This window comes from Girardinichthys multiradiatus, chromosome 18, assembly GCF_021462225.1.
Source record: "Girardinichthys multiradiatus isolate DD_20200921_A chromosome 18, DD_fGirMul_XY1, whole genome shotgun sequence".
NCBI lineage: Eukaryota > Metazoa > Chordata > Actinopteri > Cyprinodontiformes > Goodeidae > Girardinichthys > Girardinichthys multiradiatus.
In genome coordinates, this window is record NC_061810.1 from 8,959,618 (window position 1) to 9,031,706 (window position 72,089).

General features: G+C 40.3%; 2 protein-coding genes and 1 long non-coding RNA gene across 3 annotated transcripts; 1 reads left to right on the forward strand and 2 right to left on the reverse strand.

The window, feature by feature from the left end:
- The first annotated feature begins 4,237 nt into the window (after positions 1-4,237).
- LOC124884504 (coatomer subunit beta'-like) lies at positions 4,238-26,332 on the forward strand. The gene is made up of 22 exons (XM_047392443.1): positions 4,238-4,340; positions 4,736-4,873; positions 7,235-7,321; positions 7,399-7,525; positions 7,623-7,771; positions 8,003-8,149; positions 10,115-10,214; positions 10,305-10,447; positions 10,549-10,748; positions 11,247-11,357; positions 16,851-16,939; positions 17,467-17,573; positions 17,652-17,795; positions 17,952-18,082; positions 18,165-18,372; positions 18,627-18,737; positions 20,734-20,948; positions 21,022-21,114; positions 21,315-21,495; positions 21,696-21,767; positions 24,954-25,841; positions 25,955-26,332. Exons 1-22 carry the CDS (start codon positions 4,338-4,340, stop codon positions 26,042-26,044), a joined length of 3,534 nt encoding a protein of 1,177 aa, XP_047248399.1. The 5' UTR covers positions 4,238-4,337; the 3' UTR covers positions 26,045-26,332.
- Positions 26,333-26,437: 105 nt separating this feature from the next.
- On the reverse strand, positions 26,438-35,790 carry mrps22 (mitochondrial ribosomal protein S22). Its single transcript, XM_047392444.1, has 8 exons — positions 35,638-35,790; positions 34,984-35,132; positions 34,730-34,894; positions 34,512-34,655; positions 32,750-32,833; positions 30,691-30,836; positions 30,492-30,600; positions 26,438-26,963 (listed from the first exon to the last, which is right to left on the reverse strand). Exons 1-8 carry the CDS (start codon positions 35,762-35,764, stop codon positions 26,871-26,873), a joined length of 1,017 nt encoding a protein of 338 aa, XP_047248400.1. The 5' UTR covers positions 35,765-35,790; the 3' UTR covers positions 26,438-26,870.
- A 495-nt stretch (positions 35,791-36,285) lies between these two features.
- LOC124883771 lies at positions 36,286-39,691 on the reverse strand. The gene is made up of 3 exons (XR_007042311.1): positions 39,632-39,691; positions 38,417-38,471; positions 36,286-36,349 (listed from the first exon to the last, which is right to left on the reverse strand). It is a non-coding gene; the product is annotated as an uncharacterized LOC124883771 (long non-coding RNA).
- Positions 39,692-72,089: the final 32,398 nt, after the last annotated feature.

A 72,089-nucleotide genomic window follows, 5' to 3' on the forward strand; every position in this document is an offset into this window, starting at 1 on the left:
AATGCACAGACTGGACTGTTTTTGAAACCTCAGCCACTGACCTAAACCAACTAACTGATGTGGTGACATCATACATCAGTTTCTGTGAGGACATGTGTGTGCAGACCAAGACCTTCTGCACCTTTGGGAATAACAAGCCATGGTTTACTCCACACCTCAGGAACCTGCGCAGGGAAAAGGAAGAAGCTCACAGCAGTGGAGATCGGGCGCGGTACAGGCAGGCCAGGAACAGACTAACAAAGGAGATCAAAGCAGCCAAGAGAAGCTACAGTGAAAAGCTTAAGAACAGCCTTTCTACTGGTGACAGCTGTGTGGACTGGTCTGAGAAACCTGACTGCCTGTAGGAGCCCCCCCACCCTTCCTGAACAGAGTCCTCGCCTGGCCAACCGTCTGAATGGCTTCTACTGCAGACATGACAAGAAGCCATTCACACCTCAAATCATCCTCTTCACATCCCATTCAGGAACAAATTCCTCCCATAAAGTAACCAACCCCCTACCTTCAGATCCTCTGCCTGCTCTAAAGATCTCCGAGGAAGATGTAAATAGGATCTTTCAGCGCATGAAAACAAAGAAAGCTGGAGGACCTGATAACGTCTCCCCATCATGCCTGAGAGCCTGCGCACATCAACTCGCTCCGATCTTCACAAGGATCTTCAACAAATCACTAGAGGAATGTGAGGTCCCCTCCTGCCTCAAACGATCCACCATCATCCCGGTGCCCAAGAAACCCACCATCCTAGGATTAAATGACTACAGGCCTGTAGCCCTGACGTCTGTGGTCATGAAATCCTTTGAGCGGCTGGTGTTGAAGCACCTGAAAGACATCACAGGACCCCTGCTGGACCCCCTGCAATTTGCTTACCGAGCAAACAGGTCGGCAGACGATGCTGTTAACTTAAGTCTACACTTCATCCTGCAACACCTTGACCGTCCAGGGACGTACGCCAGGATCCTGTTTGTAGACTTCAGCTCAGCCTTCAACACCATCATACCAGACATCCTCCACCAGAAGCTCACCCAGCTCAATGTCCCAGCCTCCATGTGTCAGTGGATCAACAGCTTCCTGACGGACCGACAGCAGCAGGTGAGACTGGGGAGCATCTTCTCCCGAACCAGATCAATAAGTACTGGTGCCCCCCAGGGTTGTGTTCTATCCCCACTCCTCTTCTCCCTGTACACAAATGACTGCACCTCACCGGACTCGTCCGTGAACCTCCTTAAGTTTGCAGATGACACCTCTGTCATTGGACTGATCCAGGACGGTGATGAGTCGGCATACAGACAGCAGGTGGATCGGCTGGTACACTGGTGCGGTCAGAACTACCTTGAACTCAACCCACTCAAGACTGTGGAAATGGTGGTGGACTTTCGGAGAACACCACCCCCATACAACCCCCTCAACATCCTCAACAACACTGTGTCGGCTGTGGACCACTTCAGGATCTTAGGAACCACCATCTCTGAGGACCTGAGATGGTCTTCACACATAGACACTGTTCGGAAGAAGGCCCAGCAGAGACTGTACTTCCTGAGGCAACTCAAGAAGTTCAACCTTCCACAGGAGCTGTTGGTCATCTTCTACACTGCCATCATTCAGTCTGTCCTGTCTTCATCCATCTCAGTGTGATTTGGCTCATCCACAAAACAGGACAGGTCCAGACTGCAACGAATAATCAGGACTGCAGAGAGAATAATCAGGGCTGACCTTTCCTCCATCCAGGACTTATACAAGTCTAGGGTCAGGAAAAGAGCTGCTAAAATCTCTGCAGACCCCACACACCCTGCACATAAACTGTTCAGAGCTTTACCTTCAGGCCGCCGCTACAGAGCACTGTTCGCTAAAACCAGCCGCCACAGAGACAGTTTCTTCCCCCAGGCTGTTTCTCTGATGAACATTCAATAGAGTACAGAACAACAGCATACAGATGTTGCAAATGCACTTTTTTATTTATATATGTATATATTGTACATTGCAAATATCTATATTCTGTAATGCAGAAACAAACCAAAGAGCAAAGTGTACCGGGGTCAAATTCCTTGTTTGTATGTACGAACTTGGCAATAAAGCTGATTCTTATTCTGATGTCTAGTATTTGTCTGTGTGTGGTGGCTCTTGATGCTCCAACTTCGGCCTCAGTCCACTCCTTGTAAAGCTCCCCCAAAGTCCTGAATGGACAGTCCTCTCAAGGCTGCGGTTCTCAGTGTTGCTGGTGCACCTTTTCCTACCACACTTTTTCGTTCTACTCAAATTTCTGTTAATATGCTTGGATACATAACTCTGTGGACAACCAGTTTCTTCAGCAATGACCTTTAGTGGCTTACCGTCCTTGTGAAGGGTGTCAATGACTGTCTTCTGGACATCTGTCCAGTCAGCAGTCTTCCCCATGATTGCGAAGAGCGACCCAGAGTGAGAGCCCATTTAAAGGCTCAGGAAACGTTTACAGGTGTTTTGAGTTAATTAGCTGATTTGGGTGTGGCACCATGAATGTCCAATAATGAACTTTTTCACAGTGTTCTAATTTTTTGAGATACTGAACTTTAGGTTTTCTTTACCTGTAAGCCATAATTATCATAATTACAAGAAACAAATGTTTGGAATATATCACTCTATGTGTAGTGATTCTATATAATATATATGTTTCACTTTCTGAGATTACAGACAAAAAATATTGCACTTCTATGCAATATTAATATAGGAATTTTTTTAGATGCATGTAAAGCTCGTAGAGACAGAACCCAAAAGACTAGCAGGTACAATTGCAGTTAAATATGGTTCTGTAATGTATTGAGCTGACTATAAATGCATGAAACATAAAATTTTCAAAACCAGGTATCATTACCCTTTCACTTCACAAATATGTACTTCTTCATTTTGGTCTATCAAATAACATTCCAATAGAAATTATTAAAAATTGTGAAAAACTTTAAGGGGCATGAATTATTTTTGCAAAGCTGTCAAGCCTAAAAAGATATGGCTGCTCACATAAACTGACAGGCTGTGTAAGGAAAGCAGTACTCTAAGAAGCAGACAAGGGCTCTATAGTAACTCTGGAGGAGCTGCAGAGATCCACAAATTTTGGACTCCACTGACTTTTATGAAAAAGTGGAAAGATGTCCATTGCTGAAAGAAAGTCATCAGAATTCCTATTTAGAGAATGCCACAAGCCATGTAGATGAATCAGCAAACATGGAAAAATATGCTCCGCCCAGGTTTTCCACAAACAAAACACAATTTTTTGCAGAATATCAAGACTGCATGGCACCCCAAACACCATCCCCACAGAGATGGAGGCAGCATTATGATTGGGGTAAGTTTTTTCTCAGCAGGGACAGTGTAGGTGAACAGAGTTGATGAGAAGATGTCTGGATATAGCTGCAGGGTAGTCCTGAAAGAAAACTATTTTGTGGAGCCTGTGTCTATATAATCCCTATAAAAGACACTGAAGTTGGTGGGTTTTAATGTGAAAAATGTAAATAGTTCAAGGGATATGAATACGTTAGCAAGGCTGCTTTTTAAGATAGCCCAGACAAAAAATTTCTAAATCTGTCTTTCACATGGGAGATTTAAGCAGATTTAGAGAGACGTTTCTTAAGTAATGCCATTAAAATACCAAATTTCAAAAACAGAATCAGGCAGTGAAGACAAAACGTTTAATATGTATGGGAGAAACCACTGGGCCTTTAGATCTGAGTTTATATTTTATTGTCATGGTTCAGTAGATATCTGAGTTGTCAGATACAACGTGTTCTCCTTATCTCTCTCACTGAAAGCACTGAAAATCCACGTAGCCAAAAATGTCTAACTCAAGTAAAGCGAACATTGGTACAGATAAACCGGAAGCTGAATATCTCATCTTCAAAGTAAAAGCATTATCGGGGTTTAAAAATTTCAAATTTTATTTTGCACAGTAACAGCTATCAACGATTAACTACCAAGCTAATACGGTTTGGGCAAAATCGTTATATAATGTAAATCATGTAAATACAGTAAGTAAATACATATGAATATTTATGAGTCCAAAACAAAAGGGACAGAGGCCAACATTTTTAATTCTACTGACTTCTAATAAATCTTAACGGTTTAAATTTTTTAAAATGATCAAATGATTCGTGCAGATTTTTCTCCTAGATTATAGTTTTGCTAATGTTTTTTTTACTTTACTTCGCGCAAAACATTAACTTTGAAAAGCACAACCGGAAGTCGTTCAGGTGTTGTCGTTAGCATAATAATCAAACTTTTCTCCGCTGAACTGGAAGGAGCTGAAGCAGGACAGCAGCAGGGTTTTAGCTGGGTTTTTCCTGGACTGCAAGTCAGACACACGCTGACGTGGAGATATGGTAGGTGACCCAAACAAGCAATTTATGACGTCACTGCTGCAGAACTTGCTGTCCTATACTTGAATGGCCCTTCAATCCGTCTAATCTCAAAGCTCAGAATACTCAGATGTTCAGTGTCTTCAGTCAATGTCTTCATAATAAACATTTAGTTTCAAAAACCTAAACAAACTCAAAGTTTTAGAATGTATTTTATTGAAACATCTATCATGCGATCAACGGGAAATCACTGATGTGAGAGAGAATTTGAGCAGGCATGCATGCAAAATGTGGTATGGGAGAACAGACACACCCACTCCCTAACTAAAGCCAAAACCTGCTTTAAAGCTGCAGAGGACGAATCCACTGGGCAAGCTGATGCATAATATTAACCCTGTTTATTACCTGTCATTAACCAGCCTTTGAGGTTGGAGATCCAGCGGAGGCTGACAGCTCGGTCAGAGAGAGTGAAGAGTGCGGACCTGCACCCCACTGAGCCGTGGATGGTGCTCAGCCTCTATACCGGCACTGTTGTCGTCTGGAACTATGAAACACAGGTCTCTATGAACCACTTGTCTTTTCATTCAGTCTCTCTTTATTTTGCTCCAACATTTTATCCAAGCATTCAGTTAATTCCTGGGAGAAAAACGACTTGCAAAGTAGTCATACCCCTTGAAATGTTGTACAATTTGTCACGTTGCAACCCCAAATTTTAAAATACTTTTTGGTAAATTAGGTGATAGGCCAACACAAAATAATGCATGATTGTAAATTAAAGCTTCAGGTCTCTACCAGCTTTGCACATCTACAGACAAAAGTACAGTGATTGGACAATGAAACTGAAACACCTGGTTTTAGACCACAATAATTTATTATTATGGTGTAGGGCCTCCTTTTGCAGCCAATACAGCGTCAATTCGTCTTTGGAATGACATATACAAGTCCTGCACAGTGGTCAGAGGGATTTTAAGCCATTCTTCTTGCAGGATAGTGGCCAGGTCACTACGTGATACGGGTGGAGGAAAACGTTTCCTGACTCGCTCCTCCAAAACACCCCAAAGTGGCTCAATAATATTTAGATCTGGTGACTGTGCAGGCCATGGGAGATGTTCAACTTCACTTTCATGTTCATCAAACCAATCTTTCACCAGTCTTGCTGTATGTATTGGTGCATTGTCATCCTGATACACGGCACCGCCTTCAGGATACAATGTTTGAACCATTGGATGCACATGGGCCTCAAGAATGGTTCGGTAGTCCTTGGCAGTGACGCACCCATCTAGCACAAGTATTGGGCCAAGGGAATGCCAACCCAAACCATCACTGACGGACAGTTCTGGTGGAAACAGGAGAGTTGAGGTGCACATTTAATTCTGCCGTAATTTGGGCAGCCGTGGTTTTATGTTTTTTGGATACAATCCTGGTTAGCACCAGAACATCCCTTTCAGACAGCTTCCTCTTGCGTCCACAGTTAATCCTGTTGGATGTGGTTCGTCCTTCTTGGTGGTATGCTGACATTACCCTGGATACCGTGGCTCTTGATACATCACAAAGACTTGCTGTCTTGGTCACAGATGCGCCAGCAAGACGTGCACCAACAATTTGTCCTCTTTTGAACTCTGGTATGTCACCCATAATGTTGTGTGCATTTCAATATTTTGAGCAAAACTGTGCTCTTACCCTGCTAATTGAACCTTCACACTCTGCTCTTACTGGTGCAATGTGCAATCAATGAAGACTGGCTACCAGGCTGGTCCAATTTAGCCATGAAACCTCCCACACTAAAATGACAGGTGTTTCAGTTTCATTGTCCAACCCCTGTATCTTAATAGCTTATTCACATCAATTTCCCACAATTTCTTAATTAAATGTAGGTCTGGACTTTGAATAGGCAATTCTAACAAATGAATAAGCTTTGACCTAATCTATTCCATTGTAGCTCTGGCTGTATATTTAGTATCGCTGTCCTGCTGGTTGGTGAACATCCTCTAACAGGTCTGTTACTCTGTGTTCGTGTCCTTCAATCTTCCCATCAACTATGACCAGTTCCCTCTTCCTGCTGCTGATAAGCATCCCCACAGCATGCTGACACCACCATGTTTCACTGTAACATTGGTGTGTTCATTGTTGGTTTTTGCACCACATTTTGCGTGTAGGTGAAAAATGTAATTTTGGTGTATGATCAGAGCACCTTCTAATGTGTGTTAGCTGTATCCCCTACATGAGTTGGCAAACTGAAAACAGGATTTAATGGCCTTTTTCAGCCATGGATTTCTTCTTGCCACTATTTTATAAAGAGTTTTGGAGTGCACTACCAACATCTGTCCTGTTAACAGATTCTCCCTCCTGAGTTGGGGATCTCTGCAGCTCCTCCAGAGTGACCAGAGTAAGCCTATTAGTGGCTTCTCTGCTTAAGGCTCTTTTTGACTTGGGCTATCTTAATAGACATGCAGTTTTCAAACAGTTTCCATTTTCAGACAATGAGTTAAACAGCCCTTTAAACTCCTACAAAGCGTTATCCTTGACTTGTCTGCTGTGGGCTTCATGATGCTGTTTGGTATCTGATGTTCTCTAACAAACCTCTAAGACCTTCACAGAACACCTGGATTGATAATGAGAATCTCTTTACTAAGGAGGTGACTTCTGAAGGCAGTTGGTAACAACAGATTTTTTTTAGGGTTATCGGAGTAAAGGGGGCTGAATACCAATGCACGCCACACTTTTCCAGTTTTTATATGCAAAACAGAAAATCAAAACCACATATACTTTTCCTTCCAATTACAATTTTGCACTACTTTTTGTTGACCTATCAAATAAAATTCAACAAACAACCTTAAAATGACAAAATATGAAAAGGTTTCAGTGGTGTGAGTACTTTGGTAAAGAGGCCTATTGGCTGACATTGTTTTCTGTTCCAGGCAATCGTGAAATCCTTTGAGCTGTGCAATCTGCCTGTCAGAGTGGCCAAGTTTGTAGCCAGGAAACACTGGATCATTGCTGGAGCAGTAAGTGACTTCTTGATAAAAGTTGGTGTATGTTTTTTTAAAATCTGCATTTGATTAATCTGTTCATGTGCCCACAGGATGACATGCAGATCCGTGTGTTTAACTACAACACTCTAGACAGGATCTACATGTTTGAAGCTCACTGCGACTACATCCGCTGTGTCGCCGTGCACCCCACGCAGCCATTTATTCTCACCAGCAGTGGTAGGACACGCCTACCTAGAGTCATTCAAAATACAGTCGTGCAAAGGCAACATATAAGCATTTGTTGAGTTGTCTGGTGTGCTGTGTGTGTTTCCAGATGACATGCTGATCAAACTGTGGGACTGGAACAGAAAGTGGATGTGCTGTCAAGTGTTTGAGGGACACACACACTACGTCATGCAGATCGTCTTTAACCCTAAAGACAACAACCAGTTTGCCAGTGCCTCTTTGGACAGAACCATTAAGGTACAAAAGCAGGTAGTCAGGTATAGGTGATCACAGAAGAATAATTATTTAGAGCACAGACTTATAAAAGAGAAAGGCCTGCTCTCACCTTTACCTGTTGGTGTAAACATTGGGGAGAAGATCAGTTTTAAGAGACACTGACACAAATAACACCAGATCACCGGTGCAGAGGCTGTTGCTTTCATCTGATTCAGTTAGTCTTTGACTAACAATTTATCTGCTGAACTGTAGGTGTGGCAGTTGGGCTCCAAGACTCCAAATTTCACTCTTGAGGGCCATGAGAAGGGAGTGAACTGCATTGATTACTACAATGGAGGAGACAAGCCCTACCTTATATCAGGAGCTGACGATCAGCTTGTGAAGATCTGGGATTATCAGGTAATTAAACACACACTGAGCTGAGGGTTCATTTATTTTTATGAATGCATATAAACAGGGGTCTTCAGGTAACAGACACAATGGGGTCAGCTATTACTACATACCACATAAAGATTATCAGCAAGTATAATAAAGAATTTAAATTTTGCTTCATAAAAATCCACTTTAAATCAATGTTACGAAATGCATGGACCTTTTGACTGAGACAGGCTTTATCACATATTTACAGTAGATTTTTACTGAGATCCGGCTGTGTTTTAGATTAATGAACTACCTTGGAACATCCTTCTTTTGTTTCACCTGCTGACACCTGCAAACACATGGCTTTTGAGTCCATACGGAAAAGTATAATCTAGATTTAATCCCAGGTCAGATGAGTGCTGCAGTCTATGGAATTCATCAGCTCACGCTTCAAATTAAAGGAAAGCACTGCAGCGCTGGTCTTCGAGCTGGGGCTGCAAGAGTGGGCACGGCCCAGGCCTTTTTCATACAGTTACATGTTGACTACAATATTTAATAGGTTAGACTCAGAAACTGATAGCAATAACCTCTGAACTGTAAGAGACAAATCTGTCCGTTCTACACTCACGGGCCACTTAATTAGGTACACCTGTACCTAAAGAGAATCAGCCAATCACATGGCAGCGGCCGATGCATTTAGGCATCTAGATGTAGTGAAGACAACTCGCTAAAATTCAAAGCAAGCATCACAATAGGGAAGAAAGAGGATTTAAGTGACTTTGACCGTGGTGTTGGTGCCAGACCATATGGTCTGAGTATTTAAGAAACTAATGATCAACCAGGATTTTCAGACAAAACCAACTATCAGGTTTGAGAAGAATCTGCAGAAAAAAAGAAAAAACATGGTGTCAGAGAAGACTGGGTAGACTGGTTAGAGAGGAGAAAGGCAACAATAGCTGGGACAGCCCCTTATTACAGCCAAGGTATACAGAACACAATCTCTGAATGCACAGCATCCACAACATGTGCCACTTCTGTCTGTTAAGAACCGGAAACTGAGGCCCACTGGCTCACCAGAACTGGACAATAACAGATCATCCAGTAAGTCGATTTCAGCCACAACATTTAGATGGTAGTGTCAGAATTTGGTGTAAACGACATAAAAACATGGCTCCATTCTGCCTTTTAGCAAGGATGCTGGAGGTGTAATAGTGTGGGATATCTTTTCTTCCCCCACTTTGGACCTTTTAGTACAAACATAGGATTGTTTAAACACCACAGGTTAAGAATTTGTATCTGATTATTGATACTAAGCATACCTAGTGCATCCATCTTCTGACAGTCACTCTCAGCAGGATAATGCTCAAATCATCTCACTGTACTCCAATGGCCTCCAAAGTCACCAGATGGCAATCCAACAGAGCACCTTTGGGATGTGGTGGAACAGAAGATTTACATCATAGACATATCAGATGCAGCTGATGAATCTGTAACGACTGTGAGATACTGTCATGTCGATATGGACCAGAAATCTTTGGGGAATGTTTCCTTGTTTAATCTTTTGACATGGACAATTAAGGCAGTTCTAAAGGCAAAAGGAAGTTCAGCCCAGCACTAGGAAGGTGCACCTAAAAAGGTGGCCAGTGAGTGTTTTAGTTCCCGGAATGCCCAGAGGGCATCCTACTCAGCTAAAGTAATACAAGCTGAAAATAACATTTTACTCTGGGTCTAAGACTGGTGAAACTATCATTTTTCCTTATATAAGAATCAGTGTTGGTGTGTGGATAGTGGGATTTCTGTACACCAACATGGCAAGTTAGAAAACAGTGAATATCAGTCTTATATAATATATAAAAGCGTTTAATCTAAACGCATATAATTTTTCCAAATGAAAGATTGTTGTGAGTCTGAAAACTGAACATATTATTGAATGACATATTTCCCAAGTGGATTGTGTTATTACTACGATATAAAGTCTTAATCTATTCTGATTTTTTTTACAAGAACAAAACATGTGTTCAGACCCTGGAGGGTCATGTGCAGAATGTGACCTGCGTCTGCTTCCACCCCAAACTGCCAGTCATTCTCACGGGCTCAGAGGATGGTGGGTAAAACCTGTCAGCGTTACAGTATTATTGGGTCATAATGAGCACACTAACCTGGTTCTACTTTATCCACTTTGTTACATGCTCAGGCACTGTCAGAGTTTGGCACTCCAACACTTACCGACTCGAAAACACACTTCATTATGGGATGGAGAGGGTGTGGTGTATAAGTGGGCAGCCTGGGTCCAACAATGTGGCTCTGGGCTATGATGAAGGTAGCATCATCATAAAGGTGTGTGCTTCTTGAGATCTTTAAATGTGTCTATTTTTACATTTTCATGAATGTATATTTATATTTATCTACCTAATTTCTCCTAACCGTCTTTCTCCCAGCTGGGTCAGGAGGAGCCGGCCATGTCCATGGACTCTGGTGGGAAGATCATGTTGGCCCGTCACTCTGAGGTGCAGCAGGCCAACTTGAAGGTGCTGGGAGAGACTGAGATTCAGGATGGAGAGAAGATCCCACTTGGTGTCAAAGACATGGGCAGCTGTGAGATTTACCCCCAAACCATCCAGCACAGCCCCAATGGAAGGTAAACCAGTGCAGAGTGTGAAGAACTCTGAACAGCCAGTCATCATATGTGGCCCAACCAGGAGAACTTTTTTAATTTGACATGTGCAGCTGTCCAAACCTTGGATTTGCTTGAAGTATTTTAATGTATTTCTTGGGCATCTATACCCACAAAGAACTTAACCTTCCACTAAAGTAGTCCTTTAGCCTATGAGCATTAAATAATCAAATAAAATGGAGACATTAAGTGTGATCTTTTACCATTCTTTTGAAATGGTAAACTTGTGTAAGCAGGAAAGTTTAAGATTAGAGATTAGTGCAGTTGAAATAGTCACTGTCTCCATATCTACTGATTGTTTGGGTTTTACATCGTATCCGTTAATGGTATGGTCCATGTGAGTCATATGTTTTTTAATTTGATGTTTAATTTTATTATTTTACTGTTTTAGTTTAACAAAACCTAACAGTTATTCTGACTTTTAAGTGGATATTTATGTGGTGTGTGTTTGTATTGTGGCAGATTTGTAGTGGTGTGCGGAGATGGGGAATATATCATCTACACTGCGATGGTCTTAAGGAACAAGAGCTTTGGCTCTGCTCAGGAGTTTGTCTGGGCACATGACTCCTCACAGTAAGTCCTATCGATTAAAGGAAGTCATTTATTTTAAGCATTTCAGAAAATGTTTGTTCCCTCTGACATCCTAAATGAAAATTATTTTTTACAAAAGTACATCCATGATATAAATGTTGCAAGATATAAGAAAATGGGTAGAATAGATTAAAAACAAAACACAGGTAGTCGATGTCTTTTGTGTTCCCATTATACCCCTGTTTAACTAACTTACTAGTAAAGTTTTTATTCCTAGCTAAGTATAGCTCCCAAGCCCTTTCAACCGTTCTTTTACTGGGCGTGAACCCAAAAAGTTTGAGAAACAATGAACAGACTTTTGCCGTGTTTTGTTTTTTTTCAGAATAAAGTTTGGGTTTTGTGTGAAGTAATGAAGTGACAAAAAAGAAAACTGAGAAACACATGGATAACTAAACAAGTAATATCTGGGTTAAACTGAATGATTATCTTAATTCCAACAACCTTATATTGTCTAATAATGCCTTGATTGATGAACAATTGATTTTAAATATCAAAATTATAGAGATTTACACAACCAGTCAATTATTTTCGATACTGCAATGCTGCATTATGTAATACCGCCGCATTATATAATAATGTAATAAATTAGGACTTCAAAACATAATAAAACATATCTAAAAACCACCTTTTGTAAAAATTGCTGCAAAATGTAATAAAACCCGTGAAGGCATTTTGTAATAGTTTCTGTTATTTCATAATGTAATAACATTAATATATTTTGCAGTGTTTTTTACAAAATGTGGCAGTTCCTATTTTTTAAAAATGATAACGTAGTAATATGGCGCATTATACAATAAACGATCACAAACCAGTCTTTGTGTTCATCCTTTACAATATAAATTGATTAACTGTCATGTAATGTATCCTAACATTTAAATCCTTGAATCTCTGTTCAATAAATGCCAAACATTGTGTCCTTTAGTCGCTTATTCAGCTTCGTTGCCTAGGCAGGAACAAACAGCTTTTGGAATGCATTGGGAGGTGGGAATCTGCCAGTGTATTATTTACAAAGTTTTATTAGTTCAACAACTTATGCTAATTTCAATCTTACAAAGACACGATAATGTAGTGATTATCAACATTGTGAATAAATCGTAAACTATTAGGTCCTCTTATAAGTCTTTAAATGAAGTGACAAACAAGCACAACATAAAGTATAACAACACACCAATTTAAAGTATGTAAGTCAAGAACTCAGTTTGAAGGTACAAACTCCTCATGAAGGAGCATTGATGAAAATACCATCAAATGTCCTTCACTATAGGAACACCAGAGCTTGTATAACAACTATAGTGTAATGAAATTTCTTGTTTTAACTAGTGACCTAAATATGAACTACAGATACTTGAAATTGCATTTTAACAAAAACTAACATATGTGCAAAGCATTATCTCCTCCAAAAATGGCTTTGATTTGAAATTGACCGTAGCCCACACTTTTAAGCAGGACCCAGGACATTTTCCACTTATTATTTTTGTTGAATTATTCCTTTAGTCTGATTGCAGGTCCACTAAGGCTGATTTGTAGAGCCTCGTGAGACTGATGACATTGTCATTGTAATTGTTCAAGTCAAAACTTTCAGCCAAGGCTCCCCTGAGGTACATTTGTGGATGGAATTTTGATGCAAGATTTCATAAAGATGTGAAACCCAGTTGAGTACCCCGAGCATCGTCATGTCAGCCTCAAGGGTTACCTTCACATTAAATGACAACAATTCTGTTGGAAGAATGGGGACGTCATGTTTCACACCTTCATCATTATCAGGGGTCCGCTTGATAGAACATGACATGGGATTCTGTTTGGCTGGGCATCATCTTAGACTTCATCAGTGAGATGTTCATACTCTGTGGTTGTGTCCAGTATTAGCTCCTCATTTTCATGTTCCTGGTGTGATGCGGTCTCCAATATCATTTTTTCCTAAGCTTCCTGTATATTTTCAATTATAGTACAATAATAATATATATTGTAAAATAATATTTAAATAAATATTATTAAGGAAAAAGTCAAATAATATTTAAGGAAATAAGAACCAAATCTTTCTGGAGAAACTGGGCTTAATGGTGTTTACTTTTTTATCAAGTGTGGTAACATGATATTTAGGGAAATATTATTTCCTAGATTGAAAACTAACAATCTTTTTTGGGTAAATGATCTTTAGTAGCAAGCATGTGTTCTTAGCTGTTAGCGGTTAAAGCTAACAAAAGAAGCTCATAGCTTATCATCAGAATCAAACACATACTTTTAAAATACCACTAATAAAAGGGTTAAAATGCATAAGCATGGACAGCGTGTTATGGCTGATTTTCTGTGTTTAAAATCACCCTTTAAATAAAGTGTGTCTCAACTTTTTTTTAAAACACAAACACAGGACACACAAACTGAGCACATGTGCTGAGCAGATAATCTGCTAACAGTAAGATAGCTGAGTTTTCAACATAAACAAAAGGTCATAAAACAAAAAATGTTTAGATTATTCCACTCTAAACTATTTCTCTCTGCCCAAAACACAACCTCTTACGTGAACTGTGCTGTCCGGGGCGACGAAGTTGAGGAAAGCATCCACAGTGAACAAAGGGTTAACTTGCAGCTAACCTCCGTAGCTGACTGTACGTTACAGCTGTAACCATGGTGGTGCGGTCCCTTCTTTCAGACCGGGAAAACTCGGCTGCTCCACTCAGCGTTGTAGAGACGGGGTCTCTGCTGGGAACTCTCTGGAACAGTTTGCTTCTGTAGACTTCAGAGAGAAAGTCATGCCACGCTTGTACCTTAATTACCCCCGTTCATTAATAAATACCGGATACACAAACAGCAATTCATTCCTACTTAACTTAGTGCATATGATCGCGTGATCGTATGACATTCTTGGATCCAGTTTGAAGAGTTATGTCTGTTTGCCAGCAAAGAGACATTAGCGCGCTGTGTCCCTCAGTCCAGTTCCTCTGGGGACCTGCATGGAAGAGGTCAGTTTGTTGCAAAAGCAGGGTTTTTATTCAGACAGTAACGTCACGGGAAGTCCGCTGTGACCCTGTTTCTGGCTGTGCTGGAAGTAGGTTAATGCAATTTATTTTGAAAGTTCCAGAAAAGTTCTTACTGGCCTTTCATTTGTACACATGGCTGGGGTCCCAACAGATGCCTTTGGTGAGAATCGACAAAGTAAATAGTCATGAAAGAATAAAGAAACCCATTAAGTAATGTAATGAAATGTATCTAAAACCTTAGATCTAAAACCTTAGATACACTTAGTGTATCTTAGATTGAGAAATGATTAAAGAGGCTCCCATTACCAAAGTGGAGATGATAAGAAATTGAACATTGAAGAGTTATATGATCACCATATCCCGTATTGTGACATTTGATCAAATTATGCATCCCAGTAATTCCCATCTGAAAACTGTGATAAAGGTTTTCCACTGCTGGTAAATGGGTTAGACTTGAGATCTTGAACAATGTCATTCCTTAGAAATGCTGATGGTCTAAAATTCCCCAGTGAAGCAAGTTAGTCAGTCATGGCACTGAACTGGCAGTTTCTGGAGCTGGGTCAACCCGTACCATCAGTCCCAAAGATTCAAATTCCTTCAGTCTATCATCATGTGTGTATGGTATCAAAACAGAATGTGTTGCCTTCACAGTGTTTGAAGACTTGGATTGTATTTTTTCTTTCAGTCGTGTTGTACATCTGACATCAGACACAGAGAACCAGTTTTTTGTATCTTTGAGTCACCAGGAATATGAACTTGAACTTTGTACTGAAAACATTAGATTGCGTCTAATGATTTTCCCAGCCAGCACTTGACATGATTTTGAGACTCGATGGGCCCCTTCTCTCTCCCTGACCAAAACATCATCATCAACATTTTATACAGATGGTGGGTTTTGTTTTGCTGCACGTATGATCATCTGTTGATGACAGTGTTCAGTGGCTTTCTCTGCAAATTTTCTCTGCTGTTTTCGTTTTCTTTCAAACTTGAGTCGCTGTTTCAAGGAGGGACAATTTGCTTGTGGGTGGCTCCCAGTGTTTTTTTTCTAACACTGGATAGCCAACCCACAAATGGGTGTGTTATTCTATAACTGTTTCTCCCATAGGACACATCAAATGGAGACATTCAACTTAAAACTTTTTTAACATCCTCTTTCAGCACTCTGGGATCAACTGGTAGATGCTTAACCCAGTTCACCCCTTTCCGATGACATGGTCATACATTACCCTTTTCCTGAGCACTCTATGGATCCCCTCTACTTTTTTTTCACTCTGGGGATGGTATGGTGAACTCTCAATTATTCTGACATGCCCAGTAAGTATCAATATGTTTGAGCCTTTGGGTGATTTTCAATTTACCCATATCAAGGAGGTCAATCTGATGCTGGTCCTGTACTTCTTTAGCCCTAACAAGTTTTGGAAGGGGTTTATTTCCAAATCTGACCTTGTGGAGTTGATAGTTTCTAGATGTGTCCAGGATTCTTTGAACCTTCCATTCACTGATTCCAGAATACTGGTAATTTAGTTGCTTATTTAGCTTCCCGGACACCGACAGTTTGTTCCAGTTTTCCTATCAATAATAATGTAACACAGAGTGAAGAAAAACATTATATGGTAGGAGGCTGAAGAAAATGTTACAGAGAGAATGGACTGACCACATTGTCATTGCTAACATTAGCACTAGGTTTCATGACTTTCAGGTCTTCTACATTTTATTTATGATATTAACCTGTCAACTCTAGTATTGTTGTTAATGTACAAAACAGACCTAAATATATCAAAAACTCATCTTACTCAGAGCAGATTGTAAATGTAAATGTATCCACTACAACAACAAAGACATGAACTTGCCATCAAAAGGTGCATTGAGAAAAGGCTAAAACTTTATTTTCTTTCATTAAAGCAAAGGGTGGCTACTTTGATAAATAAAAAATATAAAAAATATTCAAAGTTCTCTGGCAGTCTTTTGTTTGTTATATAATTCCACATGTTAATTTAGTTTTGATGCTTTCAGTGAGAATCTATATACAATGTAAATATACATGAAACTAAATGAGACGTGTCTAAAACATTTGACCCATAGTGAATATGCTATGAACTGTATCAAATATAGCATGTCCGTACTGAATTCATGACCGATTCTTTAGTCAAAATGTGAATGTTGAACAAAGCTAGCACTAGCTTATACTAACTATTAGCCAAGTAACAGGCCAATGTTATCCTAAGAGAGCAAACCTCCCTAGTGTGACCTAAAGTCAACCCACTGATATTAACCTTAATATACAGCATCATTTTACCATCTAAGCATTTCTTATTTCACTCTGTTGAAGAGGTTCGGTGAGGTTTGAACGGGTCGTTGGGAAGTTCAAAATATAGGTTTTTGAGGCTCCTTCTAAGCCTCTTTTCTAACCTAACCAACTGGGTTCAGTCCATCCAAGTTCTGCCCATATAGCATAAACCTAGTATTTTAAGTTACCCTTTTGCTTATTTATGTGCAGGTATGCCACCAGGGAGGGCAACAGCGTGGTAAAAATATTTAAAAACTTTAAAGAGAAGAAGACTTTCAAGCCTGATTCTGGGGCTGATGGTAAGTTTCTTTAGTCATTAAAATAACTTTTTTATGTCTATATTTATCTGTGCAACATTAATGAGAGTGTAAATATACTTAGGTAAGGAAACGTGTGTGGTCAGTTATTTGTAAGAAAAATGCACTTGCTGGTTGAGCAGAAGAGTTGAGTATTTTCATGGATAGCACCCATGATAAACTTGTCCCATGAACCTGGCACCTCCTGCATTGTCATCCTGGAGGATGGCGTTTGATCCACTGGGAACATAATCCCGTTATGATAACTCACTGCACCGAGGTTGCCTCCAATGATGAAAATATTGTTTTTTCGGTGAAGAAGGAGCCGCCCCACACTATGACACTTCCTTCAACAAGAACTCTTTGGCACTGACAAAGAGGATATGGCAAGTTTTTCATGGTTGCAACCTACAAACACTACTTTGCTGTCTAAGTGTATTTTCCTTGTTAATGTGGGAAAGAAAAAATGTATTAAACACAAATGTCCGTACTTTAATTGGGTGTGTTCATTTTATTTCTCTTCCCACCAGGCATCTTTGGTGGCTTCTTACTGGGAGTGAATTCAAACACTGACTTGGCCTTCTATGACTGGGAAAGCTCCCATTTGATCCACCGTGTTGAAATCCTGCCTAAACATGTCTGTCACAGTCCATTTAGTATTAGTGCTCAAATTATGACTGCATCTTTTTCATGAGTCTTTCATTTGCGTCTACAGATCTTCTGGTCTGACTCTGGGGAACTGCTGTGTATTGCTACAGAAGAGTCTTTCTTTGTGCTGCGTTACCTGACAGAGCGAGTGTCAGAAGCACAGGAGTCTAAGGAAATGCTCCCTGAGGATGGGATAGAAGATGCTTTTGAGGTCAGAACTGTTTTCGGTGGTTTGATGTGAAATTGTACCATAAGATGCTGATATCGAAAGAGAAAACAGAAGAGTCCTTCTATGTTCTTCCTTTCATTTCTCATTTTCTAGCTTTTTGTTTGTCTTTTGTTTTTGTTTGTTCTTCATGTTTGGCAGGTGCTGGGTGAGGTTCAGGAGGTTGTGAAGACAGGTCTGTGGGTGGGAGACTGCTTCATCTACACCAACTCCATTAACAGACTCAACTACTATGTTGGAGGAGAGATCATAACTATCGCTCACCTGGACAGGTAGCACATTTTCATTAACTTGTATAGGCCAAAGAAAAAAAGGTGCATTAAAATGCCATTTCCGGGTAAAAATTTGGAATAGGACCATGTATCTGCTGGGCTACATCCCAAAGAACAACCGTCTCTATCTGGGAGACAAGGAGCTCAACATCACCAGTTACTCCCTGTTGCTCTCTGTGCTGGAATATGAGACAGCTGTGATGAGGAAAGATTTCAATACGGCTGACAGTGTCCTTCCCACAATCCCAATGGAGCAGAGGACCAGGGTCGCCCACTTCCTGGAGAAACAGGTATCACTGCCCTCTCAGCATTCCACCATTTTAAAGTTCATCATTTTGCTTCAACTGACTGCAAACCTGGTGATGTTCCACCTGCATCTAAGATTTAGAAAACATTAGGAAGCCAGATGCAGTCAGACCTCAGGGCGAAATGCTTTCTTTTATTCATGACGTTTTCTCCTGGTCCATTTAACTGTGGCCAGATGAGAGCACTGTGTGAGTGTGGAAGGTTTTATGTTTTTTTTGTGTTTTCTTGTGTTGTGTAGGGTTTCAGACAGCAGGCATTGGCTGTGTCCACTGACCCTGAACACAAGTTTGAGCTTGCTCTGCAGCTGGGGGAGCTGAGGACAGCGCATGAACTGGCACTGGAGGCAACGGTCAGAAAAAGCTTTATGCCAGTGTATGCTGTATGCAACATTAGTTAGGCACTGCTTCTAAAACTTGTTTTTTTTTTTCTTCTATATCCTCTTATTAGTCCACCCCTGCTTCTGTGCCCGAAATTCTTTTTTACAGATAGATTAAAGCGTTGAGGCGTATATAAATAAAAACGTTTTTTTAATAATTGGGATTAGTGTAGCATAAATCAGCCCAGGTTTAACATGTCTACATACTGTGATTTCAATGCTTGTCTCAATGTAAGGCAGTCCTACTGCTAAACAAAATGTTGAAAATGCTCTTTTTGTGTTTACAACTAGTATAAAGGTTTGGTGAATCTCAAACTGTGTTTTAAAAAATGTCTCTACTACCAATCAATCTAGTGTGGCGGATCGAAAGAAACAAGTCTGCTGCCTCTTTTGTCTTTTTGACTCCCCTCGATGTGTGCTGTTCATTCTGGAGCAACAAACAACAGCCATTAATTCCTCCAAAAACAGGAAACATAGGAATTTCTTAAAGTGACAGTAACCTTCCACTGAGAAGAACTTAATGCACCAACATGGAAAGGAACACAATGTGCAAATAACATCCCAAAGGGTGAACAATGCAATTGCTGCATTTTGAGCCCCTTACACTAGTTCAGGTCTCACCAGTTTAACTATTTCAGATTTTTAACTAGGGATGTTCTAAATTGTTCAAATTCCTTAAAAAAACAGAGCACTAAATGGAGGTCTACACTGCAGATTTCAGCTTTAGCAGCATTAGCCTAAAGCTGTGTGCGGCCATTTTTCTTACAGTGCTGTAACACTGCAAGAACTGATATAGTAAGTATAATATACAGTACCGACCAAAAGTTTGGACACACCTTCTCATTCAAAAAAGATAATCATTGAGTCTGCCTTGGTAATGTACCTTCTATAATAATCTAAATGGTATAAGACTTGTTTTATTATTTTAACTTTAATAAACATTTTCTTATTGTTTAAAATAAGAGAGTGGACAAACCCAGAAGGGGAAGTCTTTTATTAGTAACACTGAGCCAAAAAAGACTTTTTTTAATGTTGCGCTTTGCTTAACAGCTAGAATGAGAGTGAGCTCCTTCAGTTTCCGAGACCATGATGGTGGACAGCTATAAGCAATAAGGAGATCTCCAGTTAAAATGACCTTACTCAGACACATGGTGAGGAGCTTTCAGTATATGGGTGTGCCCAGAGAAGAGTCGCTGCTCCTTCACATTGACAGGAGCATAAGGTAGTTTGGGCATCTGGGCATGTCCCACTGGGAGGAGACCCCAGAGCAGACTTAGATCTTGCTGGAGGGACCATATATATCCCTCCTGGCCTGGAAATAATTTTGGGATTTTTCAGAATAAGCTGAAGAATGTCACAAAGTAGAGACATCAGTGTGTATTCGTCTGACCTGTTCTCCCAGCAACTCTTGGAAAAATAATGAAAACCGTTAAATAAATGGACTTTCCTAACCTTTAACTCCTGAATATTTGTAAACGGCAACATATAGCTTTCCTAAGTTGATCTACACAAAATATTAAATCAGTTTTTTACCTTCTGGCAATAGCTGTGCATCCTCTGAAATAAAAATCACTCACCACCCAAAGCAGACCGGCTTTTTTATGGCTTTCTTTTTCTGCGCTCCTTTTCAGTGAATAAAGAGTTAAACATTTGCTTCAGACTTTATAAATCTGTTTTTAAATTTGTCTCACCTGAACGTTTTCTTCTAAGTAACGTTTGATAATAATAAATAATAATGATCATAGTAATACAACCATCTAAATTAATGTACGTCTTTACAAATTTTATTTAAATAACAAAGGTGTACCATCAACAAGAGAGTTATTTTCCTTATGTTGGTTCGAGATGAGTGAATCCCAGCCCTAACTGCACACTGCTTCATAGTATATTGTTCTTAAGGCTCTTGTCTTTCCTTCTGTGATAATCCTCTCTCCTCTCTCTTTGGCTCCTCTGCATGTGGGGGCTTCAGTCAGAGCATAAATGGAAGCAGTTGGCTGAAGTTGCCACCACAAAGAGCCAGTTTAGCCTTGCTCAGGAGTGTTTGCACCAAGCTCAGGATTATGGTGGATTACTGCTGCTGGCGACAGCCTCAAGCACCACAGAGATGGTGGAGAAACTAGCTGAGGGGGCAGAGAAGGATGGAAAGACCAATGTTGCTTTCCTCGCCTACTTCATGCAAGGAAGGTAGGTGTTTCTGGAGCATCACAGAAGCAGCTTGATCTTTTTCAATATTTGGTTACTCTTATCTTTTTTCTAGAACTGACAAATGTCTGGAGCTGCTTATTAAAACCAATCGATTGCCAGAAGCTGCTTTCCTGGCAAGAACATACATGCCCAGCCACGTCTCAAGGTAAAAGTTTTCCTAATCGGTGCTTAGCGTGTTGTTGAATGGCTAATCTCCAAATGCTGTTCTTGCAGAACTTCTGCACTACTTTGTTTGTAATTTGCTCGTCACTTTTAGCTTCTCAAGGTCAGGATCCAAATAAGTCAAAAGGTTTTCCTACTGCTTAAGACTCACTGGCAAGAGCTGGATCTGTCTCTGTCCCCCAGGGTGGTGAAGCTGTGGAAGGAGAACCTGTCTGAGGTTAACCAGAAGGCAGCAGATGCGTTGGCTGACCCCAGCCAGTACAGCAACCTGTTTCCTGGCCTCCAGCAAGCCCTGCTGGCTGAGCAGTATCTGAAGGAGACTCATGGTGGGGTCAGACGTGCTGCAGAATACCCCCTAGTTACGGTCAGTGGTAGAGTCTGAACAACTCTGTATTTAAACTTAAACACCCAAGTCTTTTTTGTCTTTATTATGTGATTTACTCAGGCCACTCGGGGTGTGTCCCACCTCATGCCCACTGACTGCTGGGATAGGTTCTAGTGAGTATAGAAAAATGAATTGATGGATAAATGGAATTCAATTCCACTTGTTTTTCTGTTCTAAAGCCTAACGAGCATCGTGATGTTCTGGAAGAGTCCAAAGGTTTGATTCCCCAAAGAGAAATTACTGAGCCAGAGGTGAGGAGAAAACTGCACATCTTTTTCTGCTTTTTATAGATTTTTCTGCTGACTTTGCAATCCTTGTTTACGTGCAAATGGAGTTTTTGGTTGGAACACATTGCAGTAAACTTTGTGTTGTATCTATGAAGACAGGATTTATACATATGTTTATAGAAATGATGACACAATACAGTACATGGAGCAAATATTCCCACTGAAATGTCCAGTAAAATGTTTTGTCTTTCTTTTATATAGTAAACTTTATGCTATTCTTTATAGGCATTTTTGCTGTGAAAAAATATATACTTTTTCTACAGCAAAAAAGTAAGTTTTTGCATTTTTGATCTGCTCAGTGCACTCTTATATCAAAAATAACTCTTATATTAGGTATTAGCTAAAATTCAACATTTACCGCCGTTGGATAAATTTTGATGCATTATTGCAACTACATCTCCAAAATGTAAAGTAATCATAGTGTCAAAGTAACCCTAGTGACATTTTTTATTTTCCTGAATGCAAAACTCAAAAGCTAGGAGCAAATAAATTACTAAATGAAATAATCAATGAAAAAGGTTTTAAGACATGTGAAGTACGTACCAACTGGTTTAGAAATGGCTAGGCGCTGGACAGTCAGCTAAATAACCTCTCTGAAGAGGAGCACAGGGGGCAGCCAGGCAAAAGGTCCAAATGGACTGTTAAAGGCCTGGACACACAAATACATTGACCTTAATATATAACTGTATATATTTTGGGTTTTAGCTTATTTTCTTTGCTCATTTTAACTATAAAGTTTATATCTTCGAGCCAGTTTTGCAATAGTTTGTTGACTGACATACTGCTGCCAACAATTTGCCTTCTGCATGCGATGACAATAAAGTTTAACTATCCATCTACAGGTCCTTCTCAAAATATTAGCATATTGTGATAAAGTTCATTATTTTCCATAATGTAATGATGAAAATTTAACATTCATATATTTTAGATTCATTGCACACTAACTGAAATATTTCAGGTCTTTTATTGTCTTAATACGGATGATTTTGGCATACAGCTCATGAAAACCCAAAATTCCTATCTCACAAAATTAGCATATCATTAAAAGGGTCTCTAAACGAGCTATGAACCTAATCATCTGAATCAACAAGTTAACTCTAAACACCTGCAAAAGATTCCTGAGACCTTTAAAACTCCCAGCCTGGTTCATCACTCAAAACCCCAATCATGGGTAAGACTGCCGACCTGACTGCTGTCCAGAAGGCCACTATTGACACCCTCAAGCAAGAGGGTAAGACACAGAAAGATATTTCTGAACGAATAGGCTGTTCCCAGAGTGCTGTATCAAGGCACCTCAATGGGAAGTCTGTGGAAAGGAAAAAGTGTGGCAGAAAACGCTGCACAACGAGAAGAGGTGACTGGACCCTGAGGAAGATTGTGGAGAAGGGCCGATTCCAGACCTTGGGGGACCTGCGGAAGCAGTGGACTGAGTCTGGAGTAGAAACATCCAGAGCCACCGTGCACAGGCGTGTGCAGGAAATGGGCTACAGGTGCCGCATTCCCCAGGTCAAGCCACTTTTGAACCAGAAACAGCGGCAGAAGCGCCTGACCTGGGCTACAGAGAAGCAGCACTGGACTGTTGCTCAGTGGTCCAAAGTACTTTTTTCGGATGAAAGCAAATTCTGCATGTCATTCAGAAATCAAGGTGCCAGAGTCTGGAGGAAGACTGGGGAGAAGGAAATGCCAAAATGCCAAAGTCCAGTGTCAAGTACCCACAGTCAGTGATGGTCTGGGGTGCCGTGTCAGCTGCTGGTGTTGGTCCACTGTGTTTTATCAAGGGCAGGGTCAATGCAGCTAGCTATCAGGAGATTTTGGAGCACTTCATGCTTCCATCTGCTGAAAAGCTTTATGGAGATGAAGATTTCATTTTTCAGCACAACCTGGCACCTGCTCACAGTGCCAAAACCACTGGTAAATGGTTTACTGACCATGGTATCACTGTGCTCAATTGGCCTGCCAACTCTCCTGACCTGAACCCCATAGAGAATCTGTGGGATATTGTGAAGAGAACGTTGAGAGACTCAAGATCCAACACTCTGGATGAGCTAAAGGCCGCTATCGAAGCATCCTGGGCCTCCATAAGACCTCAGCAGTGCCACAGGCTGATTGCCTCCATGCCACGCCGCATTGAAGCAGTCATTTCTGCCAAAGGATTCCCGACCAAGTATATAGTGCATAACTGTACATGATTATTTGAAGGTTGACGTTTTTTGTATTAAAAACCCTTTTCTTTTATTGGTCGGATGAAATATGCTAATTTTGTGAGATAGGAATTTTGGGTTTTCATGAGCTGTATGCCAAAATCATCCGTATTAAGACAATAAAAGACCTGAAATATTTCAGTTAGTGTGCAATGAATCTAAAATATATGAATGTTAAATTTTCATCATGACATTATGGAAAATAATGAACTTTATCACAATATGCTAATATTTTGAGAAGGACCTGTAAATGAAATTAAGTATAAAGTAATAATGTTCCGAAATGCAGCGCTGCAAAACCACAAACTTTAGTGGGTTTTACTGAGATTTTATGGGTTAAACCAACACAAAATGGTGCAAATTTGCAAAGCGGAAGAAAAACTCTGGAATCCATTGGTCCCTTTTTTATTCTGACTACTTACTAACTAGGTGACTTCTTAGGACAGTTGGTTGCACTGCAGCTACTTTCAAAAACAACCTTTGAGTGTTCACTTGTGGTAAACATATTGAAGATGTTTATAATGAAATAATTGTACGAGCTAAGTATTTTTATTCGGTTGTTTGGGAAAAACAAAAAGTGTAAGGTAATGCTACACTAGACTAGAGCTGTTCTTATGAGTTTTTCCACAGTTTTCTCACTTTCTGATAGTTTTGAACGTCAAGCATAAACCTAAAAGTTTCTTGACAGGAAAATAAAAGAGAAACAATGTCCAAAACAACTACTCCTGTTCTGGAGAAGCTTTAGCTGTGGGTCTCACCTCTACAGACAATGCCACCACCTAGTGGCGATGCATGGGTATTTCAGGATCATGTGCAGACAATGATATTTTTACTAACTGTGGGAAAAAAAAATACTACTCTTCTAAAAAGTTGTGTAGAAGCAAGGGTTTCAATGAGGGCAGTTTTACAGGAAATTTTGATCAACTGTTCTGTGGTCTTTGTTGTGCAGGAGGGACTGAAAAGTATGAGTAAAAACCCTGTTGCAAATTTAGAAGCAGCAGTAATGGAAAACTCCTTCTCAATACATGTGCCCTGTGCGGATCCTGTTCTGGTGACAGAGAGAACAACTGGTTTGACAACAGAAAAGCACCCTGAGCCAAACCAAGCACAGTCTCCGTGTCACGTTTTGGAAGATGCTGAAGGTGAAAACTTCATGAAATCAGAGACTTTGGTCTTTGCAGAGGAACGCTTGATCCAGGAACCCTACACCGAGTTTTCTGCCAAAGAGTCTGACACCAAGCAGTCCTGTCCAATGGAAGATGTACGTTTAACTGATGAGGTGACTGTTCAGGAAAAAGCTTCAGCAGCTGAAGCTCAGCCAGCATCTGGAACAGAAAATATCATGGTAGCTGAAGAGGAAGCAACACCAGCAGCAGAAGATTTAAAAGCTTTAGAGGAAATTTCTAGTCCTGATCAACTGGAAAAAGGCATAATTTCCTCAGAAGTCCCACCCATGGTTGCTATAGCAACAGATGAGACTCCTGCTGTAAAGGAACCTGCAGCAGTAGAGGAGCTTATCTCTTTAGAACCCACAGAAAGTACCCAACTGGATGTCCCATCAGCTGCAGTCCAGGCCTTCTCAGATATGAGCTTTGATCCATCACTAAACTCAGATGAAGATGCATCAACAGTGTTGAAACCGGTCCCTGTATGGGAGTTGGAGCAAGAACAAGAGGAGGAAACTCCAGAATCTCTTGCAGAGACCGAGGACGGGTCCGAGGTGAATTATCTTCCTCAGGCTGAAGCAGAAGGATCAGACGACCCTGCAGAGCAGGAAGCAGGCTCTGAAGGATCTGAGGAACCAGCAGAAGATCTCGAGGAAGCGATGAACACTGAGGTAAACTGCAGGTTATTCAATATAAAATAAATTCATAGAATTTCAGTAGTCTTTAATCTAAAGCACTAACCCAACACCTCTCCATCTATATCCACGAATAACTTCTACTGTAGGACCTCGATGATCTGGATCTGAACTGTTTTGACCTGGAAGACATCGACACCTCAGACGTGAACCTAGAAGAGACTCTGCTGGGTGAATAGTGGAGGCAACATTGTTTTATTATTATTTTGGACATTTTCTTGTGACCAAATAACATTTTAAAAGCAAGAAACACCAAAACAAAGTTTTCTTTTACAAAAAAGGGGCCAAAGGTGGACCAAATCCAGACTTTTAGAGGCTAAAGGTTGCAACGAATAGCTAGAAGATTCAGGGCTGAAGTAGCCTGAATCTGAGGTGAAACTATTTCTTTTTCTTCTCTCAAATGTCACTGTTGATTAGTGTTACGAAGGCCATTCAATAAAACCAGCATTTTTATAGGCAGGACAATCTTAACTTTTTTATAGTGAAGATATGTTCAGAAATGTTTAGGATTTACTGCTGCATTCTGCTTGTTCTCATAATGTTAGGGTTGGGAAGCACATCTCAAAGCCATCAGCCTTTCAGTTACTGATTTTATTGCTTCTCTTAAATCAAGAAAAAAGAAATGGATGTTGAAGTGTTTCAGAACTGGAAAGATGATTTTAAATGAACTTTTCTTTATGAAATTGCCTTTATTCTCCTGGCCGGCTTGTGATTACCTTAAAAACATGACATTTAGGCTCACAAACTGGTTTTATTTTGCTACACACATAAGTTTAATTTCGGTGATTTAAATGAAATACACACACAAACTTAGTCTCTCCAGATGAAACAAGGTTTTAAAGCCCAGTCTTTAGATGGAGTTTTTGAGAGTGTTTTCCTTGGTGGTTTCAGTGTAGACGCATCTTGGACCCAGTGATGTTTCCAACGAAACATAACTTCCGCTCTGGTTCTTGGTATAAGTCCTTCCTAAGTAAAAGTTTAGGTTCTTATTTACACGTTGGGATTTTAGACAGCCGAGCTTTCGGCGGCTTTGTCTTCGTACGCCTGCAGAGCCAGCTCGATGTAGCCTGACCTCTGGGACTCCTTCTGAGCAAAGATCTGCAGGGACAAACATCAGAGGTCAGGATAAATAAAAAAGTCCAGTCAAAGTATACTTTTGAAATCTTTCTAGCTGAGATGGTTTTCTATTATACCTGTTGTTCTCCATAAATATAATTTCAATGAGTGAAACATGTCAGATTCACTGAACACTTCAAGGCGCAGTTAAGGCGTCTTTTTGCAGCAAGATTTCAAAGCGTAAACAAGACTCAAATTATTTTTGGCAAGAAGACAAGAGCTTCAAATCAAATTTAAAGCATTTGCTCTGCTGACGGCAGGAAGGCTACAACGAATTTGTCCGCCATTATTATTTTGAAAGGAATGGTATGAAGAGACTTCCAACACCGGTTTCTAAGCGTAGTGATGAGTTCAAGGCTGCACAACCCGTTCTGAAAGCTCACAGCTGTGCCGGACATCATCCGTCTCCGGTTGGGATTCATCAACGACCAGAGGCAGCTCAGAGGTGGCTCGTCTTCACCGGTTCATGGCGGAAATATTTTTGCAATAGAGGAATTTAAAAGATAATGAAAACTCTCAAAATTACAGCATTTTTTATATTATGGCCTACACAACAATGAGGGAGACTGCTGACGTGACAATTGACCTGCAGACACTGACTCGCTCCATGAAGAGGGGAGGCCACGAAAGGTCGCTGCTTAAGTAGTTTGCTATTTACAGAGTGCTGTAAATAGCATACTGAGCATACTAATGGAAAGTTGAGTGGAAGGAAAAAGTGTACAAGAAACAAGAACTTCCCCAGTCATCAACAGATTGTGAAACAAAGTTCATTCAGAGCTGCTAGAGCCACACGTGGCCACAGGACATGGCTACAACTGCTCCGTTCATTTTGTTGAGCCACTCCTGAACCAGAGTTGGTGTCAGAAGAATCTTACCTCGGCTAAAGCGAAAATGAACTGGACTGCTGCTCAGTAATCCAACATCCTCTTTTCAGATGAAAGTAAATTTTGCATTTTATTTTAAATAAAGGTCCGAGAGTCTTGAGGAAGGCTAAAGAGACACAGAATCCAAAGTGATGTGGTCCAGATTGAAGTCTTCAGTCAATGATGATTGAAAGAGCCATGACACCAAATGGTGTTGGTCCACTGTGTTTCACCAAGTCCAAAGTTAGCACAAAAGTCTACCAAGAAATCTTAGAGCACTTAATGCCTCTCTCTGATGAAAAGCTTTAAGGAGAGGCTGATTCCTTTTTCCAGCAGGACTTGGTACCAGCTCACACCAGTGACCCTGGTCTTACTGTGTTTGATTGACCAGATAACTGGGCTGACCTGAACCACCATAAAGAATCTATATACACTGCTCAAAAAAATAAAAGGGAACACTCAAATAACACATCCTAGATCTGAATGAATGAAATATTCACATTAAATACTTTGTTCTGTACAAAGCTGAATGTCCTGACAACAAAATCACACAAAAATCATCAATGAAATCAAATTTATTGACCAATGGAGGCCTGGATTTGGAGTCACACACAAAATTAAAGTGGAGAAACACTCTACAGGCTGATCCAACTTTGATGTAATGTCCTTAAAACAAGTCAAAATGAGGCTCAGTATTGTGTGTGGCCTCCACGTGTCTGTATGACCTCCCTACAACGTCTGGACATGCTCCTGATGAGACGCTGGATGGTCTCTTGAGGGATCTCCTCCCAGACCTGGACTAAAGCATCTGCCAGCTTCTGGACAGTCTGTGGTGCAACGTGACGTTGGTGGATGGAGCGAGACATGATGTTCCAGATGTGCTCAATCGGATTCAAGTCTGGGGAACGGGCGGGCCAGTCCATAGCTTCAATGTCTTCATCTTGCAGGAACTGCTGACACACTCCAGCCACATGAGGTCTAGCATTGTCCTGCATTAGGAGGAACCCAGGGCCAACCTCACCAGCATATGGTCTCACAAGGGGTCTGAGGATCTCATCTCGGTACCTAATGGCAGTCAGGCTACCTCTGGCGAGCACATTCCAAAGAAATGCCACCCCACACCATTACTGACCCACTGCCAAACCGGTCATGCTGAAGGATGTTGCAGGCAGCAGATATCTCTCTACGGTGTCTCCAGACTCTGTCACGTCTGTCACATGTGCTCAGTGTGAACCTGCTTTCATCTGTGAAGACCACAGGGCGCCAGTGGAGAATTTGTCAATCCTGGTGTTCTCTGGCAAATGCCAAGCGTCCTGCACGGTGTTGGGCTGTGAGCACAACCCTCATTTGTGGACGTCGGGCCCTCATACCATCCTCATGGAGTCGGTTTCTAACCGTTTGTGCAGACACATGCACATTCCTCCTTGCACAAAGGTGGAGGTAGCGGTCCTGCTGCTGGGTTGTTGTCCTCCTACGTCCTCCTCCACGTCTCCTGGTGTACTGGTCTGTCTCCTGGTAGCGCCTCCAGGCTCTGGACACTACGCTGACAGACACAGCAAACCTTCTTGCCACAGTTCACATTGATGTGTCATCCTGGATGAGCTGCACTACCTGAGCCACTTGTGTGGGTTGTAGAGTCCGTCTCATGCTACCACGAGTGTGAAAGCACCACCAACATTCAAAAGTGACCAAAACATCATCCAGAAAGCATAGGTACTGAGAAGTAGTCTGTGGTCCCCACCTGCAGAACCACTCCTTTATTGAGTGTGTCTTGCTAATCGCCAAAGATTTCCCTCTGTTGTCTGTTCCATTTGAACAACAACATGTGAAATTGATTGTCAATCAGTGTTGCTTCCTAAGTGGACAGTTTGATTTCACAGAAGTTTGATTTACTTGGAGTTATATTGTGTTGTTTAAGTGTTCCCTTTATTTTTTTCAGCAGTGTAGTTCTGTCAACAGGAACACCAGGCCCAACAAGGCAGATGACCTCAATGCCACTATCAAAGCAACCTGGGCTTCCATTACACCTCAGCAGAACCACAGGCCGCTCGGCTCTATGCCACACCGCACTGATGCAGTAATTCATGCAAAATGAGCCCCAACTAAGTGTTCGGTGCATATACTGTACAGTATATAGACATATACGCCCACAACTCTGTATTACAAATCTGTTATTGGTCTTAAATAATATACTAATTATCTGAGACACAGAATACTGATATTTCATTAGCTGTAAACCATAATCCTCAAAATAAAACAGAAACTCTTGTATTAAAACCCTCCGCGTGTGAAGTATCTATATAATGTGCTACTGAAACTTTTAAAATATATCCTAATTTATTATGATCAACCCGTACAGAAATAATTGGCCCTGAGTGCCATTCTGAGCGTATTCCTTCTTAATAAACAGTTCTGGGAACAAATAATATCTGATGGTTTCTAGAAAAGATCCCGGAATAAAAGCCAAACCTCTGACCGGAAACCTTTGCTGAGACAGCCCTGACATCAGCTATTCTCACTGCTGGATTACTCTGGTATGTGACCCGGACCAAATGGCAGAACATAAAAGTCCCATCACAAAATCAGTGGTGGCCCGAAACAGACAAACGGATCAGCAGAAATAGCTATAATGTCGAGCTGTGCTCACCTTCAGGAGGTCAGCGCCAGAGGCCTGTTGGTTGGCAGCTTCCTGAGCTGACTCACTGTGAGGATGGACCATGTGGAACAGAGACACAAGGCTCATAGCATCTTGCAGGCTGCAGACACAAACGGAGATTAAAAGAGTGCTACGTCCTGCAGGTACATCTGATTATTAGTCATGTAAATAAAATGAGGAAAAAACCCACAGCTCTCTCCTCAGCATGTCCACTATGAGCCCGTCCACTCTACGAGCGTTGACCAGGTACCAAACCATGCCTCCAAAGTGTCTGGTGGATCGCAGAAGATCATATTTGCCGTTTTTTTCCAGGTCCTCATATGTGGCTTCATGCACCTAAACAGAACAGGAAATCAGTGAATATTGTCTGATCCTGGTTGGATCAGGACAATTCAAACACTAAACTCTACAAACCAAGCTCCTGGAGGTGTTTGGATTTTTGGACCAAGACAGATTTTTGAATGAGCAGGTACAGCTAAAATAATAAATCAAATCTTACTAAACCAATGTTTTATCAACTTAATCATAATTTTATATTTAAAAAAAAGGTTAGTAGATACAGGAATTTTATAAAACGTGTGAAAACCGGTTATAGAAACATTTTTTTTTAGGTCATCTCCCAGAGGTTATCTGACGCCAAATGAAGAACAGACATTAGAGGTACTCCCCTGTATGGCATGGATAGCTTGAATACCATCAGCAGAATTCAAACCTGTTCATTAGGGCTGCACCATAAATCGCAAATATATTGTTATCGCAAATTCAGTGTGTGCAATATTCAAAGGGCTCTTTGGAGTGCTGGCTGATTCAGTCCAAGTATTATAAACATTCACTGTACATGTAATATTTAACCGGTGGGTCACAGAGAGCAGGACGCACAGATGAGAACAAGAGGAAAGAAGAAAATAGGCATATATTCCAATTCTCCCGGAATCGTTCAGGTTTTTTCATTTCGATTCCTAGTTTCGATACCTAATCTGCCAACTGGAAAACGAAGCCACCAACAAAGAAGAATCAGTAGGAAGTGTGTGCACAACCATGGACAATGTGCTGCAACAATGTTGCCTCCACAAAGAAATGAACAGTCGGCTGAGTGCAAAAGTTGCAATGGGATTATATCTTCATCATCATCTAAAGGAGGGAGCACGACCAACCTGATTAAACACCTCTGGATTCATGGTGTAGAAGTAACACGCAGGTGTTACTGAAGTAAAACAATAAAATACGTCCTTTAGCAACATTAAGGCAGCTAACAGGATGACCCTTGGTTAAGATGACCTCATAGAATTAAAATTCATAGAGAAGTTCAGATTATTTCAAGCAGAAAGAACTGTGGTTAGCTAGCATCATTAAACTAGGAATGGGTACCTTTCACATTTGAACCGATACGGTACCGATGCCCGGTACCCGGGAATCCATATCGGTACTCAACGGTACTAGTTTTTCGGTACTTTTGTGTGTGTTTCTGTGGTAATAATCTGTTAATTCGTTTAATAATAACATCTTAAAATGTTTCAGTTTAACATATTTATCTCTCAATATATAAACTTTAATAAATATATCAAAACAACATCCAGATGTTTGTATTGTATCATCTCGGTTGTTTCAAACATTTCTTCTCCCACGTTGCTGGCTGCAGACGACGAGTCGCTAACGGATGCAGACGTGCTGACGGTGCCGAATGCAGGAGTTGTAGCTGTAGATCTGAGGCCGATGAAAAATCTCTTCAGCCTTGAGGAAAATCTGGGGCTTCCTGGTGCTTCTTCAGATTAGAAGTATTCCCGCCGCTGGCCTTGCACTTGGCGTCACAAATATTGCAGCGAGTGGAGCCATACTTTCTATCAGCCATGCTTTGTTGACGGAACCAGCGGCTACTGACGTCATTACGCTCTTGTGCGTGCAATGCTGTGTTCATGTCCGGCATGGAAAATCGCCCACTCTGTCACAATGATGCGTATAGGTACCAAAACATGGAACCGTTTGATTTAACATGAGTAGGTGGTCGGTACCCATCCCTAATTTTAGCCATGTAAACGTTTTTGACCCTGCCTCTTAAAAGAATCAGAATCGATAGGAACCGAAGTCAAAATGAGGAATTGGAATCGTTCAACAGATGCCCAACCATAGATGGATCTAGAAGATTATTTACATGAACCGATTATTCCCTTTGAGAACATGGAAAATATCAGACAAAATGTAACAATGACTCTTACAGTAGGACTTAGTCAATAATAGTAGTGTAAACTTACTGTAATGTACTCTGAAGAATCGGGTTCAAACTGGACCAGACACAGGTCTAACACATCCTCATGACGGTCCTGAGAATACACGGTCTGCAACAGAAAAGAAATGTTATGTGTTGGAGTCATCCATTTTGGTCGGGCAGTTCGACATGAGCAGCTCAACAGAGATCGCTGCTCTGATGTCACCCGAGGTTATAAAACCCGTGGAAAATCACGTTTCGTTGCCATTTGCAGCGTGTCTCACGGGACGACGCAACGAAGGCGCACATCTGGAGAGACAAAAGCTCGCTGGCGAAATTTTTTTCCACAAGGCCATTTCTGGAAGAGCTTGAAAGCTGGAAATCTGTTTGATACAAGAAGGTCCAAAGATTTATTCGCCGATCGAAGACCACGCCGACACCCGGCGCAGGTGAAAAACCCACAGAGGTTCTATTTCCAAGTAGATGAGTTTCCTCCTTGTTGATTCTGTCGACTAAACTGTTCTTCATATTTTTCCCTCCTGGACGGATGAGAAGTTTACCGGATTTTTTTTTTTGGAATTGATTACGGACACGATTCCCCTCTCGTTTCCCTTCAGACCTGACCCAACCTCAACCAGAGGAGAGAAGAAATTAACGTTAAAGTAATTTTGTTTTTATTTAAATATATATATATATATATATATATTAAACTGGATAGGTGCATTTAGAAGTCTAGGCAGGACGAGGCACATTTAAGGTGATTTTGAATCACCAGTAATTAATCTAAGGTATTAACTTGTTGCATGCAGTACTGATGGAAGTGTTTTATGCTGACTGGTGTTTTGATTTGCTGCTCAAGCTCTGCTGAATCGTGCCTGCTCATATTTTGTCCAGCTGATCCCAAATTAGCCAGGAGTTAGAAGTTGAACTCTTAAAAGTTTTTCATTCAAAGCAACTGCGGTCTGGGCCTCGCCTGACCACTCCTTTGTTCCAGTTTTATTACTGGAGTTTTTCCACTGAGTTCCCGCCTCAGAGTTTTATGACTCTTTGTTCGAGATTTGGGGCAATCAGCTGCTAGAGGCTAAAAGGGGCGTGGCCCCACCGTTTTATCAACTGATCGCTGCAATCGAGACATCAGCAAACCAGGAGGACTTCTCTTTCCATTTAACCCAAATTACACATTTTGTCCATAAAACTGCTGGTTTGATCTTCATAGACACTAAATGCGCATATATTTTTATTTTATTATTATTGTTAGGTAGTCATTTTTATCCCCTTTGTATAGAATAGTGCTTGTTAGTTAGGTGAAGGTTTTTGGACCAGAATAATGGTATATCAGGATTATTTGGCTTCAATAAATCTTCATATAAATTAAGAGAAGCGTTTGTGTTTATTTCGTTCAAGAGTGATTAATCTGTCAAGACAAGGTCAAAGTTCCCCCAATAAACAGAGACATTAGCAGTTATTAATGAATAAATAAATAATTGTAATTATTAAGGGCTTTTAGTCCATAATTACAACACCAGAGGACATCTCTGATTTCTATTTGTAAGTGATGATATTGGTTAAAAAATTATTTTCCTGAATTATGATTTTTAATTATAATTTTTGATAAATATTAATTAATCAATCATCACAATCCTTACATATGCAATGCAGAAATTTTGTCAAGATTCCCTTGACTTTATGGCAGCATGTATACCGAGGACAAGATGTTCAGAAAACAAACTTAATGTTTGATAAACTAATGTACCACAAAGACCCGGAGAAGAGTGATAGTTCGTTAAACCCGTTATCCTGCTGCCCACCTTAAGGTTCTCTTCTTTGAAGAGAAGATGTGGCGTTAGCTTCCGGCCCTGCCTGGGAAAGTAGACCTGAATAAGACGATCTCTCTCCTCCCAGGTCGCTTTCCTTAGAGTGCCATCAGGCTCTCGTACCACTATGAATCTCTCCTACAAAAAGAGGAGAGCATAAATTGTGACTGCGTAAAACATCAGTACACAGAGAAACTGTCATGCGTGTGTACCCTGTGTGGGATGTTGTAGGTGATGTCAGTGAAAACATATTTGGCTGTGTCCATGCCATCCAGGATCTTATCCATAGCCAGCACGTCGCTGATGGGCTTCCTCTCTGGAAGGACGGGGGGCATCTGCAGTTGCTTCGTTGCTTCCTCTGTGGCAAACTGTAAAGCCTGGAAACACACATGGAGGATGTGATTCAAATGATGAATTATGAGGTGTGTGCAATTGTGAGAAAGTTTACTGGAGCTGAAATGGTTACCTGCTCCAGCTGTTCGTCAGTCATAAGTTTATAGGTAGGCGGCTTCAGTTCTTGTTTAATGGGTCGGAAGACTTTCTGCAGGTCCAGGCCTGTTATCCTGGTGAGGATGTCCTGCACAGCTGGATCTGCGAACTGGGGCTTTGCATTATCTGTGGGGAGTAAATATACTGATAAAGGACGATCTCTTAAAACTAGGACTTAAAGAACTCAAAAGTACCTTTATAACTGGCTTCAAGCTAAACAAAGACCACATCTAAGCCTCCCTAAATGCATTGACTACAATAGATTTACACAACATCTCACTTTGGGGCTATTCAATCTGATCTCGACCTTTCCAGCAGCATCCTTATGCTGTCTAAAACCATCTGCACTATCTGCCTACAGCAATACAACGAAACCCCTCAGCCTGTCCTATACCATAATACTTTTATTTAGTTATCTAGCAAGCCGCTTAATCTCTTCAAAACAAACAGAAACCAGCTTCAGAAAATAATTACCAATTATTCTACAAAGTATGCATCTTCACAGATATATTACCTCCCTCCCCACGTTTAAAGCCACTTCAGTGGGGTTAAGGAAAAAATGCTACAAGGTCAGCATTTAAAAAAATAACATTACTCAACCATGACACACTTATTATCGATGAAAACATGCCTTTTTCATTTGATTCGCCACAGAACGTCCTTACGCTACATTTCAGCAACGTTTGGTTGATCCTCTGCACATCTTTAACCCGAGAAAAGCTCTGAAACAAGCAGCGCGCTGTACCGAGCGCCGCCATCTTTGTTATTACCTCATCTACGCAGCGGCGACGCGCCGGAAAGTCGTCACTGGCTGCGCACCATTTGTAGCCCGGAGAGCAAGGCGGTCCAGAAGCTCGGACAGCATTTCGAACGGTACGGCCCAGATGCCCTGATTTAGATCAACCGGTGGCGGCAGCGGACGACCACGTCTTCCATGGCAAAAAAAATGAAGTCTATGCAGTTGTATAGTTGTTTGGGTGTCATTGTATTTTTTCTCCAACAATTGTTAACTTTTCTGTGGTTATCTGATTACACAGTGGGAGCGTGAAGGGTAATGGCTAAATAAAACTTCCAGGTTCCTAAAAATGCTCCTGCACTCCTCACTATTCCCGGGGGCCATCTTTGGTGGTCTAATTCTTATGTCATTATTAGGTATGTGTATTAGAAGTGGTTAAATAATGAACGCAGATCCATCCGTTACATTGTCTTGTAACCTGTAACCCCCCCCCCTCTACATTTTCAACCGGGTCATCCGCCGGTTGACTGTTAAGGAACGTACCTACCAGTACAATCCAGAGTTGCTATGGGAATGGTGGTTTTTTTCCTTGTCAGCAGAGGATGATCTGTACCAAAAAATATTAAAAGGAAAAGAATGACTTTTTTCTCACCCCGTGCCACGTCATAAAATAATCAGGTAACTACAGTGAATTGCACATAAGCATGATTGTGTGTAGATATTTAAAATTTCCTATATTAAAGGGTTAACTAGGCATGGCACACATGAATAAACCATATACACTGCTGAAAAAAATAAAGGGAACACTTAAACAACACAATATAACTCCAAGTAAATCAAACTTCTGTGAAATCAAACTGTCCACTTAGGAAGCAACACTGATTGACAATCAATTTCACATGATGTTGTTCAAATAAAATAGACAACAGGGGGAAATCTTTGGCGATTAGCAAGACACACTCAATAAAGGAGTGGTTCTGCAGGAGGGGACCACAGACCACTTCTCAGTACCTATGCTTTCTGGATGATGTTTTGGTCACTTTTAAATGTTGGTGGTGCTTTCACACTCGTGGTAGCATGAGACGGACTCTACAACCCACACAAGTGGCTCAGGTAGTGCAGCTCTTCCAGGATGGCACATCAATGCGAGCTGTGGCAAGAAGGTTTGCTGTGTCTGTCAGCGTAGTGTCCAGAGCCTGGAGGCGCTACCAGGGGACAGGCCAGTACACCAAGAGAGGTGGAGGAGGCCGTAGGAGGGCAACAACCCAGCAGCAGGACCGCTACCTCCACCTTTGTGCAAGGAGGAACAGGAGGAGCACTGCCAGAGCCCTGCAAAATGACCTCCAGCAGGCCACAAATGTGCATGTGTCTGCACAAACGGTTAGGAACCGACTCTATGAGGATGGTATGAGGGCCCGACGTCCACAAATGAGGGTTGGGCTCACAGCCCAACACCGTGCAGGACGCTTGGCATTTGCCAGAGAACACCAGGATTGACAAATTCGGCACTGGCGCCCTGTGCTCTTCACAGATGAGAACAGGTTCACACTGAGCACATGTGACAGACGTGACAGAGTCTGGAGACACCGTAGAGAGCGATCTGCTGCCTGCAACATCCTTCAGCATGACCGGTTTGGCAGTGGGTCAGTAATGGTGTGGGGTGGTATTTCTTTGGAGGGCCACACAGCCCTCCATGTGCTCGCCAGAGGTAGCCTGACTGCCATTAGGTACCGAGATGAGATCCTCAGACCCCTTGTGAGACCATATGCTGGTGTGGTTGGCCCTGGGTTCCTCCTAATGCAGGACAATGCTAGACCTCATGTGGCTGAAGTGTGTCAGCAGTTCCTGCAAGATGAAGACATTGAAGCTATGGACTGACCCGCCCATTACCCAGACCTGAATCTGATTGAGCACATCTAGGACATCATGTCTCGCTCCATCCACCAACGTCACGTTGCACCACAGACTGTCCAAGAGTTGGCGGATGCTTTAGTCCAGGTCTGGGGGGAGATCCCTCAGGAGACCATCCACCGTCTCATCAGGAGCATGCCCAGGCATTGTAGTGAGGTCATACAGACACGTGGAGGCCACACACAATACTGAGTCTCATTTTGACTTGTTTTAAGGACATTACATCAAAGTTGGATCAGCCTGTAGTGTGTTTTCACTTTAGTTTTATGTGTGACTCCAAATCCACGCCTCCATTGGTTAATAAATTTGATTTCCATTGATGATTTTTGTGTGATTTTGTTGTCAGCACATTCAACTTTGTACAGAACAAAGAATTCAATGAGAATATTTCATTCATTCAGATCTAGGATGTTATTGGAGTGTTCCCTTTATTTTTTTTGAGCAGTGTATACGCTGTAAAAGGCCATGAAAATACTCGACAACTCAAAAGGGTAGTTTAGCACAAATTATTTGGAGGAATTATGGGAAAAAATAAAATGCTAAATTTCACCTTTTGGTCACCAGGTGGCACTGTGCTACCACATCTGGCATATTTAAAATATCTGTTAGAAAATATCACCAGCATAACTCTTGCCCCTATTGAGAACAGATAAAGAAATCCCACATTCATTCATACTATTTGTCTATATCAGAAACTGACTGCTGTTAGAATTTATCTTCCTTGCGTCTCGGTTTGCGTAGCCTACACACATTCCTGACTCACCATCACAGCGTGTTCTTGAATCGGCTGATAATCTGTCTGGGTAAAAAGTTAAGCACTGCTTGCAGAGAAGAAGAAAAACATACATTATTTTACAGTATTTTAACTTTGCCTCCATTCAGTATTCAACATATGTGTAGATGATGCAGCAAAAAATGAAGACTGTTGATAGATGTATAAAATGTTTCTCATGTAGCCCTTGTAATCTGAGGATGATTTTTTAATTTATTGTTTAATTTATGAATAAAGTGTTTGCTTATACTGCTTTATTATTTTTGTTATGAAATATGTATGTTACTGACCAAACAAGAAATCCAATCATCATTCCCAGTAAATATCAAAAGAAAAATACCCGTTTTGACCTATTTATGTTTACATGCAATTGATTTCATGATCCAAGACACATTAGGCGCTTGCATAGCGCACTTTTAAAGATACAAACCAACACATTCTTTTGCATGTTTAGACACAATTTTACATGATAAAAACATGGAGGTGTTGTGGTTCTCATTGGAGCAAACTGGGCATGGTCACTGATGAACCTCAGGGCTCAACGAGTTCAGAAACCAAAATGAGATCTTCATTTTTCAAAAACTACAAAATTCTCTCACTTCGAAGAAAACTATGGGACAATGTAGCTAGTGTTTAGTCTATATTTATGCATAAAATTAAAATCAATAAATGTTCCAGATAATATTATTATAACTAGAATGTATATTATGTAGTACATAATTTTAGCAGTAGTGGGAATAATTCAAAAGCTTTTTTTTCTTTTTCATTTATGTGTAAACGCCATTAAAGCGTGGTATTTTTTTTTCTACTGGGAGTATCTCATACAGACCCATGATTACCCTGCAAGGACATATGACTGAAGACTCGGAATAAGCTACTAAAAATATTTAAAATGCAAACGATCCAGTTCAAAATGTAATTAACATAAGCAGACACCCAACCAGCATGATAGTTTATGAGGAACAGGGTCAAACGTCCTGTGTGTGATCATGGCAGTAAAGGGTCATGTGACTGTCCTATGTTTGTTTTTCCTAACTCTGGAGTTTAGTTGTTCGGAAAAATACGAGAAAAATCTCAGCAGATTCATCTACCAGTAAAAATCAGTACACAACTTCAAGGAGGAGATACAATACGAACACACGTACACTCATGATCTACAGTAGCCACAGGCGATTATTACGTCAACCACATGTACCACGCACCCACCCTTCTTCCAGGATCCTGTTTCCCCTCTCCTCTCCAATGCCCCAGCCACCCATCTCTCCCGGCTCCGTGAGGAACCCGATGATGTGCATTCAGATTTAGATATTTGGTGGATGGGTGGAGGTGTGGCCTGCTTGGTAATGAGGTGAACGGTGGCAGCGAGCCCGGAGGCCCAGACACCGGCAAACGACGTGTGGATTGAGATGTAGGAGGCCCCTACACAACCAGATGTACCCAGCTGTCACACTGCTGACAGAAAGTAATCCTGCAGCCGCAGAGGCTGAACACACAGGATTAGAGGCTCTTCTCTGGAGTTTGGGCTCAATGCAAAAGCCTACTTTGCATATGCTCCATGCATCTTCTCAGTCTTTTCTCCCAGCAGTTTTAACATCTAATGAACAAACTTTACTTTAAATGAAAGAAAGCCCCCTCACATTCTCACTGTGGTGAAAAAAGTGCTTTTATTCCGTTGCTTCAGCTTCCATCAATAGGCTGAGTGTGTGTCAGTGTGACTGCGAGTAGCAGGAAGCTGAGAGGTGAAACCTGAGTGTAGAAGAGGGCAGGAGGGGTGGGGGTGATGCAGGAGCCAGGCAGGGTGGGTGAGGAGCGGGGCACACTGGGAATGACTCGCCACACATGTTTATTTAGGTTTCTGCACGGTCAACGGAGAGCAGGTTCAGAGTGGGGTGAAACGGAAAGGTGTGTGTGTCAGTGAGAGTGTGTGGACGCACAACGAGAAAATATGAAGAGGATGTCTGTCCTCAGACAACTAGCAAATCAAAAATGCACTACGGTGAGAGAGGATGGCCGATTTTTTTTGACTTGGAAACTGTTGAGCTTGTCACAAACAGTTTGACGAGTTATTTCCAAGTCTGAGTCCCGACATCTAGAACGTTATTGGGGGATGCGTGTGTGTGAACAACAGAACAACGCTACTGTCCGGATGCTGAAATCCTTTGATTATTTGGATAAAGATTAAAAACTGAAATATTTAACATTCTATGTCACATTCTGAATAAAAAGGGCAAAACTACAGATTAATAACAGAAAATAATACAAACAAAAACAAGCAAAACAAGCATTCTTTTGCCTTTTTTATGTTTTTACTGATGTGTATTATTACAGTGGCACTGGTAAGTGAAAACACAGAAAACAACTTTATTTGTTCAATTATACTTTAAAGTTAATGCCTCATTTTAGAAATAATTTATTCAGTTATATTAAAATATACATTTGATTTATATTTTACCTATTAACAAAAAAAATAATTTCAGGGTATTAATATTAACTCCTCTAAAGTACAGTAAAACCAATAACAATCACTGTCAGTGTAGTTTAATCCAAATCCATCCAGAACCTCCCAGTCTGTAAATGTATGCTTTTGTATTCCCATGTTATGTAATATAGGATGCTTTAGTTGTCTGCATAGGCCCAAATATAAAAATAAAACTGGTATTCAATAATGGTTTGTTGCTAGGTCCCATCAAGAGCTGTGGGTCAATGTTTAAATCACCAGAAACATCAAGTATTTCAGTTTGAAAGACAAATTAGGGGATAAAAGTGAAAGAATTTAGGTATAAGTATACATATGTATACCTTCATATGTTTCTGAGCCCAGATTAAGCTTTATATTTTTATTACTAATAAATGTCATGCATGTGTGCGAGGATTTGATAATAAAAATATTAATGAAGCTGCAAACTATGGTCTTTAATCAATGATGAAAAAGAAGCTACACTTTATCTTTGCTGCTCAGTTTAACTGTTTTAAATCCCTTGTATACTGACTGTTTTCTGCAGCCATTTCTCATTTTCCAATAATATATATTCACCCTCAACAAACACATGAATTCATTAGGAGCGGATCTGACATACAACCTAGTTTATTTCCACTAACAAAGATCGTTGACAGTAATGAGGAGCTTGCGGTGGTGTAGTTTGTGTGTACAATCTGCACCTGTGTGCGGGCTGTTGTGGCTTTGGGAGTGGGCACTCAAGGCCAGCGTTCCTCTCCTTTGCCTCCGCCTTCGTGTCTTTGAAGACGGGCGAGGATGGGAGAGAGGGCAGACAGAAGGTCAGTGGAGACGCAGCGATATGAGGAGTGAGGGGGAGATGAAGGAGAGAACAGAGGAGGGGAGGGCGGCGGAGGGCATGGTGACATTACCTTCAAGGACCTCTGCAGCTTTCTTGGTGAAGCTCGCTCTGTATCACACAGAAAAAAGTCTGGAGAGCATTGGCTGGTGGGAAGATTATTTCGTTTTTTCAAAACAATGGAAAAAATCTTTTAACTCTGTTTACAGAAGTTTAAATTATTTTCTTCAAAGATATATTTATTTTAATAACAGATAGTTATTTGACATTTACAGCAGCTTGAGAGAGGTGTAACCATAGAAGAGAATCTGACATAGAGTTTTGTGTGTGTGTGTGTGTGTGTGTGTGTGTGTGTGTGTGTGTGTGTGTGTGTGTGTACAGATCCTTTCTGGGAAGCCGGAATCAGTGAACATAAACAGATGGATGGAGGTCAGTGAGGTGCAGGTGAACTTTGCTGCCATCAACGTTCATACCTCCAGCTTTCTCTGACTCTGACCCCTCTAACCCCAGCTCCTGAAACACACACACACACACACACACACACACACATGTGGAAGGAAGCACACCATAGACTTTCTCTTTACAAAAGTTAATCAGACAAAAACCCTGTAATGTTGTTCAGAGCCGAACCCAAAGTTAGATGAGACCCTGCGCAGAATTCCCTTGTCATGAGCACTAGCTGCACCCTCAGTCTCCCTCTGGTTGGCAAAAGAGCTGCACTGCTGTATTAAAGTAGTGTCTCAAACTCATAAAATTATGGAGGAAAGAAAATGATAAAAACTAAGATAGTAAGAGTCATGTAGTGCAAAGACATGAGTAACTAGTAAAACAATGGATGCCTTTAGACCATGCTCATTTGTGCCATCTGCTTTTTACTAAAGGATATTTTTATTTGTTGGCTTTAATGATTTTAAATAATTATGAGCCCCACACTATAGCTGTTTTGCTCATTATGTGAGATCTCCCAATGCTGAGCTGAAGCTTATAACCACCTCCTGTAAACCCTTTTCGGCAGCATGGTCAGGCAGCCCCCTGATCAGAGCATGTAGAGTTGGCTGAGGGCATAAAGTGGGTGTTCTTAATTCGTTTAGTAAAATAAGATCTAAAATATATGTTCAGTTCATCTTTACAATTAAGGGTTTTCATTTTTTTACAAAGACAAGAACAGTAACTGGTAGAAATAGTTATTAATAACTTTAAACTTTAGCAAGGGGAAGTTATAACTTCGCATATTTGTAGGTCATTGCAACTTTTAAAATGTAAAAGCAGCTACCCCCCCACCCCCCACCCCACCCCCCCACACACACACACCACACACACACACACACACTCTCCGTGTCCCAAGGTGAAATTATGCTTTCAGAACCTCCTATGTACAGAGTGACCGGAAGTGGATAAAGCAGTGACACAGCAGTTACAGAACTTTTGTCTGATCACGTTTCCTGGTTTTAAAAAATGGATCCAGAAACATATAATAGTTCATTTATTGCAATATTTTATCACAATATGTTTTCTAAATGCAATGTTTTCACAACCAGAGTAAAAGGTTTTTGGTCTGAAATTTGCATTTGAATTTGCAATCATTGTAGATTATTCAGTCAAGTAATGTGTAGATTTTTATTCAGAAATAATAAAATAAAATAAACACATCTTAAAACATTTGAAATAACCCTTTAGCTGCACTACAACAAAGATGCAAACTTTAACATTGTTAGTGGCCAATGTTGAGCCCTTCATGATATTCTTACTGTTGTTACAAACGGTTTGTACCTTGTTTGTCAAGATCTGCTCTTCACCGATAAGCACTCTCAAAAATAAAAGTTTATTATTTACATGCTAACATGACTACACCCTTCTCGTCATTGGCCCTGTGAAGACCCAACTCCAGTGTATTAGAAATCAGCTAAACCTTGAGCTGTCTGAGCTAAATGCAATGTGAGAACACAGTCCCACACCTCCTCTTTCACTCTCTTTGTTATTTTTATAATTCAAGATCTACATGGAGAGTAAACGAGGTGACAGGAGAAGCGTGGCACTGATAAGAGAGCTAATACCCAGCTTTTGATGAGGTCAAAGGTCGACTCCACTTTACTACTTGCAGTTAGGGTGTCGTGTGTTGTATCTTGGGAGGAATGTAAGAATTTGGGGATATCAATAAGTAGATAATTGGGGGAGGTGACTTGTATTATATTTAGCATTTCTGTTTGTTGAAACCTGCAGCACAAAAAGAAAAAAGTTTTCATTGCTGACAAGGAAAATAATCTGAATCCCACAGCAGCAGGAAATCCAGAGGGATCAGCCTTGTGATCCGCCCCAGCACTCAGACAGACCAGCACACACATGTTAACACACACATTTGCTCCAACTAAATCAGCCTGTTGATGGAGAGGGCTGCTAATTTTAGCAGTGGAGCGCCCTGCTGGCTGCAGACCAGCAGCCCCTTTTTTGCATGTTCAGGTCCAGTTAGGAGAAGGCGGAAGAGAAGCCGATTAATAACTGTCATGTCTGTCACGACAGAGCAATGACAACAGAGGGGAGGGTCGGCGGCGCTGACGCTACAAAGGAAATGGAGTTACATGCGAGATGCTAACAGCTCCTGTTGTTGTTGATGTTGTTGTTCGGGGGGGTGCTGTTAATTCATCATCTGTTAAAAGCCATGGACTGTCAACTGCAAAGTCAAAGGTTTAATTGCTTTTATCTACAGTCATAAACATGTCATCTTTACAGAGTATGTGTGATGAACTGCAACATATTTATAATGTATATCATATTTACAACCTTCTGTATGCTTTTTAGCTGAAGATATTTTAAAGCCATGGTTCAAACTTTAGGGTGAAACAACCAATAATGTAATACTCACCAATAACATAATAGTTAACACCAATAAAAATAAGAACCCAATAACTGGTCAATAAAATAAGAATATTTTTGAGCCTGTAACATGCAACCTTTTTGACAATATCTGTACAACATAAGTAGGTAACATGAACATTGTGGGAGTTTTTATATATATCCCATTCCACTAAGTGATTCAACCACTAAATGGAAATCCCAGCAATTAATAAAATAAAATTTCTCCAGACATGAAATTATAAATGTACATATCTAAGCCAACAGTATTTTAAATAAATATTTAATACAAGTTGGGTCTCACTACCATAATTAAGGAGAAAGAGCTGCATTATATGTATCCTTGAATGAATAAATAGGACTACTATGCCATCTATTGTATCCCTCTTTGATGATCAAATCACTCATTAAATAACTTATTTCCAAGAAAGGCAATCTTATATATGTATTAATACATTACCTTCTGCTGATTTTTTCTCAGTGCTATGAGAATAATGAAAAAGCTTATTATCTTATTGGAAAAATGATATTCCATTAATGACTTAAAACTTGATTGAATTATAGGCAATTTACAATTTATATGGCTTTTTTCCATTTTAATTGGCAAAATCTATTAAATTTCATACTGGCAGGCATAATATTATTAGACTATGGATTGCTACAGCGGTACCACTGGTGTTACTTGGGGTATCAATTGTGGTACTCAGAAGAAATGTTGACCATAGTCATTTGCAGAGGTAAACATAGACAAATTAACTGTTATGTTAGAGGACAGGGAGCCAGGAACAAGTGCTGGTGGCTACTGTGTTTCGATCAAACTCATCTTAACTGTGTTCCAGTTTGAAGTTTGAAACCCAGTGGTATTTGCTAATTGATATGCTCAATGAGCAGGCCAAATACTATTACCCGTCCAAGCTAAACAGAGTTCCCTGCGTTTTGTATTTTTAAACTCTGTGGTAGCATGTTTACTAATGTAGATTTTATGGTATCGTGTCTGTTAAGTATTTAATATGATACAAAGAGTCAACAGCACAAGTTAACAGTCTTTGCTGTTAGAGTTTATAATGCATGGCGGCCATATTGGACTTTCACATTGTGGATAGTGAGAAACCTTTAACCTTCCCTCAGGAATCAAACCCGGGACACCTGAGTTGAGGACTAAAGCCTCTGTTTATGGTACGCCCGCTCTACTTCTACACCATGCATTACCCCTAATTTTTAGTTTTGGCTTGTTTTTTTGCAAACATCCAAGGCTCTGTTGTACCACTGTTTTAAAACTATTATCACACTGGTACTTGGAAAACCTGGAATTTATTTGGGTGGCTCTTTTTATAAAAGGTTTAGGAGCTGCTGCTTTAGAAAAAACATCATGCTTTATTGTGCATTCTGTTCTTTTCTGCCAAGTTGCCTCCACTATTTGAAGTTTTGGAAGTTACGCCACTAGAGGGAGTCAGGTCAAAAAGTGTTCTTTCCTAATTTCTACAAATGCTGTGCACTACGTCCAAGAATTATTAGAAATATTTTGTTGCAAAACCTTATTTGCCATAATCTGTACGATAACCCGTTTTCTTTTAGAGTTACTCCAAAAAAACTCACATCAGAGTTGTTAATCAAGATCTTACTTTTAAGACAATTAAAGAAGAAAAATTATTTGGATTAATTATCGTGTTGAGGTTTTAGATATTAAATACAGGTTTTCAGGTGTTTTTGGAAACAATATTCTTTTAGATTGGCAGAACCTTCTGCAGAGCTACTGGGTGTTGTCAGCTCCTCCTCTTAGTGGTTTGTGTAACACATGTTTACATCAGTTTGTAAATCTTTTTATTTTACACTAAGCCGGACACTTTACACCCATGTGTTTTATTGCTTGTTAGGGCACTGTAGAGGGGTTTAATCTTACTTAGTGGACAGCTTTAGAGATGTTTGGACATGTCTGTCAGCAGTAATCACTTGGTTGCAGTTGACCTTGTTCTTTTTGATGATTACCCCCTTAGTGCCTCTTCAATCTGCAGCAGGTAAACTCTAAGATTGGTAAAAACGTAAATAACAAACATTCACAGTTATGCTGCACAGCTGTTGATGTGTTGAAGCACATACGTGTGTGTGTGTGTGTGTGTGTGTGTGAGTCCATCTGTGTCAGTGACCTCGGTTTGTCCAAAGTACTGTATCTCCAGCCTATGTATCCCAGCGCGGGTGGGAGACTTCGGGCTTTTGATATGGCTGATAGTCGCCTCCTTCTCTCTGTGTGGCTACAGATCTGTTTCCAGGGTTAACGTGGGACAGCCTGGTTGAGACGACCATTGTGGGCGATGGTTAACTGCCAAACCAACAGCTCAGGTTCCCTTTGGTCACATGAGCTGGATCACGTGAGCCAGTGGGGGTAGCCAGTGGTGCTGCTTGCCCTGTCTCTTCATGCAGTGGGAAAACATTGCAACAGCTGGCCTCAGACTGTTTCAGAAACATCTGCAATGTTCGCCACCAGTCAAAACCCCCTCTACCCTGCCGCTCTGGAACATGACCTTATAATAATAAGTTGGTTGATAAAAACTGCAAGGGTCATAATTCATTTTGAAATGTTGTTTGAAAGTGTGAAGATATAGAGTTGCATTATCTTATTAACATGCTAAACTGTTGATTGTTGACGTACCTGCAGAGGAGCAGGGTTGTTTCTTATCTGAAATCACAGCTGTGTGTGTGTGTGTGTGTGTGTGTGTGTGTGTGTGTGTGTGTGTGTGTGTGTGTGTGTGTGTGTGTGTGTGTGTGTGTGTGTGTGTGTCCATAGCCTTTGACATATTGTTAATTTGAAGAATGTTTGAAGTATGATGCAACATCAGCTGCTCTCACTTAACTTTAAGCCTCTTTCCTCTGAAAAGGACCTCCTTCTCGAATTACCAGGGAGAAAACCCAAGTACCACGCTGTGTGTCAGTCGTGGAAGGGAAAAAACGCTTTAAATGTTTTGTTAGTGCAGTTTAACTTGAAGCATTTGACAGTTTTCAAAGCAGTCATCAAAGCGGCAATGATAACAATTTCGGTGCATTCCTAATATGGAATAGATAATATCCGTATCTGTTTTGGAAATTTGTGCATGGTCAGTGAGGCAGGGTCTCCAGTCCAGGACTGTTTTGAATAATGTGGAGCTTTGTGCACGGTGTCTTTGTTGTGATCTGGATGTTAGAGTATAAGTAGGTGGAATGAAACTGTATTTTCAGAATCTTCCAAACATTGTGCTGGAATTATGTGGTGGAAATCATCTTGTTTCCTCCAACGTATATATATATTTTTTTAAATGCCACATTTGCACCATTGTTGAAGGAACGTAATGATAAGCTTATATTTATTCTTACGGAGCCAAAGTGGGATGTGAGTGCAGGCTCTAGACCTGACTTATTGAGGATTTAGCTTCCTTACTCACTCTCTTTCCCTTTGCTTGTTTACCTTTTGGGGCTGATCTCTGTCCACGCTCATCGTCGTTCCAGTTCCTGTTGGTACTCTGCCAGCATCTCAGGCTTAACACTTGACTTTCAGTTGGAGTTTTACGTGAGCTGCTGGATTTCCACTGATGCAACGGTCCGATAAACGACGGAGGACAGGATTCATGGCGCCTAACCTGGCTGCGGCTGCATGAACGCCCAGGCAGGTACAACAGCTCTGCACAGCCGAGCTTCATGCTACGCTGATGTGATCATGGCAAAACAGTAACCCTTTAGATAGCTATTAAAACTTAAGTCTAGAATTATTTACATAGAAGACAGTATTGGTTCATAGTCTGTCATCAGTGATGTTGCTGGTAACACACTTACTGCAAGATTGCAGTATATGAGGGCTGACAGCAAAGGTGATAAGGTCTAAAAACCAAACAATTCATTGAAGTTATATCTTCAGCTGATGAGATGCGGCGATTCACAAGGTTGGCTTCATGAGAACAAGACAAGATTTTGGCAATTATTTTAGGGAAAATACAAAAATAAACATAGTCAAATAACTGAACTGACCACAACTAGCTACCTGCCAGCTTTTACTAATCATTCGTATTTTCTCTGCCTACGTTTCCTTTTTCTACTGGGTGATCTTTAAAACAGATCAAGGCCTCTTCAACTTACATGATCCAGTTTTGTTGGCCAACTTGACAAGAAGTCCTTATTTGATGACTGTCCACATACCACTTCCTTTCATATTTTAAGTCTTTTTAGTCTCAAAAGTTGATACAACAGGGTGTATGTCTTGAGGCACTTAGCTTAATATCAGTGGTGTAAGATGCTTGTCAAAAAACACACTCCTGATATTTTCATTGGGACAAATCACAACCAGTGTCTGGTCGGCAGTTTTTTAAAATTTGGCAACCTTTTCAATCCTGTCCGATTGATAACACTTTTAATGGAACTGTCCACAGCTGAAGTACAGCAGTGTTCTCAAACAGTTACAGTAAAACTAGGGGTATGTGGTGATGCCTGGGTTTGGGCTTGCGTGTCTGGTTAATAGTCTTACTAAAGTTGTGTCATAAATGTTTCTGTGATGGGCGGGCGGCCAGTCCAGCGTGTTCCCCTCCTCTCGCCCTGATACAGCTACCCCACACAGCTCAAAAGTGATTAAGTGGGTGTACTAAGTTTTTGTATCGATAATGTTAATAGTAGAGAAATAAACATCTTGCATCCCCAGTACAGTATATGCTATATTATTGAATGTTCAGCAGCTTTAAGTTGCACTGTCATTATTATTGACCTTTCACCTACATGAAGTAACCCAGGGGTCTGGTCTTTTTTTTCTACTCTGAGCACAGGCTGCTTGCCTCTGGGTCAGCTTGGATGAAAGCTCTGTTATAGGAAAAGGAAACAGCACATGTTGAGTTTGTTTTACATGCAGCTTAATGGATTCCCGCCTATGCATGCATGTGTGAACGTCCGCTTTCCTTGGCTGCCGCTTTGGCAGCTCAGACACGCGTGACCACACACAGGCACCCTGTCTAGGGACAGGATGGGCACTCACACAGATGCCCCCTATGTTGAGGCTGAGGAGGTCCAAAGTGGGGGCTGAGGCAGGCACACCAGGCACAATAGAAGGATGTGGTGCATTGTTCAAGTTCATGGGGAAATCGAACGAAGGCTGCTGGGGTGTAAAAGTCGAGATTTGACACATGTGACGCGTCTGTTGATGGATGGTGTTGAAACCAGAGAACATGGAACTTAAACTGTGAAAGTATATTATGTATAGAGTCTTTCGATCATGATCGCTTATGTGTTCTTCCTGAACCTGTTCTTGTGACTGGTTAAGCACATTTCAATTTTTCTAGCAGCCATGCATAATTGAATAGCAATGAGAAAGTAAGTTGGACTGATCATAATGCAGGATATGTCACAGCCAATCAGGCACCTCAGTCTCAGGAAGACAACCAATCAGGTCATGGCACTTCAGCTTCCCTAGAGACAACTGAACTCCATTCAGAGGACTTTTCTGAACACATCATGAACTTTTCACTCCAGCACTTCTTTGCTTACCTTTCTCTTGTGATTCTCTCTTAGACATGTATGTCTCTCTTCTAATTCTGTTTTGCCTCTTGCCAAAAAAATGTTTCCCCTTATACAGCTCCTCATTTCTTGCCTTCTCTCTCTTTCTCTTTCCCTGTCTCTCACTCATTATGTTTCTATCAGTCTTCACTCAACCCCTCCACTGCAGAGATGGGAAAAGGGCAGGATAAGGGATTTCGGTGTCTAAGAGAGCTGTTTGGTTAGACAGGTCATATAACACGACAACGGCGCGTTCACATGTGTCTAAGAGCTAAGCCAGTAACAGCTATTTACATTAAAGACCCCAAAATGAGCAGCGCTGGGGCTCTGAGCCCTCCATGGCTGCATTAAGTGAAACAGAATCAGCCTTTTTCCTCGCCACTCAGCACACTCTGCACACTACACACTACAATCTAAAGTACCTTGAGCATTTAAACACTAATTTTCCTATTTCCTTGTCCTTTCATCACTATGGCGTGTTTTCTTAACTCTTACGTTGATGAAGCTAGGTTTGTTATCACCTGGAACGTCAACGCTGACAGTAGCATCTACTCCAAGACAAACTTCTGAGCTCAAGAGGTGCCGGTTGTCAAAAAGATCAAATGTTCTAACATTAGCATGTCTTTGCATCTTGTTCTTGTATCAATAGCAGAGAGAACATCTTACCATCCCTCTCCAACCAAAATCTGTTCACTGGTTTTACTTTTGAGTACTTAAAATAATCATTTGGCATTCCTAATAGATTGCCAGGAAATGAGTAAAAACATCATAAAAATTGAATGAACAGTTTGACCTTGGTGTTTCTAACCCCCCTAAAAGGGTTGAGCAAGTAATACTTTGACTCATGCAATGTATAAAAGAAGCAAAGTACCATAGAACGTGTGGGCGTGTACTTGAATAAGAAAGAAATGAAGAAGGACAGGGATAAAGTTAGGAACAAGTTTCTCCAAACCTATATACAATAAGACGTCAGATCAGACTATGACAGCATGAGAACTCTGTCAAGGGTTCTCCTGGCATCTACTACGCCAATCTCCAGAGCTCCAGCACTGCTCCTTAGGGTTCCTCCCAGGGATCCTCCAGGGGTTCTGTTCTCCAAGGTTCCTCTGAGAGTTCCAGTGGTTCCACTGCCATTCACCAGGACCCCTCTGTGGGTTCCAGGGTCCTGTGGACCAAACTCCGTGCTCCAAGCTCCTCCGTGCAGTAAATATGTGTACATACACTGGCTTGTAAAAGTATTCATACCTCTTGAACTTTTCCACATATTGTCACATTATAACCACAAACATAAATATATTTTATTGGCATTTTAAAGAGCAACACAAAGTGGAATACAACTGTGAAGTGGAACAAAAATTATACATGATTTCTTTTTTTTACAAATATAAAACTGAAAAGGGCATTGTGCAAAAATATTCAGCCCCCCTGAATCAATTCTTTGTGGAACCACCTTTTGCTGCATTTACAGCTGCAAGTCTTTCCAGGTATGTCTCTACCACCTTTGAACATCCAGTAACTGAAATGTTTGCCCATTCATCTTTGCAAAACAGCTCAAGCTCAGTCAGATTAGATGGAGAGCATTTGTGAACAGCGGTTTTCAGATCTTGCCACAGATTCTCGATTGGGTTTAGGTCTGGACTTTGACTGGGCCATTCTAACACATTAATATGTTTTGTTCAAGCCAGGGCTCATCATTGTAGCCCTGGCTTTATGTTTAGGTTCGTTGTTCTGGTGGAAGGTGAACGTCCGCCCCAGTCTCAAGTCTTTTGCAGACTCAAAAAGGTTTTCTTCCAAGATTGCCCTGTACTTGGCTCCATCCATCTTCCCATCAACTCTGACCATCTTCCCTGTCCCTGCTGAAGAGAAGCACCCCCAGAGCATGATGCTGCCACCACCATATTTGGAGATGGTGTGTTCAGAGTGATGTGCAGTGTTAGTTCTCCGCCACACATATCCTTTTGCATTTTAGCCAAAAAGTTGAATTTTAGCCTTGTCTGACCAAAGCACCTTCTTCCACATGTCCAACATGGCTTCTGGCAAACTGCAAACTGGACGTCTTATGGTTTTCTTTTACCAATGGCTTTCTTCTTCCCACTCTTCCATAAAGACCACATTTGTGTGGTGTACTACTAATAGTTACTCTGTGAATAGATTCCCCCACCTGAGCTGTGGATCTCTGCAGTTCTTCCAGAGTCACTATGGGCCTCTTGGCTGCATCTCTGATCAGTGCTCTCCTTGTTCGGCCTGTAAGGTTAGGTGGACGGCCTTGTCTTGGCAGGTTTACAGTTGTGCCATACTCTTTCCATTTCATGATGGATTGAACAGTGCTCCATGAGATGTTCAAAGCTTGGGAAATCTTTTTATAGCCCAAGCCTGCTTTAAACGTCTCCACAACTTTATCCCTGACCTGTCTTGTGTGTTCCTTGGACTTCGTGATGCTATTTGCTCCCAAATATTCTCTTAACCAACATCTGAGGCCGTCACAGAGCAGCTATATTTGTACTGAGATTAGATTACACTCAGGTGGACTCTATTTAGTCATTAGCAATCATCAGGCAGCTTCTGAAGGCAATTGGTTGCACTCAGAGTAAAGGGCGCTGAATACTTTTGCACACCACACTTTTCAGTCTTTTATTTGAAAAAAATAATAAAAATAATAATGTATAATTTTCATTCCACTTCACAATTGTATACCACTTTGTGGTGGTCTTTCACATACAATTCCAGTAAAATATGTGTATGTTTGTGATTGTAATGTGACAATATGTGGACAAGTTCAAATGGTATGAATACTTTTACAAGCCACTGTATATAGTGGTTTTCTTTTACTTGCTGGCAAGACAATCTGTCTGTACAAGAACAAAAAAAAGTCCCAAATGCATAATTAATGAATGCTCCAAAATTATTGGTAACAAACAAAGCCACGTGTCGTCACTGAGGCAAAGATCATTAATAAATTTGAATCCATCATTACCGCAAGACAAAAGAAATGTTTTATCCTCGTGCTTTATTCTGATGCCTTCAGGTTTTCTTATGCCCCTAATGAAAAAAAGCTGTTGTTCAAAATCTGTTATCTCATCTAAAATTAACCTTGAATGTTAGTCTTAACTCTGTAGCAGCTCCTCTACTGTATTCATTAATTTTATTGCCGTGTTTGTTTTTTAAATATGCATATTGTAGTCCACATTGCTTTTAGCTGTTCTGGCAATGTATAATTATTGTTTATATATATATAGTGTGTTTGTTTTCCTTCCTTTCTAAGATTGTACAGGAAGTGAGTGGCTGTTAACAAATTGCCCTCTAAAGGATTATTAAAGTTTCTTGAATACTGGACCCTGAAGAGCAAAACAAAATTACCAAAACATTTAAGGTTTTGGTTCATTTAATGGGTCCATTTTTATGTAGAGACTCAGTCAGGAAGCTTTCAGAAAAAGAACCGACTGATTTGTATTACATACAACAAGCAACAATAGTTTTGCATTGCAAAATCTTTGACCACGATTCACTCTGACATATCCTTGCAGAGCCAATAGACACAAGATATTTATCTAACTGCTCTAAAAGAGTCAAACATGGCTGGTCTATGTGGAAAAAGGGCTTTTTCCCAAGCCCTACATTCACCCCTGCATGATAGTATGTCCTCACAACTTCATATCCTCACCTGTCTCTCTGTTGTACCTCTTGAAATGCTCCCTCACCTCTGAACCATGCGGGAAGCTCTGTGCATTCCATTTTTGGTCTGCAAGCTCCATAAGAGTATAAGCCTCCTTATAATTCATTTTGTCTGTGTTTATACCTGCACCACTTTAGGTCATCTGAAGAATAAGGTAGGTTTTGACTGCATTTGCAGTGGAAGGGGGCTTAGTCCATGTCAGATACTTTCTTCTCACAACCACACTGACAAACTGACACAGAAACACATGCACACCATCAGAAACATACCTTATATTCCCTTTCACACACACATACTGAGTTACTGTGACTAATACCGTACCTCTTGGCAGGCACAGACCGAGTTCAGAGGTCACTTCTGTGTCAATAAACAAAGGAGGATGTGATTGGCTCGACAGTGACTCAAAGCATCAATGTAGCCAACTTTTATTAGTTTGAAGTTCACCTAGCACCTCTATCCTATCTTTATGGGATGAATTTTAAAGAAAAAAATGCAAATTTTGGTATTAATGGCAATTTTCCGCACTGTAGAGGAATGACGATGATATGTTCGTAGAGTACAATCCATCAATACAGCATTTAGTTGAAAATGTCTATTAAAACTTGAGGATTGATGGAACTTTCTTTTTAATCAACATTTCTTAGATTTGTCCTCTCTTGCGAGCCGAGTCCCCACTCTGACCTTACTGATATCAAATCCTTTCCCTTTTAACCTGATGATGACTCTACCTCCAGCCTGCTCCGAAAGACAGGTATAGTGTTTCTCTCGGAGCCTCACACTGCGCTTGACCCTGCCACATAGAAAACATGTTAGATAATGAGCCTCGACCGGCCGGTGGGGCCAAGTCGCAGCTTTTGATGGGGAAATACAGCATGAGGCCAAGCTGGATGGAAATCTGATTAGTAACCTTGGTGACAAAGCAATAAGATCCACAAGGCTTTGCTTCAATCAGATGTGACAGGCTAAGATTTTGTCCACGGCTCGAGCGCAGCAGGATCAACCAGGCCTTTATGGCTAAGTTAGAGCATTAGATAAAGTGCCGTAGAGAGTAATTGAATGCATCAGCCGAGGGTGGTGTACAGACCTCTGATTCTGGACCGATAACCTGAACCACTTACCTAATTCAACTGTTCCTAATGCTTAGATGCCTTGCAATGATGGCATTTTTTTAAGCACACTGAATGATTATAAATGGAGCTTGTAACATCCCACAATTTTACAGCGGTTTTGAGATGTTTGTCTATCCTTTTAGAGTTGAGGCCAAGGTCAGGCGGTGGCCAGCAACATCAGCAGTTTGAAGGGTGAAAGTAGATTCCAGTAGTCAGGAATTTCTAAGCATAACAAACATGTCAGACCTATTTAACAGGCAACTGCAGGTCACAAGCCAGATTTGTGAGGTGTGTATTGTTTCTGATTAAGCTTTTCTTCGCTCACGGAGCTGCACTTTATAACAATTTACTTTACATCATTAGAGCCTAAAACATTTGGCTTTGCTATCACCTTAAAAAATAAATCAGGCACTTGGAAGCAAGGAAGTAGACCACTTCTGATCTTCTGTACTGTATCTGATCTCTCTGTGCAGAGTGAACAATGTTAGGCAGCTAGTTACTGTTTCCTTTTTTTTGTTTACTGTTTTAAAAGAATCATATCTAATGGGAACGTTTCACCAAAACACCTCATCTGCTCTCCTTCTTTGCGTGTACCCCTAGGACATATTGAGCAAAAGGGATGAATTGCGAAACCATAAAAAACAAAAACAGCCCGTTGATCATTTCTTAGCCATCTGTAAAATATGTAACCTTTCTGTCACTCTCATGATGTCAGCAGGCTGTTGTGTTCAGCAGGGGACTAGGCTAAAACGCTTGTGGCGGAGCCAAGGTAAACCATTCCAAATGGAGGCGCGCCGCAGGAAAAGGGACACCGTCGCAACAAAAGGAGTTAGATATGGATCGTTGGGCCTGCGCACCGGCCGCAGCTTGAGCCAATTATCAGTGTCATCTTGATCCAATTTAATCAATCTGAGGGGGAGACTGAGGGAGAGGAGGCAGGGTGCTGGACGGGGTGCAAGTATTGGTCAGCCATCCTGAGGTGAATAAGAACCTGTCTTACCCTGCACCAACCAACCGCCAACCAACCAGCAGCTGGTCATACTGCCAGCGATGTAAAACTGTAGAACTGAAGCTAAAATTCAAGTCAGTTCAGTGTAACTTTACACAATATATGTTTAGTTCATTTTAAATGAATCAGTTTGTTCCCTTGGAAAGTTTGCTTTGCTTGGGTGTATCTAAACGCTCACCCAAATTCTGGTGCTGGACCAAACAAGCAAACTCTGGTTCACCTGAAAATTTGGGTCTCTGTCTGCTGGCTAGAGAACCTTGGTGCGGTTTGCTCACAGTGGGAAAGCCAATGGTCCATTTGAAACAAGAAACAGTGAAAGAAATTGATGAAGTGGTGCCTCTTATACATATGTTTTGCAAACATGTATAGTGCCTTGCAAAAGTATTCACCCCCTTTTCATGTTTTTTATTTTTCATGTTTTGTTGCCTCACAACCTTAATTAAAATGGATTGTTTCAGAGTTTGCACATACCAACAACTATAATTTTTTTTATTGTGAAGCAAGGTACAAATAGAACAAAATAACGTAAATTCAACGTGCATAACTTTTCACCCCCCATAAAGTCAATAGTTTGCAGAGCCACTATTTGCATCAACTATGGCTGCAAGTCACTTGAATAGGTTTCTATAAGGTTGACACATCTTGCCACTGTGATTTTTGCCCATTCCTTAAGGCAAAACTGCTTCAACGCCATCATGTTGGATGGTTTTCATTTGTAAGCATTGATCTTAAAGCTGGAATACAGATCAGATTCTCAAATGGATTGAGGTGTGGACTTTGACTGGACCATTCCGACACATTTAAAAGGTTTCCCCATAAACCACTCTAGTTTTGCTTTAGAAGTATGCAGTTGGTCATTGTTCTGTTGGAAGGTGAACCTCTGTCCCAGTTCTAAATCATGGGCAGACTGACAGATTTTGCTCAAATCTATCCCATTAATTAGCACCATCCATCTTTCCCTGAAATACGACCAGTTTCCCAGTCCCTGCTACTGAAAACCATCCCAACACTTAGACTGCACACAGGTGGACTTTATTTCACTGATTATGTGACTTTTACAGGTAAGGTAATGTGCAAAGATTTTAGGCAGGTGTGGAATAAATGCTGTAAACGAATAATGCTTTCAAAAATTAAAGTGTTAATCATTTATTTTCATCAATTAACAAAATGCAGTGAATGAACAAAAGAGAAATCTAAATCAAATCAATATTTGGTGTCCAAATGTGAATTTTGCATGCACTGTATGTGATCTGAAAATGTTGACATTTTTGCTTACCATCAGCAGTATCAAATTCTCTACTGTCTCTTTCTGTACTGCTGCATTTGTTTCATGTGTACTGCTACTTGCACTAGGCAACATCTTATGATAGTGCCTGAAACAAGCAGCTGTCCTGACGGCCAAGTGTTTTGGTATGATTTCAAAACTGCAGATTGCAAGTGAATCGAACCAAATCAAGGTGTAACATTTTTTAGCACTCCTCAATTGGTTCTAATTGAATCAAGTCCCCTGGAACCACTGGGACTCCCTAAAATTAGGCATTTGCCAAAACGGAACCCATGGTCTGTAGCACATTAAAGTAAAATCAGTTTCACGTTACACATAAATGCTTAAAAACATGGTAGCTTCAAAACACTAAAGTTGTTCTTGAAAGTTTCTGGAAGTCAGCTTCAATATGCTGCTCCAGCACTAGATAGGCTGGGTAAGAAAGCTACTTGTAATGTCCTGTTTTGTCACTTCTTTCTAAATATAGCACTGACTTAATAAATATAGTTTTGGTCTGCTAGAGTCTTTGTTGACATGCCAATTCAAAGTTAGCATGTTTAGCATGTCTCTGTTTTCATAGGACTTGTTGAAAATCTGTCCGATCCTGAGAAGTCCAGTTAATCATGGGTGGACAAAACCTGCAGAGACGTTATTCTCCTGCTTCATAAATGTATGTTTTGAACAATGTACAATATAATGACTTGTGTTTCAGCTGCTCTCTGCGAAGCGTACTCTCCTACAGCCTTCTGGAGATATCTGAGCACAGCTCAAGTTGTGTCCATTCTCAATATGTGGGAAGTCCACAATTGCATCACAAACAATGCTTTAGAGACTTTATTTCCCTTAAATGAACACATTTATTGATGATTTACAGTTTTTACAAAATCACATTACGTAGATATTTCTGTTACAGGATATTTGTCTACTGTCTACAGTACTTTCCTACTCATTTTAAGGTGGTACGGCTACATTTTAGAGTCAGTAAATGAATGTATGAACACGTATGAATGCTCATTTCTTAGTGTTGGCTTGCATCAGTAGCATCCAGGTAACTGTATACCATGTCAAAGAAAGAAGAATGTGTGTTATTCCAAAAGGAGTTAGACTTTTTATTTAGCTGTAACTCCTTTGGGCAGATTAAAAGCATAGATCTTGAGCCCTTAGCACAGTAATCAGTTAGATTTGCCTTTAGTTTGCCACTAATACAAATGTATGTATTAGTTAATGTTACACTATGTTTGAACAGAAGATGTAGCATGAGCAGTACATCAGCAGAAGTGAAGCAGGTACTCCTGTCCTGAGAAATGTGTATGTTCTAACAGGGCTCATAGCTCAGTACACAGCCACAGTAGTTATGTACTTTAAGTCATATTTACATCCAGTTCTTTCATATCATCATCTTACAGCCACGAACGTCATTGTATTTTACAAGGCAGTTTTTCTGGAAGACGAACATGAACATATTTGACACGAACACTGTTTTTGACACATTTGTTTTGAACTTTGACTGGGCCATTTTCATCAACACATAAAAATGCTTTGCTCCACACAATTACAGTGTAATTCTGGCCCTATGTTAGACTTTATTTACGTACTAGAAGCTTCACCTCTGCCACCTCCTCAAGTCTTTTGTTGCCTCTATCCGGTTTTCTTCCAGGATTTTGCTGTATTTACCTCAATTTGTCTTTCAATCAACTCTGACCAGTGTTCCCGTCCTGGTAAAGAAAACACCCCAACATCATGCTTCCACTACAATGTTTCATCATGGGTATAGTGTGTTCAGGGTGATCTGTAGTGTTTCTGCCACACATAGGATTTTACATTTAGGCCAAGAAAAATGCAAGTTGATGTCATCTGGCCAGAGCATCTTCTTGTACATGTTTTGCTGTGGCATCAACGTGGCTTGGGGAGAACTTTAAACAAATCCATTCAAGTAATTATAATCTGATGATAAATTATTGTTACACATTTTAATTCCAGACTAAGTAACAAGCGCTGGCTTATATACTCAGCTCAGCTCAACAGATGACGGATTTCCAAAAGCCTCTGTATCTATCCATTGATTGTCCAGCAGATTGGCAGTTTTTCTGTCTGCCTCTGCAGGTCTCCTTTGCATCTAGCCTCGACATCTGTCTGGTGCATCAGTGTTGTACAAAGAACCGTACTATTACCATACTCTTGTGTTAACTTGGGAGCATGCAAACATCCATTCAAACATAACACCTTCCATTTTATATGTAATCTAGGTTATTTGCCTGATCTACAACATTTTAGTATTTTAATGCAAACACAAACGTCAAAAGGGACTTTAACTTCCTTGTTTACAAGGCTCCATGATCTCAACCTATTTGGCAAAAAGATGGTGACTGCTGACCTTCCGTAGGCCACAGCATTCATAAAAAACAAAAACGGAGCCACAGAAACACAATTGCTGACTTGCAGAAAGTAACAGTTCATATCTAATCAGTGTTTCAATCTCCAGAAGTCTGTTGGAATAATTAAGGCTTGGAAAAAACAATACAGAGGCCTTGCTCTCACCTTTCATCTAAAGCCGGGTCATGTTCCCAATTACTCTAAAATGTTGTGATGACATGCTCTCTGTTTTTAATGATAATATTTATATTATTTCAGGTAATGGTTCTAACCAGAGGAAGTGAAGATGGTGGTCACTCTGAACAGCGGTTGGGATTAAAATACTGAAGTAGTCAAAGCAAAACCTACAGAGAAAATACATTTTTATATCCCATTGCTAAAATATCTGGATCTGCAGATTGCACCATTTACTCATATAATAGTAATAGGGAAGTATAGTTTGTTCATACATTCCTATTACCATTGATTGATGGGTCTTTTAACAGTTGTTAATCTCCTACCTGCCCTGTGATGTCGTGGCAACCCTGGAAGCTGACGTGTGCATCCACAGGATGGTAGCCAGTTATCTGGAGCCCATTCTGGTTTTCTAAATAAAAAAATGGAATCCCTCCACTGTTGACCCTGGATCAGCTTTCCATTTCTTATTATTATTAGGTTATTAACACAAACCCCTGAAAGTATCATTTAAAAGTCTAAAACAAATTTGATTAGGCCTCTTTACTCACACTGGTGCAGACATACCTATCGCCGTCTAACTCCTGTCTGCTCCCTATTACATTCGACACTGAAGTCAGTGAGAGAGCCTGGGCCTGAAAGCCTATATCCCCCTGCACACTGGAAAAGGCAGGGGGGGTGCCGGGTTTGCAGCACATTACCGCTTTATTGAATTAATTACGATAAGGATCATAACTTTAAACGCGGGGTGAGGCGCGGGACGTTCTTCAGCATGGATTGCTTGGAGCAATTTCTTTGCCGAACGACGGTAGAGGAGTTATTGGATCTGTCAGGCATGAACTCTGTGGCATAGTAACGAGGTCCATAAGGTAAGCCAAGGCAGGGCACAGTTCGGCACGCTGATCCCTACATGCCTGCAACATGGAGAAATTTGTAGTACATACTGAATAAATAACATGAGAGGAGAGGCCGCTAGTGAGGCCTTTCTTTCATGGCGCCTTAGTCCGAAAGACCTAAGGGTCATGCGGGGCTACGCCCAGGTCTCGCTCCATATACAGTTCCGGTAGATGCAATGGAGCGTAACATTATATTATGATGCTCCTTGAATGTTGAAAAGATTTTCTTTTTTCTGCTCACTAAGCTCCTAATAGCTGTAAAAGATTGTGGTTAAAATAAGAATTGTATTTCTCCTCTCAGGGGGTGTGTGGGTGGGGGGTTCTAAATTTATCAATTAGCTGCCAAAACTGCTTTAGTAAAGGGGTATATTCCTCTACTGTAGCTGCATCAAGGGTAAAAGAGGCTGGTCAAGAGGTTAAAGACATGGTTTAGGTCAACAGAATCACTAACAATAGAAGTGTGTGTGTGTGTGTGTGTGTGTGTGTGTGTGTGTGTGTGTGTGTGTGTGTGTGTGTGTGTGTGTGAATGAGTGAGTGAGTGAAACTTTGATCTCATATGAAGAACTGCAAAGAATTCCTGATCCATTGGGATTTCTGCTAATTTTCACTGTGAGTTAAGAACTCCAGGACTAAAAGTGGACATAAGTGGTTGAGAAAAATGTATGTTTTGGTTTATAGATAACGAAAAAGGCTCACTGGGATAGTTCCAGTGATTTGAGGTTATAAACATTTAATATCTTACCTGCCGTAGATAACTCTGTAGAGATTACACAGATGAGAGGCACTGCACCACCAGTGATCTTCCTGTCTGAAACATGAACTAGTGGAATATGCAATGTCAAATAAAGCTGTTTCAAAATAAAAACAAATTATAGTGGTTCACATGAATGCTATTTAACTGATCTTTACTTGTTGTTTACCTGTTTAAAGGCTCATAAAATTCTTTGCATAAACCCCTATGGTGTTTTTAAGAATGAAGTTGTTTTAGGATGGTAGATGTCTGCTTTCGTAGAGGCAACTCTCAGAAAAGCCATTAGCTTCAGCCTTTGGAATAATAATCTAGATTAAATGAAGACGTCAAAAGAGTACTTCAGGTAAGATATTATGAACCTAAAATTAAAATGTATTATCTCTTCATCGTGCTTGATTAGGACTACAACATATTCAATGGGGTTTTTTTTATAAAGGAAGAACTGAGTTTGGGATTGAATACTATGTTGATCAAAATGCAGGTGTGATTGTGTTATATTGTTTTCAGCGACCACCAACGCTACCTTTCAGTCACATACCAGTCATTGGCTGCAGGCTTGTGTGTCTAAGTAGGGTTGGGAGTTAAATATGTGCAGATGTATCATAATATTTTCACTGCAAAAAAAGTGTCTTTGAGGCCCAATAACCTGCAGCTGAATCAGCTTGCTGCCCCACCATGCTAGGACCTTTCTGAGCAACACAGCTATCTGGAGAATGTGTAGATCTGTTCAGAGTACAAACTGGAGTGTTCTTTCCTTCTGTGCTTTTTCATAGTTTAAGTTATGTGCATTAATTCTCCCAATCATCCTTCCACTTGATTTACACTATTGATTTAAAAAAAAAAAAAAAAACTAGTTAATGCACACTATTGCTGTGAGAGATCTGCGCATCATCTATGAATTCCGACAGACACATCGGAGGACTACTGATTTTAGAAAACAATGCTGCCATCAGCTCCACTCATACTCACAGACAATGTGAGCAGCAAGACTGCCAATAGGACAAACAGTGAGGAGATGCAGTCACAGGTTTATACAGCTGGCCTTTGTTTAGCTGGTTGACACTGCCGAGGGGGGGTGGGGACTAATTCCCAATCAAAATATACTGACATGAAAGAACAACTTCTAAAACTCCACAGTAAATGAAGCTATTTTTAACGAGTTGGAACATAGACTGCAGATTTTGGTTATTAATTTGCATCATCATATTGTTGTAGTTCTGATGTTGCCAGTGAGAGCAGAATGAGTGCAAATGAATGTGTAAATTAAGTTCAACTGTGTTATTCCAGGATGACAGACAACTGTATATAAATGCAGAGGATGTGGGAAAAGACATCAGTTCACATCATTTAGTGACTGAAGAGTTTTACTCAGGATAGCATAAATGACAACATACTTTCAATGCATTTTCTAGTGTTTGTTGAACCACAGATAGGAGTCCTAAAGCCATCAGCAGCCAGTAGTGCTATAAATATTATTGTTTTTGTGAAGTAAGAACAAAAATCTATCCTATCTGAAAACAACTGTTAAGGCTAAGGTGTTCAATTAGAAATATAGCTTACAGCAACGGTTATTACAATTTATGTTGCTGTACGGCCCTTCTCTGATAGACTACCTCTCTTCTGTTTAGTAGTCCATCGTGAAGTTTGCTAATAGTGGTAACGGTTAAAATGATTTGTCCAGCTGAACTACCACTTCGTACTCTTAAAGACTACTACCCCGTCTTGGCTATGAAAACATTTTTATGGGAGTATGATGTTGGGACCCAGAGCCATGGTTACAATGTGAAAGGCCAGTACAGACTTTCCTGCAACTTTCAAAATAAATTGCATTAACCTACTTCCGGCACAGCCAGGAAACGGGGTTAATACGGACTTCCTGTGACGTCACTGTCCAAATAAAAGCACCGCTCTTGCTACATCCTGCCACGGATTGACAATCAATTTCACAGCTGTTGTGCAAATGGAATAGACAACAGGGGGAAATCTTTGGCGAGACACACTCAAGAAAGGAGTGGTTCTGCAGGTGGGGACCACAGACCACTTCTCAGTACCTATGCTTTCTGGATGATGTTTTGGTCACTTTTGAATGTTGGTGGTGCTTTCACACTCATGGTAGCATGAGACGGACTCTACAACCCACACAAGTGGCTCAGGTAGTGCAGCTCATCCAAGCTGGCACTTAAATGTGAGCTGTGGCAAGAAGGTTTGCTGTGTCTGTCAGCGTAGTGTCCAGAGCCTGGAGGCGCTACCAGGAGACAGGCCAGTACACCAGGAGACATGGAGGAGGACGTAGAAGGGCAACAACCCAGCAGCAGGACCGCTACCTCCCCCTTTGTGCAAGGAGGAATGTGCATGTGTCTGCACAAACGGTTAGAAACCGACTCTATGAGGATGGTATGAGGGCCCGACGTCCATAAATGGGGGTTGTGCTCACAGCCCAACACCGTGCAGGACACTTGGCATTTGCCAGAGAACACCAGGATTGACAAATACCCCACTGGCGCCCTGTGCTCTTCACAGATGAAAGCAGGTTCACACTGAGCACATGTGGCAGACGTGACAGAGTCTGGAGACACCGCGGAGAGCGATCTGCTGCCTGCAACATCCTTCAGCATGACCGGTTTGGCAGTGGGTCAGTAATGGTGTGGGGTGGCATTTATTTGGAGGGCCACACGGCCCTCCATGTGCTCGCCAGAGGTAGCCTGACTGCCATTAGGTACCGAGATGAGATCCTCAGACCCCTTGTGAGACTATATGCTGGTGAGGTTGGCCCTGGGTTCCTCCTAATGCAGGACAATGCTAGACCTCATGTGGCTGAAGTGTGTCAGCAGTTCCTGCAAGATGAAGACATTGAAACTATGGACTGGCCCGCCCGTTCCCCAGACCTGAATCCGATTGAGCACATCTGGAACATCATGTCTCGCTCCATCCACCAACGTCACGTTGCACCACAGACTGTCCAGGAGTTGGCGGATGCTTTAGTCCAGGTGTGGGAGGAGATCCCTCAGGAGACCATCCACCGTCTCATCAGGAGCATGCCCAGGCGTTGTAGCGAGGTCATACAGACACGTGGAGGCCACACACAATACTGAGTCTTATTTTGACTTGTTTTAAGGACATTACATCAAAGTTGGATCAGCCTGTAGAGTGTTTTTCCACTTTAAGTTTGTGTGTGATTCCAAATCCAGGCCTCCATTGGTTAATAAATTTGATTTCCATTGATGATGTTTGTGTGATTTTGTTGTCAGCTCATTCAACTTTGTACAGAGCAAAGTATTTAAAATGAATATTTCATTCATTCAGATCTAGGATGTGTTATTTGAGTGCTCCCTTTATTTTTTTTTAGCAATATATATATATATATATATATATATCGTGTGTGTGTGTTAACTGTTACTCTCATCTGTGGCCCCCTCGAGATCTTTCTCTCTCAGCAAAGTCCAAATTCAAACTGCCATGTATGAAACAATGATAAACCATTTTCTGATGCATAAATTTTCATCTTGAGTTTCCGTCTTTTCTTTTGAACAAAGAAGTTATTGTTGCTGTTATTGTTCTCTGCATTGTGGTTTTGATTTCATTTAAATAAAAAATTTGACAGTTTGGTTGTTTTCGCGGTTTTTATTTAAAAGTCTGTAGATGGAAAGGGATTTATTGTTCGTCCTGTCCTAATGCAAGCGCCGTTTTTTTATGTCCGTGCACCACCTGTGTAAAATCTCCCAGTCCATTAAATCAAACGCACCAATCTCCTTGGCAACAGTTCTGTTTTGGAGGTAAGCGCACATGCGCTCTTGTGTACTGTATGTGAAATCTCTGGTCGTAAGCGCTGTTTTTGAGCTGTACTGTGTTGTTGTAATTCAGCAAAATAGCGTGAAACGCAACTAGTTACTCTCCCTGTGGTTTTAACTGGGGTATTTATCAGCGAGCAGACAGACATTAAACGTAGCGGTGCTCGATTTAAAGGCTGGCCGTTCACAAAAGCCTCGAGCTCCGAGGGGAGAGAAACAAAGCAAGAGCATTGAGGCTCCAGCATAGCAGAACAGTTCAGAAACTATTTGGAATGAGGGGAAAATAGCTACATTTATAAACAGATTAAGTCGTGTTTTAGACTGCCTATTGGTAGCGGATCTGATCTTTGTGTGCTCGTGAATATTTGCAGCCGTAACTGGTTCTGGATGACGGCTTCATAGTAGACAGCCGTTCTTCCCTCTTCCCGGTACTGCGTACCTGCGCAGAATCTTTTAGTGGTACGCAGTACCGGACCGTACCGGCTCACTTTCACCCCTGGTTGGCGGACAGAACGAGCCGTCTTTCACCCACAGCTACGCAGGTTAGTTGGAACCTAACCCTTTGTTCACGGAGCTTTCTTCAAACATCGTCATTGCCCGGACAACTCCTCCTCAACACAATTCAAATGAGGTTAGAGTTTGGGCAGAGAGATATTTAAGATGAAATGATCTAAACGTTTTTCATTTTATGAAGTTTGGTTTTGTTTGTGTTGAACTCAGCTATTTTAGTGCTTGCAGGCTATCTGCAGCACACGTGCTCAGCCTTGTGGTCTGTGTTTGTGTGTTTTTAAAGTTAAGACAAACTTTATTTAAAGGATGATTTTAAACACAGAAGATTGATCATAACGCGCCGTCTGTGCTTGTGCATTTTAACCCTTTTATTGACGGTATTTTTAAAGGTGTGTGTTTGATTCTGGTGCTAAGCTATCAGCTGCTTTGTTAGCCTTAACTGTTAACAGCTAAGAACACGTGCTTGCCTGCTAAAGAATATTTACCCAGAAAGTTTTTTAGTTTTCAATCTAGTAAATAATAGTCCCTAAACATTATTTTACTAAACTTGATAACTAAGTAAACACCATTAAGCCCCATTTCTCCAGAAAGATTTGGCTCTTTTCCAAAATATTTCCTTAATAATATTTCTTTAAATATTATTTTAATAAATAAAGGCAGCTAAGGCGACACCGTTGAGAATTAGTCATCCAGAAGGTTGGTTTTATTTAGCAGATCATTCCTAAAACATTATTTTATTAAAATAATATTTTATCTGATCTTGCATTGTGAATGGTTGTCCAAACATTTGCTGATTATTGCCTAAGTTGGTTCCAAGACTAACTTAACTTCATTTCCAGATTCTTCAAGATAATCCTTGGTTCTCAAGCATGAACATTGCATGGTAATGTTGCATCACTCTTTTGGTCGTGATTTTCAATCATCTTTAATCAACTTGTTTATATTGTACAGAGCCCATTAGTCTTCTTTATTCTTTAATTCTGCTTGGTAGTTTAGTTGGATTGTTTTAGCATAGTAAAGAGTTTGTTAATTGAAATATGTTTGACGTTGAGTTGACTTATTTTTGTTAATAAATTCTTGTATTTAAGAAATTGTGTGAATTCATTCCATGTGTGTGCATAGTTTATGCTGTTCAATAATGTCAGAGCTCGTCTCACACCTTTCTATTTTGTCCTAATATCATCGCCTTACTGGGCTGGTTTTCATAGGACAACCCTTAACAGACTGAAATATTATTTGATAAAATATAAAAATATTAATATTAAATTTTAAATAATATTCTCAGATTCATAATCACAACAATGATAACATGAAAGCAGTCTTAAGTAATGGGATAATTAGCACTATATATACCGGTGTGGTAATAAATACACAGATTTTAAGAAGTCTCCATAAACAAAATCTTGTGAAACTAAGAAAATGCAAAAAGAATAAGGTTTGCAAAAATAAAAAGTCTAAGAAGAAATAAAACCTTGGATAAATTTTAAAAAAAATGTAAACTTACTACATAGCTTAAATGACAAACTTTGCATTTTTCAGTACATACAAAAAGCTAGACAATGCTCAACTTTAAGAATGGTGTAAACTAGCTTGATTTATGCTGCTGCATTATCACTTCTCACTCTAAAACATACTTTATTCATCCACCAAGGGGGAAATTAAACTATCACAGCAGGAAGACAGAGTTAAAGGTGCACATCTAGGAAGATAATCTAAAGAAAAAAAAAAATTAAAACAAGAAGTGAAAGCGAAAGCAACAAAAAAAAAAACTTAAAACACAAACAATGAATGTTTTATATGAAATAAAGTTACAACAGATATGTACACTATATACATAGAAGAGATATAAATGAGGTGAAACATACATGTCGTGGCAGTATTTTACATTTATACGTTTTTAGAGTTTTATTGCTGATGGGAGGATGGACCTTCTGAAGAGCCCTTTAGTCAGATAATATGTTAATATAAAAAGCAGTCAAAGTAATGGTAAAATGTTGCCAGAAATAAATATGTTAGTGGAAATAAATGTAATTGATTTAAAATGTTTTTTAGTAGAACAAAAAGAGAATAAAAATATAAAAAAGAAAAGAAAGTTAGGGAAAGAAAGAAAAAAAACTGCCTACCTTACTTGCATACTGAAAAACCTTTAGGGAATAAAGTGATAATTTAGAAAGCAGTCAGAGTAATGGGAAAATTAGCAGGGAAATAAATATCCGTCCATCTATCGTCTCTGCTAGCTTATTGTTGCAGAATCGTGGGGGGAGCTTGTGCTTATCTTCATTATGCACTGGTCATAGGGCGAGAGGTGGGGTACACCCTGGACAGGTCACCAGTCCATCACAGGGCAACAACCATCCATGCACACACTCACACCTATAAAAGTAATTTAGAGAACCCAAAGAAAGAATGTGCAAAGTCCATTCAAAACGACCCCAGACTGGAATCAAAACCCGTGTCCTTCTTGCCACTAAACAGCCAAGAAATACATGTGTTAGAGGAAATATATACACACAGTTTTAGTAAAAGTTTTATTCAAATACACCGTAAAACAAAAGATATAGGGAAAAAATTGAGAAATTTTAAACACAGGGTTCAAAAACTAAATACATGTTTTTATTTAATTTAACAACATATTTATTGAACTATTTATAGATCTTTATGTATTTATATAACAATATCTTGCTGGTTTTAGTCTTCCTTAGAGTTGTGTCATTTAAATGAAGTGTAAATAGCCTTTATGCCTTTTTTTCTTTCTATTATAAATTTAGATTTATTGACTAAATATGATTTGACTTTCTATAATTATTTTTGTAGTTACTTTCCCTATCCTACGCTCATCTCGCATTAAACATTTTGATTTGTATTTTTGATTCAACTAAATCACTTCCATTGCATGCCTTTTAGATCTTTGTAGTGGAGAAAGCCCAGGTGTAATTGATAACAAAACAAAATACATAAAAAACAGCCATTCCATCCTTCCAGGAAGCTGCTTTTGTATATCAAAGCTCACTTTGTTGTTTGTGCTTATTAAGAAAATTAGGACCGACATTACCAAATTTTGTTTCCTGTTAGTTTTTCCTATTATGACATCAGCCTTTCTGCATTATAAAAATACTTTTTTTTTTAAAGAATGTAAAAGGAATTTATTTTTTTACCTTCTCTTTGTGCTTATTTAAAAGATAGCCATATCTTTAACCCCAGCCACCACCATCATCACCATGAAGGTTCTTTTCCAGACTTTTAGCACAAAATCTGTTTTTCATCAGTAATCTTCTTCTTATTTGCTCCCTCTGAGCCAAGCAATTGTATCGTGTTTCCATCAGACCAAATAATCTGTTTCTATCCTTTCATCTGGACTCTTTTTATGCGTATAACGAAGTTTTTTTGTTGAACGCAAGATAAGTTCTTTTTTTTCTTTGGTTCTATTCATAGATGTCAATGTGCTTCAGTGTCATTTAAACTGTATCAGTCCTGACAGAAACAACTCTTTCCATGGTGTTGTTCCAGATAAACATTTAACACCCATAACACAATAATCATTCAGATGCCTCATTCTAAACTTGCTGATTATGACTTATGTTTTGTTTTGTTTTTTTGATATTTTATGTACAGATCCTGCTTTACCTTTCAGCTTTCTTGGTCAACCTCACTTCTTTTAACTTTTTCTTCTGGTAATTCTTTTATAACTGGTAGAGACAATTTCAGGTTAATATATACATTTTTTTCATTACTACACATTTACAAGTTATTTGCCTTCAAACGTATTGTCCCCCCTTGAACGTTACTACATTTTTGTCACATTTCAAACAGAATGTTCAATGTATTCTGTTAGCATTTAATGTGATAGACCAACACAAAGAAACAGAATTGAAAAGTGGAAGAAACATGATGCTTGCTTCTCAAATATTTTTACAAATAAAAATCTGAGAAGTGTGTCATGCATTGGGATTTTGCCCCCTTTCCTATGATGCCCTTAAATAAAATCCAGTACAACTCGTCTTTAAAAGTCACCTACTTAGTGTAGAGTCCATCTGTGTGTAATTTATACTTAGTATGAGGCCTCCAATATTTCTTGGAGGATATTATTGAACAAGCAACATTGTGAATACCAAGGAAGACAGCAGGTTTTAAGAATGGTTAGGTTATAAAACAATATCCTAGTCTTTAATCATGGAGGACTATTGAATCCATGATCTGAAAAATGCTTTGAGTATGACACAGATGTAACATTACCAAGACAGGGCCTGTTACTGATAAAACCTTCAAAGAACTCACTTTAAAAAAAAAAAAAAAAACTTTTAAGAAATCTTGTTTGCACTTTGCCACAAGCCATTGAGGGGACACTGCAAACACGTGTAACATTGTGCTCTGGTGAGACCAAAGTTGAATTTATTTTGGCCTCTATGCAAAATGCCCCATGTGGCGGAAAACTAACACTGCACATCACACCATTCCCCCCATGAAACATGGGGTCGGCAGTATCATGCTGATACGTCTTTTTTTTCAGCAGCGACTGTGAAGCTGGTCAGAGTTGTAAAGAAGATGCATGGAGCTAAATACAGGGGAATTCTGAAAGAAACCCTGTTAGGGGCCAAAAAAGAACTTACAGGGGAATAACAGAGAGAGCAGGACATGGAGCCCAGGTAGCATATCGGGATAACCCATAAAGAACAGTTAAAACCAGAGAACTTCTATACTGAGGAAAGGGTGGAAAATAAAATTGGATCCAGATAAGCTTAATCAGAGGAACGTGGAGCAGTTGTGAGAGGAGAGTGCTGATCAGTAGAATTCTGGAAAAGAATGGTTAACACAGAAAACACAAAGGGATCTTAAATAAACACAAAGGAGAACAAACTGAACACTAGAAAATAAGCTAAAGTAAGAACAAAAATCAGAAGACAAGATTAAGTAAGAAGCTAAACACAAAGGAATGGACTAATAAGACATGACCTCACATGATAAAAAAACACTTGGGCATGACATAAGGACAAACCCAAATGACAATAATAAAGAGGTCAGAAAAAAATCAGAAACCAAACATAAATCAAAATCAAACACAAACACCTGTGGATCATGACACAGCCAAAGTCTAAATCTAAACTGAATCTGTAGCAAGACTGGAAAATTCCTATTTATAGATGCTCTCATTAAAACCTGACTGAGTTTAAACTATTTGGCAGAAAAGATCCAGCCATCATTTCAGTCTCTGAATGTATAAACTGGTAGATATGTACCCCAAAAGACTTGCAGCTGTAATTGTAGTGAGAGGTGGTTCTACAAAGTATTGACTCAACGGGTCTTGAAAAAAAAAACCCACACTTTTCAGATTTTAATTTGTAAAAAATAAAAACTTAACATCTTCATAATTATGCAGTACTTTTTCTTGGTCTTTCACATGAAATAACAGCAAACCATGTTAAAGTTTGAGTTTTCCTGCCCACAAAAGAAGAAAATGTTAAATGAGTATAAACATTTTTCAAGGGCACTCTGTTTCTATAAACAAAATCTAAACAGGTATTGTGGAGTCACATTTTGTTTGAAGTTGTCTAAAACAACATTGTCATCTGCAAATAAGTGCACTGTTTACTTGGACCTGAGGTGGGCAATTCTAGATGTAGGGAGTCGATGACCTACATGTTTTAGATGTGACCCTGCTCCAACAAAGTTGAATTTTCTCCTCACCTCGTCACTGTGTTCTTGAGAAGTCTGCTAATGACTCATTTATCTAAGTTAAGTGTGTTTCAGCAGAGAAACGTCTAACTTTTTTTTTTCTGAAAACAGACACTGAGGACCTGGGGCTGCCACCTCTGGCTGGAGTTAACATCTTGCATATTTGCTGATGAAAACGCTGTCTTCAAAGGCTAGCACGTTAAAAACAAACATGCTTTAGATATACAGATAATGCTTTATGTTATTTTAGCTCACTCCAGATGGACCTGAAAACTGAGAACTACATGCATATTTGGCTATTTTATGTGTAAATATTCAGCTGGAAGGTGAACGCTCTTGGACTAAACTCCACAGAAAAGCCTCTTTCTTTCCGAATCTGTGCCTCAGTGACTAAGCTATCTCTCTATTTTTGGCCCTGCTGATAATATTTGCTTTTATGGCCCGCTCTTGATCCTAACATTTATTTTCCTTTCTTCATATTTTTCATTTTAGTACGTTTTTCGTCCTCTCTTGGCCTACTCTCAAAGAAAAAGACTCTATTGTGCTGCCATCCTTCATAGCAGACATGGTTTCGTAAGCTGGTCTCTTTATCACAGGCTTCTTCTACTGTTTTGTTTTTAATTCCATGTTCTTCCACTTGGGTTTGCAGCAATGATATTTATATTTTCACTCACTTGTCACCTCGTTATTTGTTGTGCCACGGTACAGTTAATGTTTCTGATAGAGATAGGAGCTGCGAGAAAAGAGCTCCTTCAAATGTATTGTGTTTATTTTGTTATCCTTCCCTCACTGTCTTTCCCTT

Coding starts and splice junctions, on each gene's coding strand:
- LOC124884504 (XM_047392443.1), top strand. Junction 10,215..10,304: donor TCTCACGGGCTCAGAGGATG/GTGGGTAAAACC, acceptor TTACATGCTCAG/GCACTGTCAGAGTTTGGCAC. Junction 17,574..17,651: donor TTGAAATCCTGCCTAAACAT/GTCTGTCACAGT, acceptor TTGCGTCTACAG/ATCTTCTGGTCTGACTCTGG.
- mrps22 (XM_047392444.1), bottom strand. CDS start 35,764: ATGGCGGCGCTCGGTACAGCGCGCTGCTTGTTTCAGAGCTTTTCTCGG. Junction 34,895..34,983: donor CTGACGAACAGCTGGAGCAG/GTAACCATTTCA, acceptor GTGTGTTTCCAG/GCTTTACAGTTTGCCACAGA. Junction 26,964..30,491: donor CTGGCGCTGACCTCCTGAAG/GTGAGCACAGCT, acceptor TTGTCCCTGCAG/ATCTTTGCTCAGAAGGAGTC.